This window comes from Ostrea edulis, chromosome 9 (assembly GCF_947568905.1).
Source record: "Ostrea edulis chromosome 9, xbOstEdul1.1, whole genome shotgun sequence".
Taxonomy (NCBI): Eukaryota; Metazoa; Mollusca; class Bivalvia; order Ostreida; family Ostreidae; genus Ostrea; species Ostrea edulis.
The window spans coordinates 33,406,759-33,470,987 of record NC_079172.1 but is presented as its reverse complement, the minus strand read 5'-3'; the positions used below and the strand labels follow the sequence as shown (position 1 = coordinate 33,470,987).

General features: G+C 36.2%; 4 protein-coding genes across 4 annotated transcripts in view; 2 read left to right on the top strand and 2 right to left on the bottom strand.

Annotated features, from left to right (window-relative positions):
* Window positions 1-10,290: 10,290 nt before the first annotated feature.
* Window positions 10,291-36,545, bottom strand: LOC125667684 (thymidylate kinase-like). Its single transcript, XM_048901298.2, has 6 exons — window positions 36,522-36,545; window positions 36,177-36,309; window positions 26,690-26,798; window positions 25,543-25,633; window positions 18,788-18,976; window positions 10,291-12,088 (listed from the first exon to the last, which is right to left on the bottom strand). The coding sequence occupies exons 1-6, from the start codon at window positions 36,543-36,545 to the stop codon at window positions 11,975-11,977; spliced, it is 660 nt and encodes a 219-aa protein (XP_048757255.2). The 3' UTR covers window positions 10,291-11,974.
* Window positions 36,546-49,390: 12,845 nt separating this feature from the next.
* LOC130050517 (uncharacterized) lies at window positions 49,391-51,433 on the top strand. The gene is made up of 2 exons (XM_056150715.1): window positions 49,391-50,357; window positions 50,472-51,433. The coding sequence occupies exons 1-2, from the start codon at window positions 49,391-49,393 to the stop codon at window positions 51,431-51,433; spliced, it is 1,929 nt and encodes a 642-aa protein (XP_056006690.1).
* Window positions 51,434-51,722: 289 nt separating this feature from the next.
* Window positions 51,723-52,073, top strand: LOC130050516 (uncharacterized). Its single transcript, XM_056150714.1, has one exon. The coding sequence runs from the start codon at window positions 51,723-51,725 to the stop codon at window positions 52,071-52,073; it is 351 nt and encodes a 116-aa protein (XP_056006689.1).
* Window positions 52,074-57,013: 4,940 nt separating this feature from the next.
* The window catches only part of LOC125667680 (serine/threonine-protein kinase 26-like), a 10,807-nt gene continuing 3,591 nt past the window's right edge, over window positions 57,014-64,229 (bottom strand). The window contains exons 4-10 of the mRNA XM_048901293.2: window positions 63,720-63,874; window positions 62,190-62,375; window positions 59,695-59,837; window positions 58,430-58,511; window positions 57,853-58,284; window positions 57,263-57,471; window positions 57,014-57,137 (exon numbers count right to left, since the gene is read on the bottom strand). Coding sequence (XP_048757250.2) covers window positions 57,128-57,137; window positions 57,263-57,471; window positions 57,853-58,284; window positions 58,430-58,511; window positions 59,695-59,837; window positions 62,190-62,375; window positions 63,720-63,874 — 1,217 coding nt within the window. The 3' untranslated portion in view covers window positions 57,014-57,127. The remainder of the gene's footprint in view (window positions 57,138-57,262; window positions 57,472-57,852; window positions 58,285-58,429; window positions 58,512-59,694; window positions 59,838-62,189; window positions 62,376-63,719; window positions 63,875-64,229) is intronic.

Sequence of the window (64,229 nt, the reverse complement as noted above, 5' to 3'; positions counted from 1 at the left end):
GTGTCCTCTGTAAGTAATATTCAACACATCGCTAATGCACACACTTTAGACAGCTGACCGTTGCCCAGTATCTGCTCTCGTGGTGTACACACATGAATTATAGATCTTCATGGTGCCATGATTAAAGATATCCATATATTGCTGCATGTCTAAAGTTCTTGTTGTTGACCAATGGTCAAGTTGGGGCTCGCCATGGGGTTTGAAAACATAATTAGGTCAATTCATCGCGGGGTAGCCGCAGTAAATCAATTGAACCATTATTTGACAGAAATGAGTCATCAGAGGAGAATCCAGGAATCATCGGGGGTGGGGGTTAATAAGTGACGATTCTAGAAGTACAGGGACACGCCTGGATTTATCCCCCCCCCCCAAAGAATGGCAAACACGTGCGTTCGGGAGGTCCCCTATCACAAAAAATATTCTTCTTCTTCTTCTTCTTCTTTTTTATTGTTCTCACGCATATATTGTGAATTTGAAATGACAGACAAAAGAAGGGGCAAAATTGAAATTCATAAGTATGGAAGAAATAGGAATATATCAAATCATTTTAAGCATAAATATACCAATATACATTTAGACAACAAATCACCGTTTAAAACATGGTTAAATTGAATTTCCGGGGAGAGGGCAGGTAACTGGTTACGCACCGCGAATCGGCAATGTGCATTCTTGAAACTCATTGATATTAAGTCAGTGGCGGATATAGTATTTGTTAAAGGGGAATATATTGCATATGATACTAAATATTTATAAATAAGTCTGTCCTCCTTGATTATGTAAATCTTGTGTACTTGTGCCTTTATTCTAGTATAATTTATATAGTACCTTTGACAAATTGTTCAGTCACAAATTTATTATGTATACCTCATGTACCAATACATATAGTTGGTTTGAGTGAATAAACTGAATTGAATTGCACGAACAACGAGTTATATCTATGGAGCTAGCTGCAGAACTGTAGCTCTCCGAAAAAATATTATGTTGACAGACCGGTCTGTCAACATTTTTTTTTTTTTTTTTTTTTAGAGCTGCAACTACTATGGAGCGCTAAAATAACATAAATACTTTTACAATATACAACTGCTTACATACACGAAATGTTGTATTCTTTTAAAGTGATTACACATTTTAACTTTTATGTCCGCTGGATAAAGGATGTTTCATGTCAAGGATCACCCCTTTGTACGGAAAAGATTGTTTACCCGAATTTCTAAAAAGAGTAGGCTCACTGGGAGCCGTCAGGGAAATGCCAGAACTCAATACTGAACACATTTCAGTTAGTTAACCGCCGCAAAATGGCTGAATTATTTAATATTTACCAAAAACGGCGTAAAACCGAAAACAATCAATTCTCAATGCGTGAATTACTGATAACATTATTTATTCAGCTGGTATGGTATGCACACTATTAGTTAAATTGAATACATGAATGATATCAACGATATATTGAATGCATGCGGCTACAATTCAGTCGAAGAGAGCAATAATTTTAATTAACACGCCAATAACTGAATTATTCCTCTCTTCAATTGAATTATTGCGCACAAATTCGCTCAATAATTCTTTTAGAGAGAGAGAGAGAGAGAGAGAGAGAGAGAGAGAGAGAGAGAGAGAGAGAGAGACTATCTAATTAGAGATATCTTCAATTTAACATATCCATAATTAAAAATTATTGCTTTCTTGAAGAAAAAATGCGCGCATTGATTCCTTAGTTATACAATATTGTTGTCAATAATTAAAAGATGTGTTCAATCAAATTAAAGATATCACCAAATTATTTATTGATCGCGATCAATAATTCCAACACATTGATGAAAGCATAATTCAATTGATGAGAGCAGTAATTAATTTGATACGAGCATCAACTCTATTATTGCGCGCAATAATGGAATTGATGATATCTTAAAATATATTCAAAAGCATCTACATGAGAAGAAAACAAGAGGCCCATGGGCCTAGAATCGCTCTTCTGATACATTGTAGAACAGGCAAATATTCTCACTTGGCAAGATTCATCAATTAACAAAATTTGATGATGTTAAGTCAAATAGTACCTGAAAATTTAAATGAAACTGTCCAAAAGTAGGTCACGGTGACCTACTTTTGGTCGACACACTGAAGACTCAAGATGCATCAACTGACAAGTCAAATAGTATTCAAATATAGCCGCCAAATTCCAAAAGAAGGCAACAGTGACCTACTTTTTGGTCGACACACTCCAAAGACTCAAGATGCATCAACTGACAAAGTTTGATATTTGAAGTCAAATAGTATCTGAAATATTCAGTTATAAACGTCAAATTCCAAAAGTAGGCCACAGTGACCTACTTTTTGGTCGACACACTCTGAAGACTCAACATGCATCAACTGACAAAGTTTGATGATTGTAAGTCAAATAGTATTTGAAATATTCAAATATAGCCGTCAAAATCCAAAAATAGGTCACGGTGACCTACTTTTTGGTCTACAAACTATGAAGACTCAACATGCATCAACTGAAAAAGTTTAATGATCCTAGCTTACATTGTGTCCAAAATATGCATCTAAAATTGAAAATGTGCAAAATTCAAAAAGTAGATCACTGTGACCTGCTTTATTTTAATGAATATGTTTCGAGGCCTCTAGAGGCATCAATTTACAAGGTTTAATGATTCTAAACCTCTCGGTATTAGAAATAACAACCTAAAATGTATTCATAAATGATTAGCCATAAAATTCAGAAAGTAGGTCATGGTGACATACTTTTCACATGACACACTTCAAGGTCCCATGATCCATCAACTGACAACTTTTGATGATCATAGGCTCAAAGTGTCCAAGATATGCATCAAAATCCATTTAATAAGAATTACCTGCGAAATTCAAAAAGTAGGTCACCATGACCTACTTTTGAGACAACATGATATTAGGTCCTAAGATGCATCAACTGACAAAATTTGATGATCCTAGTTCTTATACTAAGCAAAATATCAAAGTTTTAACAAAACAAAATTTAAGGTCAACTTTGAAGTGACCTTGAGGCCACACCCTTTGCCCCAGGATGATGCCTTGAACATCTTTTTATTTACAACTTATCCTCATCCTTATGCATAAGTTTGGTGATAATATGCCCAGTGGTTCTTGAGAAGATTTTTTAGCAACCACTACTTTTGTTTGCATTTTCCTAATTATCTCCCCTTGTTAAAGGGTCACAACCCTAGTTTGAGTACAAATGAAAGCTCTTGGGCCAAGGATACCCTGTGACAAATTTGACAAAAATTGGCCAAGGGGTTCTTAAGATATAGCCCTTTTTCCAAAAAGTTGACGCACACCGCACGCCAGACACATGGCCATATGATTAGCTCTTTGAGCCTTCGGCTCAGAAGAGCTAAAAAATCTCTTGTCGTGGTCTTCAACTCGATATTTAGATATATCGACGTTTTATCTATTAACAATATCCCTGTGAACCCATATAACCTATCTTTGGGTCAAATGCTATTTGACGTGTTTCATAATGATACCGCATGCTAAGCCTTTCTTGGCACACTGATTTTGACTACGGATTACTCCGTTTATATGATCAAAATATAGGGCTCACGGCGGGTGACCGATCGACAAGGGATGCTTACTCCTCCTAGGCACCTTATCCCACTTCTGGTATGTCCAGGGGTCCATGTTTGCCCAACTCTTTATTTTGTATTTCTTTTAGGGGTTAGGAGATTGATCACTGTTCGTTATATTCGCCTTTCGTCTTATAATAATCAAAGATGTCTAAAATTCTTAAAAAGTTTATGTTAATATGGCGCTCCATTTTCAAATCGTAGATCTCGAAAGATTGATTGATGTTTTCCGCCACACTCAAGAATTTTTCAGTTATATGGTCGCGCCCAGTTTTTATTGGTGGAAGAGAGAACCAAGATACAATGTACCTGGGAAGAGACCACCGACCTTTCTCACTTACCGGCGCGAGCAGGATTCGAACCCGCGCCGACAGAGGTGAGACGATATATATATATCTTGACTATTTCTTGGATGTTGACCGTCTTTAATCCACGAAGAGCCTTGAAACTTAAGTGTAGAGCAGTATACATTTTATATAATAGTTATTGACTGGGTCCGAGGACAACAGCTGTTTTGTTTGACCCGAGGACGGATCTGTTGCCCGAAGCCGCAAAATATCCGAGAACACAGTAGATTTACATGCATTTATCACCCTGACCGTATCCATTCATTTTCAAAATAGTAAATGTACCCAATATCAACACTTACCGAAGTAACAGCAGTGATATGAAATATATGAATAATTTAACCTTTATTCAGTAACATTCTTCAAGAACATGGGTATGCAATTCTTTTGCATATTATTTGTATATCGTTTCCGTTGAAACTTTTCGTTGATATAATATACATGCATGTATTGTTGTTTGAACAACTTTTTTTTTCTGGAACGTTGACTACATTTTCGTGTTTCTGCTCTCCGTCTCTTCTTTAAAAAATGTATTTCATTAGATCTATGTCAAATCAGTGAACCTCGCCATTATCCGTGAATAAAACAGCAGACCGAGAATCATGTGACATGCGGTTGGACAGACTATTGACCGGTCAACAGTTCGTGAACTGTTGACCGGGCAATAGACCACGAGCGTATTCATGAGTTAGTTTAACAGTTAAGGTAGCTCACTACATTAAAATTTTATTTAATGGCTCGTTAATACACTTATGAAGTATGATTTCACCATCGAAAGAGTGGTACAAGCTCTCGATTATTTTATATGAATATTTTGTGATTTTCCCCGGAATGATAAACAAGAGGCCCATGGGCCACATCGCTCACCTGAGTCACTTTGGCCCATATCTGAAGACTTTCCATATATATTTACATGTAAAACCTTGGTCCCTATTATGGCCCCAACTACTCCTGGAGGCCACGATTTTTGCAAACAGAGAGCTTTCATGTAAATGTCAACTTTTTTTGGAATCAATGATTCTTGAGAATAAGATTTTCGCTATAATTGTATGTAAAACTTTGACCACCCCCACCTCCGGGGGCCATGATTTGAACAAACTAGAATCCGCACTATGTCAGAACGTTTTCTTGTAAATATCAGCTTTTCTGGCTCAGTGGTTCTTGAGAAGAAGATTTCTAAAGATTTTTCCTATATATTTGTATGTAAAACTTTGATCCCCTATTGTGGCCCCATCCAACCCTCGGGGCCCATGATTTGAACAAACTTGAATCTGCATTATGTCAGGAAGCTTTCATGTAAATCTCAGCTTTTCTGGCTTAGTGGTTCTTGAGAAGATTTTAAAAGTTTTTCCCTATACATTTGTATGTAAAACTTTGATCTCCTTTGTGGCCCCATCCTACCCCCGGGGGCCATGATTTGAACAAACTTGAATCTGCACTATGTCAGGAAGCTTTCATGTACATCTCGGCTTTTCTGGCTTAGTGGTTCTTGAGAAGAAGATTTTTTAAAGTTTTTCCCTATATATTTGTATGTAAAACTTTGATCCCTTTGTGGCCCCATCCTACCACCGGGGGCCATGATTTGAACAAACTTGAATCTGCACTATGTCAGGAAGCTTTCATGTAAATCTCAGCTTTTCTGGGTTAGTGGTTCTTGAGAAGATTTTTAAAGTTTTTCCCTATATATTTGTGTGTAAAACTTTGATCCCCTATTGTGGCCCCACCCTACCCCCGGGGCCATGATTTGAACAAACTTGAATCTGCACTATGTCAGGAAGCTTTCAGCTCTTCTGGCCCAGTGGTTCTTGAGAAGATTTTTAAATGACCCCACCCTATTTTTGCATTTTTGTGATTATCTCCTCTTTGAAAGGGACATGGCCCTTCATTTGAACAAACTTGAAAGCCCTTCACCCAAGTTTGGTTGAAATTGGCCCAGTGGTTCTGGAGAAGAAGACGAAAATGTGAAAAGTTCACAGACGGACAGACAGACAAAATGTGATCAGAAAAGCTCACTTGAACCTTCGGTTCAGGTGAGCTAAAAATGTGTTTTGTTTGCAAATAAGAGATTCTTGAGTCCAAAGTTCGCTGTGAGTTGGTGCATGGTGTGAATATCTAATAAAACATGTCTAAAATAATCAGATATAAACATTCTAATTTTTCAAGAAAATATATTTATGAAAATTGAAAACGCTGTTTGCTAATATTTCTTAAATCTAAGGATAAAATCTTCAAAAGCATGTCAGTTAGAAAAGATATATATTGAAGAAATATATTATAAAAAGAAATTGAAACGAAATTACCAATATTTAGATATAATCACTATATTCAAACTGGAGAAAAAAGTACCGATCCCGATCAAAATTCGTAGAAATCACTAAAATAATTATATTTTTGCCAATTGTATGCACTTTTCATCAAGAAATTAGTTTCCTTTATTAAGTAGTTTAATTTGTAAACCATTTCACATCAAGGGAATGAAGTTTTCTGATTACAATGTTCTCTACGACTACTTTTTTATAATTCCGATCGGGATTGATTCAAATTTGAAAAAATCGTAATATTTATAAAATTTTGACCATATCATTTCAATTTCTTTTAAAAATTTATTTCTCTGATATATCTTTAATCAAACTGACATGTTCTTAGAAGATTCTATCCATATATTTAAAAAATATTGGCAAATAACGTTTTAGATTTCCATAAATATTTTTTATTCAAAAAAAAAATTAGAACGGGAAAGGCTATAAGCTCGTGAACTGACCCGATCGGAAATTCCGTGAACGTATTCTTAAATATTCATATTATACATATATTTATCATTCCGGGATAAGTAACCAAGTATTCATATAAAATACTTGAAGGCTTGTATCACTTTTTCGATGGTGAAATCATACTTCATTTAAATAAAACTTTAATGTAATGAGCTATCTTAAATCCTATCAGGGAAAATTACGATGCATATCCAAATTTTATGATATTGAATGCGGTAGCCCTTGGAGAGAAATCAGAGGCGTTACGCGGTCAGTTTTCGAGGACAGATCACTCACCCTGCAGTTGTATTCTGTACGCGTGTTAGCTTCAGTAAGGATGTTGATTTTTACACAGAGAAGTACATTTCCGAGACAGGAAGTGATTAAGTGTCCTAACAAGTGTTCGGTATGTACCCTCGGGTATCAGGGATCTTCCATCTTCGCTAGCCAATGGTTTACGATCCGTTCCCAGTAGCGGAAAGGAAACCCTTGCGCAAAGATGTAGGGATCTTAAATATGTCCAACGTACATTGTATAGCAACAATTTGATAAAAGAGTTTTGTCGAAATAAACACCGAGGTTTTATTAATAAATTAATATACTAGTATAGCCTGGGGGTAATTCTTCATGTTGTACTATTTAAAGGAATTACAGGATTGATCAGTGTTGACTATTGGGATAGAACATGCAACAAATCAGTAATACCTCAATACACAAGATTGTGGGTCAGAAGATACCCCCCCCCCCAAAAAAAAGGGGGGGGGGACTGTATAATCCATCTTTTTCCCCAGGTATGAGCTCTCACGCCTCAATGTTTTCCTTTGAGACAACCATGACTTCTAATGTTTGCCCAGTGACATATGGAAGTGGGTTTCCAAATATAACCACGTGTTTTATATATGGCATTTTCTGTATATATCAGCCCGATAGCCGTCAGCTTGTCTGAGGGGCCGATATAAATTAAAATGACTGACAACTTATTCAAGATGCTATATATATGAACAAAATTACCGCAAACGGTACAATATACGCCCGTTAGACCTTCAGTGCAATACCTGTATCCATGCTGAGAAAAAGGCTAAAAACTATTTGACCTACTTTTAGCCCAAAAGTAGGTCAGTCCACCAATTAAGTTGAAATGTGAACTGATTATGTATTTCTCTGAAAAGGAGGTTGTGGCAAAATGTCAGGGCAATGACTGTATTCAGAACGGGGAAAAAATATGAAAAACACATCAAGGATTTTATACTCCGTGTATCACTGACAACCTTGACAATAGGTGTTCTCCGCTTGGCATAGGGTGTATGTGTACTAAGTTTGACGGTTCTAGCCCCAATGGTTTAATTGGTCTGTATCCTGCCTACAAGGTTTTCCTGAATGATACTACGACCATGACATTTAACAACAAAAAGCGTCCTCCACTTGGTATGAGGAGTGTATACCAAGTTTGACGGTCCTATCCCCAATAGTTCGGTCTGTATTCTGGCTACTAAGTTTTCCTATTAACTGACACTACGACCTTGACCTTTGAAAACAATAGGCATCTTCCTCTCATCATGGTGATCAAATATACCAAGTTGCAAGATCCTGGAGCTTACGGTTCATTTTGCCAACAAAGTCTGATCAGACAGACGGACGACGCTATACCATAATACATCACGTCTTCGACGGGCGAATTAAAATACTGAATACCGTTTAGGGCGTTGTCATTTACAAATAAGAGACCCATTGGCCACATCACCCACACCAGTTGCTGTTGTTCAGATAGAAGGATTTTTTGCCATCTTTATTCCCATGACAAAATTTGACCCCAACCTACCCCCATGAGGTCACAATATAACCATGATACAATGTCACAAGATAAAAAATCATGGTATGGTAAGAAATTTTCAAAGATGTTTCCTTGTATATTTCCACATAAAACTTTGATCCCCTATTGTGGCCCCATCTTACCCCCGATTTCAACAAACTTCAATCTGCACTACCTGCGGATGCTTGCATATTAATACGAGTTATCACGGCCCTGTTGTTATTGAAGAGTTTCCCTATATATTCCACTGTAAAACTTTGATTCCCCTACTGTAGCCTCACCATACCTCTAGGGACTATAATTTGAACCTGCACTACCAGGGAATGCTTGAATATTAATATGAGCAATCCTCACCCTGTTCTTATCCCCTATTGTGGTCCCAACCTACCCTGGGGTCAATATTACCTAGCAATGTAATGCATTCATACATTACTTAGAAAATTTGACATTACCATTACCCCTATTTTGAAATTACTCATTATTACACGTTACTGGAGAGTGCATTACAGAACAAACTGATATTATAGGAAATGCAGAAAAATTATTTCTTTATACTGATTTAATATGAATTTTAAATATATAGTAACATAAGCACACAAAATATTCATTAATGTTAGGAAACGCATCCAAGTTATTCATTGCATTTTGATTGTCATCAATGTTTCAAAAGACAATACACATGAAGTTGATCTTTTTGTTCATAAAGGTCTAATAGTCAATCACTAATATAATGAATAAAAAAAGTCTGGAAAACTGATAATTCATGCTATTTTTCTAAGTCCAAGAGCCATAATTAAGTGAAAAATTAATGGACCAAGACAAAATTCGAACTTGATCTGTAAAAATCAAGAACCAGTCCCTTTAAAATTTTGATCCCCTATCATGACCCTCTTTTAATACCCCCGCCCCAGGGCCATGATCTGGACAATTTTTTTTAATTTTCACTCATGAAGGATGCTTTAAGATAAGTTTTATCTTTTCTGGTTCAGTGGTTCTTGAAAAGAAAATTTTAAAATGATCACATTTTCACTATTTCTTCATTATCTCCCCTTTGAAAAGGATGTGACCTTCATTCAAACAATTTTGAATCCTCTTCACCCAAAGATGCTTTTTACAAATTAGCAAGTTTGTTAAAACAAGAGGTACTGTGAGTAATGCTCACCAAGAATACCCCCCCCCCCGCTTACCCCAATCTCCCAAAGGGTATTGGTAATAGGTATAAACTACCTCTTTTCTGAGTGTAAAAAACAAATGGCATGACAAACCGAACCATATTGCTACTTCAATGTCCAGTGCGCTTGACCTTTGACCTTTTGACCCCAAAATCAATATGGAACATCTTCATCCCATGGGTAGTCCATATGTATGATATGGTGACTGTAGGTGGAAAGGATAATGCTTTAGAGCCCGGAAACCATATTGCTACTTCGATGTCCAGTGCGCTTGACCTTTGGACCCCAAAATCGATAGGGAACATCTTCATCCCATGGGTAGTCCATATATATGATATGGTGACGGTAGGTGGAAAGGATAATGCTTTAGAGCCCGGAAACCGTTGCGTCTACAGACGGACAACCCGATTCCAGTATACCCCCCACAACTTGTTGCGGGGTGTATAATTAGCCCAGTAGTTTTGGAGAAGTAAAAACCAGGCTAACAAAGGGTGATCATAAAAGCTCACTTGAGCATTTAGCTCAGAGGATCTTAAAAGTGCTGCAGCTATGCTTATATAATGCTTTAAACATGTCATCATTTCTACATACTTCAATTAAACACACATAACACAAGATACAAAATATTTTATTAATCTAGTATATTGTTAAATAAAGACATAAAATGACTATCATTGGTTTCATTTCCTGTAATACAATGCAGCTCCATGGAACACAGACATATTCATTGTGAATGTCAACTATCAATCTAGTGAAGAACCAATTTTTGTAAATAATCCAAACTAGTCTAATTTTTTAATGATTGTGACCTTGACATAGTTTTCAAGGTCATACCAACAAAAGAATCCTTTTTGTTAAAAAACTATTACATAGCATTACACAAACAAAAAGTTTGCAAGGAATTTTCAATCTTTGAATGTTGCTTGTTTGTTATGTCCTGTCAAGAATTTTTTACTCATATTGAGACATTACACGCTGTAGGTGGAGTACCTTGAATTTAGACCTATACTTAGTCCTCAGGGACATAGCAGTGAGAGTTTTTTTATCATGCCAACACCTGCCCTCACATGGGGCCTCTTGTTTTTAAGGCAAATCTGAAAGACCCGTGATTCTCGCCTTTAAAGTAATTCCACCCTCCTGTGATGTCATCAGATTTTGCAAAATCAATGATTTATTTACATTTATGCGTGATAGGAACATAAATTTTGTTGGAGTCTTTTCCAATAGTTATTGTAAAAAATCTTGTTAAAAATAAACTATTTTAAAAGTCTAAGTTATACATGAATAATCAATGATACGTTTTAAAATATTGAATCCAAGGGCAATAACTCTGTTTCTATTGATTTCTTTATCAAGTCTATTATGCGATAGATTTCCTTTATTTTTACAGACATTTTGTATATTTTTGTGAAGATACAGTTTCATGAAATTGTTATGAATGCTACTATATCGTCATAATCAGTTTGTATGAAATTTTGATAACGCTGTTTAAGGAAAATTGCAATTTTCTGACGGTGATATATGATTCTGTTTATGTACGTCTCGTATCTTAAAAAGTGTGATGACATATATTATGTATTTTATTTGATAATTTGTTAGTTTTAACTCTAATGAATGGAAATAAATACATTTTTCAAACTTGTATCAGATAAAACTGCGAGCATGGAGTTACCTTAAATCATTCCTGTTTACATCTCGAGTTTGATGCAGCCATGGCACAAGCTGGGCTTGATTTTACAAATGCTCAACCACTGAGCTACCGTGACCTCTGAAGGTAGAAAAAGTATTAAATAACTGAAATTATCTCTTTTTAAGATCTGTTCACCCAAGCTTTTTGAAGTTCTTCACAATAGTCCATACGCACATTCAGAGGTATCCATTTTCAAATGTGTGTGATTGGTCCAAAGTTACGATTTTGTTCTCTTTCAATAACATGCTGGAAAATAGTTCTTTTTTCTTTTGGCCAATAAGGAAATTTTGTAAGATACATGTACATGTACTAACACTATATTACTGAAAAAATCTTGCACTTATCATGGAATATAATACCTTATTTGATATCAGAACAAGATTTGAACACAGTGCTAATGAACACAGTAGTTGAACACAGTTGTTGAACACAGTAGTTGAACACAGTTGTTGAACACAGTAGTTGAACACAGTAGTTGAACACAGTTGTTGAACACAGTAGTTGAACACAGTAGTAACTCCTGGGCATAAATTAAATCCTAAATACAAAGAATCACAGTGTTAAGGGAACTAAATCTATCTCCCTGTCTGCTTACATACTGTAGCTTTAGTCACACCACAGCTTCTTCAGCGGCTTGTCCCCAACATTGGAAATTGTGTTCAACAGGATGTCTTCCAGCTCTGTTGTCAGGACATTTTCTGGTTTGTCTGCATCAATTTCCTGACAAAACAAGAGGTACTGTGAGCAATGTTCACTAAGAATACCCCCCGCTTACCCCAATCTCCCAAAGGGTGTTGGTAATAGGTATAAACTACCTCTTTTCTGAGTGTAAAAAACAAATGGCATGACAAACCGAACCATATTGCTACTTCGATGTTCAGTGTGCGTGACCTTTGACCTTTTGACCCCAAAATCGATAGGGAACATCTTCATCCCATGGGTAGTCCATATGTATGATATGGTGACTGTAGGTGGAAAGGATAACGCTTTAGAGCCCGGAAACCATATTGCTACTTCGATGTCCAGTGCGCTGACCTTTGACCCCAAAATCGATAGGGAACATCTTCATCCCATGGCTAGTCCATATGTATGATATGGTGACGGTAGGTGGAAAGGATAACGCTTTAGAGCCCGGAAACCATATTGCTACTTCGATGTCCAGTGCGCTTGACCTTTGGACCCCAAAATCGATAGGGAACATCTTCATCCCATATGGGTAAGTCCATATGTATGATATGGTGACGGTAGGTGGAAAGGATAAGGCTTTAGAGCCCGGAAACCATTGCGTCTACAGACGGACGGACAGACAGACGGACAACCCGATTCCAGTATACCCCCCCCCCCCCCCCCCAACTTGTTGCGGGGGGTATAATCAAGAAAACATAGTCAGTTGCCCAGGCCAATCAATTTCACTTAGATCCAAAGGAAATCTTGGATCCATAGAGGAAATGGTTGATAATCCCTATAGAAATCAATGGGGTTTGAATGAATGACTCCTTAACATAGCTATGTCAACAAGCAAAATTATCTGAAGCTGTGAGTTTTTGGTTCTTGTAGTGAATGTTTGGACACAATTGAAGTCAGAAAATATGTTAAGAATTTTTTATATTAAAAGTATAGCGCACATGGTATGCAATTTCGCCTACAAAAATACCTTTTTCTTGAATATCATTTTTTACAAATATTCTGCTTTACAATGTCAGTTTATACTTGTGTTCACCCAAATTATGCAATAAAGATATATATATTGTGATACATTATGTAGTATCTTTATTTGATAAGCATAAACATCACCGTGATTATATAGGGTATATAGTAGATATAACGTAATGGGCCTAAAAAATTGCAAACTGTTGCAAAAGTCCACCCTAAACCAGAAATAAAACACTGGAATTGTTTTACTTGAGTACGGCTGCACACAAGTCCATTTAAGGAAATTTGGTTTAAGGTGGCCCTCTTGTTGAAAATGGATAAAATATGACAAAAATTGTTCTCAAAATTTACCTTGAAATTTAACCTGTCAAACGTTAAACCTTTAAACTTATGCCTGGGTGGCCTAGTGGTTTAGGTGCTCGGTAATCTTACACTTAAAACATACAATCCGAGTTCAAGTACAATATTTTCCCAATCTTTTTTTTTTTTTTGGCTTTTCATTATTTTTTGGGTCGTTTTCTTGAGGGGTGTGTGTGTGTTATAAATGTGATACATATATTATAACAAATATTAGTAATTTTCACCATAACAGTGATCTTGGAATAAATTCCTTTTCTTGCAAATATTGGAAGTTATGATATAATAAAAGGAATATGTTCTCAATGACCATGATCTTTCCAAATTGACTTTTGTCAAAAAGTCTCTCTCCCAGGGAATATTTGTGATCAATAATGATCAACTTTAGGAAACAAACTCAGATGGATGGACGGACGGACATGACAGTGACTATATGCTCCTCCGAAAAATTTTCGGGAGGCATAAAAATTACGGTATTTGACATTTTTCTCTCTTCTCTATATGTAAAACCTTTTCCATTTCATGCACTTTGCAATACTTTTTAAAACCATTCAAAAATGATGTTGTAGCAGTAAAATATTTTTGACCAGAATTACCAAGGACACACAGGTAAAAATAGTCAACATTTCTAAATCATTCACGCTTAGAATTTTGAAAATCTTTGGCACCCTTTCATTCCTTGATGTTGACTGGTCTTAGATACAAAATTAGAAAATTAAGAAATTCATAGATCTGCACACATAACATAAACTGTATACAGGGTTATTATCGCCCTGTGTTATTTTCATTCTTTCTTACACTTGTTGATGGTTTCGCTCCATTTCAAATCAACAAATCAACAGACCAAGACAAAATTCAACCTTGCTCTGTAACTTGTTATGGCAAAGCAATGTACCAAATATCATATTAATATCTGCAAGCACACTAAAACAAAAAGTCTGAAAACTGATAATTCATGCCATTTTTCTATATCAAAGGGCCATAACCAAGTGAAACAAGAGGCCCAAGGGCCTAGAATCGCTCTTCTGATAAATTGTACAACCCCACCATTTCTATTCTTAGCCTCTTAGTATTCTAAATCTTTAGTTAAATCCTAAGAATTAAAAAAAAGTAGGTCAATGTGACCTACTTTTTGGTTTACACATTTTGAGAACCCAAGAAATATCAACTGACAAAGTTTGATGATTTTAAGCCAATTAGTATCTGAATATTGAAATATAGCTGTCAAATTCCAATCGTAGGTCATGGTGACCTACTTTTTGGTCAGCAAACTCCGAACATGCAAGACCCATCAACTGACAAAGTTTGATGACTGTAGGTCAAATAGTCTCTGAAATATATAAATATAGCCGTCCAATTCCAAAAGTAGGTCAAGGTGACCTACTTTTTGGTCGAAACCCTTCGAACATGCAAGACCCATCAACTGACAAAGTTTGATGACTGTAGGTCAAATAGTATTTGAAATATATAAATATAGCCATCAAATTCCAAAAGTAGGTCAAGGTGACCTACTTTTTGGTCGACACACTCCGTAGACTCAAGATGCATCAACTGTCAAAGTTTGATGATTGTAGGTCAATTAGTGACTGAAATATATAAATATAACTGTCAAATGCCAAAAGTAGGTCACAGTGACCTATTTTTTGGTCGATACACTCCGAAGACTCAAGATGCATCAACTGACAAAGTTTGATGATTGTAGGTCAAATAGTGTCTGAAATGTAGTAATTCAGCTGTCAAATACCAAAAGTAGGTCACGGTGACCTACTTTTTGGTTGACACAAACCGAAGACTGAAGACGCATCAACTGACAAAGTTTGATGATCCTAGGTTTTACAGTGTCCAAAATATGCATCTAAAATTGAAAATGTGAAATTTGAATATCTGCAAAATTCAAAAAGTAGGTCACTGTGACCTACTTTTTAAAAAAATATGTTTCAAGGCCTCAAGATGCATCAACTTACAAGATTTGATGATTCTAAACCTCTCGGTATTTGAAATAACAACTTAAAATATATCTATAAATGATAAGCCATAAAATTCAGAAAGTAGGTCACGGTGATCTATTTTTCAGTTGACGCATTTCAAGGTCCCATGATCCACCAACTGACAAGTTTTGATGATCATAGGCTTCAAAGTGTCCAAGATATGCATCAAAATTAATTTTAAAATAAATACCTGCAAAATTCAAAAAGTAGGTCACCGTGACCTACTTTTGAGACAACTTGACACAAAGTCCTAAGATGCATCAACTGTCAAAATTTGATGATCCTAGTCCTTATAATGACTAAAATATCAAAGATTTAAGGAAATATAAATTTAGGTCAACTTTGAAGTGACCTTGAGACCACGCCCTTTGCCCCAGGGTAATGACTTGAACAATTTTTAATCTACAACATATCCTCATCCTTATGTGTAAGTTTGGTGATAATCTGCCCTGTGGTTCTTGAGAAGAAGATTTTTTAGCAACCACTACTTTTGTTTGTATTTTCCTGATTATCTCCCCTTGTTAAAGGGTCACATCCCTCTATTTAGTATGTATGAAAGCCCTTGGGCCAATGATACCCTGTAACAAATTTGAAAAAAATTGGCCAAGGGGTTCTTGAGTTATAGCCCTTTTTCTAAAAAGTTTACGCACACCACACAAATGGCCATAGCATTAGCTCTTTGAGCCTTCGGCTCAGAAGAGCTAAAAATCAATGGACTGAAACCAAATTCAAACTTCATCTGTAACTTGTTATGGCAAAGCAACATACTAAATATCTGCAAGAACAGAGAAAAAAGTGCGGAAAACTTAACTGAATGACAGACAGAGTGCAAACCTCAAGTCCCGTTCGACTTCGTCGGTAGTGGAGTACACACACACATACACACACAAAAGAAGGGTGCATTAAAATACCTACAACTTGCATGTACAACTCTAACAACACTACAGTTGACAAGTAAATTGTGGGGTGGGTGGAAAAAAAACAATCACGTACCATTGGGAATCTTTCTTGTCATATTTTACATTTGAAACCTTGCATGAACAAGCAACATTGTTTACAATCATTATGGCAATTGAGAGAAGAATAGAATTTTAGGGAAAAAAATTCAGATACTGTTTCAAATCTCACTTCATTTTAAAAACATTGTGCACCCTCCTCCGTAAAAATGATAGTAGCAGCAGAGACAGATAAACCATTCCTTCAGTGCATGTTTACTGCTTAAAAAACATATGAAGGTTCCATCTATACATTCTTAATTCTATTCATTGGTTTCTCAAATTGATGTTAAATCAGAATCAAACTTTGCAAGTTATGAGATGATTTGATGATTAACAAATATTAATTCTATTAACAAAACCAGTGTGCGAAATTAACCATGGACCAATAGACAATGTCTATAGAAAATTGAGTCGGACTATAACAATCAAAATAGCTATAGACCGACTTGTCTGTAGGAATTCTGAGTAAATAACTGGTTCTCCGCTGCTTATTTAACATATATGAGAAGTGGGACCAGTTTATATGTAGTACGCTAATGTTTCTGTTCACCCCTTAGCTGTAATAAAATGTTCCACAATGCAATTACAAATCATTCGAATCAAATTATTCCATTTTTAACGGGGGTGGGGTGTCAATTTGATATTTACTTCAATGTACGCCATTTTTGTGCAAATTCAGAATGTCCTTTTTGAATGGTTTTAAAAATATGTGGAAGGTGCACGCACTTAAATCAAACGGAAAGCGGTCAGTACAACAACTTCCAGAATGGCTAAAGTTGCATAAAATCATGAGAAAACGAAATGTAGTAAAAGTGACTTAGATGAAGAATCAGACAGTGAAACTGAGCTGGAACAAAATGAAAAAGAAAACGAAATTCTAATTGAAAAGCTTGACGTGCACGAAATTGAAAAAGAATATAATTAAACTATGAACAAATTGCCAAACCGAATTTGTGTCAATCATTTTTTTTTTTTATATAACAATGAATATTGCATGTTAAATTTGGGTCCATAGGAATTTGTTGTGGTCTATAGGAAATAAAATGACTATGGACCGAAAGTCTATAGGACTTAAAGTTAAGTTTCACACACTGTAAAACAAGATCATATACCATTGCATCACATGAAAAGTCTTCCTTGTTGTAATGAATGAATATGCAAAATATGAAATCCCTAGCTTATATAGTGCCAGAGATAATTTTAAAGATTTTTCATATATATATCAGCATATAGATGTCAAATGCAAATGGATGGCTAAAGCTCACACTGGCATTCGACTTGGTTACACAGAAGAGTATAAGACTCTCTTATGAGTAGCCATGAAATATAAGGTGATTCCACCCGAGGGTTGCAAAAAAGCTGTGAAACCCGAGGCTTTGCCGAGGGTTTTACCGCTTTTTTGCAATCCCGAGGGTGGAATCACCTTAATATTTCAAGCCAACTCATAAGAGAGTATTTTTCTCTCATATTTCTAGAGTTTTCCGTTTTCCTTGTGCCTAGCGACGCCATTTTGAGAATTTTCCAATTAATTAATTTTTCTCTGTACATTAAAAATAACACCAGAATCGAATTCTACGACCTTCATTTTGGCAACTACGTTGTCGACAAAAAATCGGCCGACAAGTGTATAAGTGAACTGTATTAGAGTTATTCCTCTTTGAATAAATCAATAATCAGGGTGATGCGTGACGTAACTCGACAGTCCATCAGCGCGAAACATTTTGACAGACCTAATCAGAATATGAATCCACAACTGCACGTTTTTTAACTTAGAGGAGCATTGATATTGATATTAATTGAGCAGTTATTTAATGACGAGTGTGTGAAGAGAGATTCCAAGTGGTTTTTGTTGGTGAATATGGGCATGGCTAGACTTTCGTTTTCCACGCGTGCGAGGACTCGAGTCTCATGGACATTGAAGGCACTTATTTCACCTGAGACACGGACAGTAGACGTTGACAGAATGAATGTGGAGGTAGGCCTAGAACTAATAGACCGTGTGGGCTGGGTTTCTGTGAACTGGCATAATGCACCGGATGATATACGTGTATGAGGAATTTGTGACTGTTGTTGAGTTTGCAGTATAATTGTTCAAGGAATGTGTATTTTTGTGTCCGGTCACATACACCTGGAGATTATCAGGGACATTACAATCTGTCATTTTTTGTACAAGAGCTTTGCAGACGCTAGTGTTCGTCAATTGAGGCGAGGTAAGTTGCAAGCTAGTTGTGTATTGATTATGACGTCACGGGATATGTAAGATAAACGTCACGTGATATGAAAGATAGAAATATCTTACATACCTTTCTTTCATAGAATATCTGTATCTTACATACGTAGATCCTCAATATACGTTTACATATATACATGAATATAGCTGCAAAAAATTTGATAAGCTATCACAAGGCATTAACTGTAAATACCTGCCAGTAGGGTTCCTTCAGTTGTAAGAAGTTGTTTGCGACCTTGACCTGGAAGTCTGTCTGTTCGTACCTCTCGTTGCCAAACGTTCCCCGCTTGGCGGCAGCATCAGCACTCAGGTTGAGGAAGAGAACGAGATCAGGACGCGGCAAGCCAATGTCTGGCTGCTTACACCAGTCTATCGTAAAGCCCTGGAAAGGATCATGAAAATAGTTTATATGTCATACACCTTACACAAATCTATCGTAAAGCCCTGGGAAGGATAATAGAAATAGTTTATATGTCAGAGACTTTACATCTGTTTCTTGTAAAGGCTTTAAGCTCTGAAAATTTGCACCTGTTTATTGTAAAGCTCTGAAAAAGATCATGAAAATGGTTCATTCGTCAGAAACTTGCTATCTCTATAGAAAGGCCCAGAAAAAGATAATGAAAATAGCTTATTTTTCAGAAACATGTAAATGTCTATCATAAAGCCATGAAAAAGATCATGAAAATAGTTTAAATGTAGGGCTGTGCGGTGCACCGAAAATTTCGGTGCACTGCGATTCATACCATTCGATTCGATGCACCGATTACAAATTCCGGATTTCAGTTCGGTTCGGTTTAGATTTTACTTGCACCAAAACAACAAATATGGCGTCTGAATGACGTGCAGAACATGTGGTTTTTTATGCAACAGAGATTTAAATCACTACTTTGTTAAGAGTTAGCATTTTCATCACTCAGATACCAACAGAATACGGTCCGTAAGATCATTGCAGTTTATCTTTACATGTTATATAGCATTTCTGTCAGTGGTGGAGTGAAATCAACATCGTAGGTAATGACACAGATTTGACAGTTAATATGAGACAAGTAAATCAATAAAGGAGAGACTTTCAAAGACTTTCAATTGATAGAATTGTTGAATTTTCGCATATCAATGAAAACAATATCATATACACTTTAGATTCACTATAGGTTTGTTTAATAATCCAAAACTTGTGCAGCACATTAATATAACAAATCTTAATAGACTGTCAGTGTTTTCTTTTTTTTCCTTATCAAAGTTAAAAAATGCCATTATAAATAGATATGATGTTTACAAATGACGACATATAGTTATATGACTTGAATAAAATTAAATCAAATATGCTACTCATTAAAATTGTTAATTTTTGTGGTGTCATTAGATAAATTGGACCTAACATGAACCGAATCGAAAATAACCGTGCTGTTTTGAATCGAAACCGAACCGAATCGAGCTAACCCTGAATCGTCCCAGCCCTATATTTAAATGTCAGAGAATTTGCACTCATCTATTGTAAGGCCCTGGTAAAAAATCATAAATTTAACTTGTTACAGGAAACCTCTGGGTCTGGTATTTTATCTACAACAGAATGTTTATATAAAATCATGGAAATTTATGATCAGAATCTTTCCTAATGTATAGTGAGGTAGTCGAAAATCAATAAGTCACAACCCTCCACCTAGTATTAAACAGTGATTTGGGAAATAGTTAATCTCCTAAGACAACACGAGGCCCACAATGCTCACCGAAGTCACCTTGACCCTGTTATTCTTCAGAAGATTTTTACCCTCTTTAATCCCATGACAATTGCCCCCCCCCCCCCCCCCCCCCCCCCCCAAATTAACACACAGTTACAGCAAACACGCTTATAATGAATTAACTTTTCCAGCTTAAAGTGAAGTAATTTTCATCCCCTGTAGTTTTGAAACATTTTATTCACTTATTGGATTTAATGAATCAATTATTAGTCCCCAGCACTGTTTCACTGTATTATGACCCCAACCTACATATATATGTAACACCAAGGCATTATGATTTTATTGATTTAATCAAAATCCAATCCACACATGGTTCAATATCAATATAGCCAACATGGTCTTGCTATTCAGGAAAAGAAGATTTTCTAAAGATTTTCCCCCATATTCATGTATTATGTAAAAGTTGATCCCTGATTTTAGCCCCATCCTAACCATTCTCATGGTCTACAAAAAAAAGAAGACGCCCTTAAATTCCCACAAATTAAGAATGTTTGCATATTGATATGATTTAGTGTGGCCATGTTACTTCTGATAAGAATTTTTTACTTCAAATTTCCTGTATATCCTTACATAAAACTTAGAATCCCTATTGAAGCCCAATCTCTATTTAAACTCAACTCTGGTCAAATATGAAACTGCACTACAATAGAATGCTTTAAGCCTGAGAAATCTGATATGGATGGAAAGTGGACTAGATATGTACAGTAATAGTTTTGAAATTGAAAAGCTTCAAATTGACCTTATTTAGTTAAATAAAAATCGCTACGGACGAGTTGCAGTTTGGAAAATTATGGATGCTTGCATTCACGAAGTAAAAACATGCATGTATTTAATATAGTTTATAAGCATGAAGCTTTGAATGGCCGCAATAGGTATTTAGTGTGATAATGACCTTGACATTTGGATTTCAAAAGCAACATGAATCTTGAATGTCATCAGGATTTGAAGTATGATAAACATGCACCAGCAAGTACATGTAAAAAAGTTAGAGGCAAGCTTAAATCTACAGTATATAGTGAAAAAGAGACCTTGACCTTTGGACCTTAAAATAAATAGGAACCTTCCTCTTTTGGATGTGATCATGTTATGTAAGTTTCACAAAGATGCCCCTAGTATTATGAAAGTTAGAGACCAGACAAGCTCAAACCTATGGCATTTAGTGACAAAGTGACCTTTGACCCCAAAATAAATAGGAACCTTCCTCTTTTGGATGTGATCATGTTATGTAAGTCTCACAAAGATGCACCAAAAAGTATGAAAGTTAGAGACCAGACAAGCTAATTGTGGACGCCGCCCGCTTGACTGGACGCCCATCCTTCACCAATTTAAAAGCCGAGCTTTGCTACGCAACTCGGCTAAAAATGCAGTTGTAGTAGAAAGCAATCTGAAAACAATTACAAGAGGCTTATGGGCCACATTGCTTACCTGAGCTGCAGTTCCTAGCAACAAACAAGTTTAGCAAAACTATCAAGCAACTTGGTTCAGAAAAAACTTTTAAAGGTAACTACTGACAAGATGTGTTTGTGAAACACAAATGCCCCCGATAATGGCCAATGTCACAAGGGCAAATATCTTGGTACCAGTAGAAAGATCTTGTCAAAAGAAATGCTCATGTACAATATGAAAGCTCTAATATTTACCATTTAGAAGTTATGACCAATGTAAAAAAAAAATTAAAGTAGGTCAATTATCAAGGTCAAAAGGTTGAATACCAACGGAATCTTGTAACAAGGAATACTCATGTGAAATATCAAAGCTCTATCTCTTACTGTTCAAAAGTTATTAGCAAGGTTTAAGTTTTCAAAAAGTAGGTCAAACTCCAAGGTCAAGGGGTAAAAAATATTGGTACCCACGAAAAGGTCTTGTCACAAGAAATACTCATGTGAAATATCAAAGCTCTATCGCTTACTGTTCAAAAGTTATTAGCAAGGTCAAAGTTTCAGACAGAATGACAGAATTACAAAATGACAGACAGGACAAAAACAATATGCCCCCCGATCTTCGATCTCGGGGGCATAAAAATTATTAGTTATCAAACTTAATTATTAAACTTGACTACAAATTCATTAAGCATCATATGTCCTTGTTGATGGGTATGGCCTTTCACATTGACATATTTCATCTAAGGATGCTTTGTGCCATTTAGTTAGGTTCCCTTCACATGTAAAATTTTGATCCCATATTGTGGCCCCACCCTAACACCAGGGGTCATGATTTTAACAAACTTGAATCTCCACTTTGTCAGGAAGCTTTCATGTAAATTTCAGCTTTTCAGGCCCAGTGCTTCTCGAGAGGAATGTTTTTAAATGACCCCACCCTATTTTTGCGATTATCTCCCCTTTGAAGGGGCATGACCCTTCATTTGAAGAAACTAGAATACCCTTCACCTAAAGAATGATTTGTATCAAGTTGGATTCAAATTGGCTCCGTGGTTCTGGAGAAGCTAACTTACTATATCAGCATGTAAAACTTTGATCCCCTAATGTGGCCCCTCTCTCCCCTCAGAGGCCAGGATCTGAACACATTTGAATCTATACTCTAAACCAGAAAGCTTTGACTTAAATCTCTACTCTTATATCCAGGTAGTTCTTGAGAAGATTTTCCCTATACATGTATACCTATTCTTATGTAAAACTTTGATCCCCCATTGTATAGTGGCCCCAGCACACCCCCGAGGGTCATGATTTTAACAAACAGTTACTTGAATCTCTACTATGTCAGAAAGCTTCGTAAGATAGCGATTTACCACTGCCGGTTTTAGTCCCAATCAAAACATCTTTTCCTTCTGATATCGAAAGCTTTTGGTTTTCAGTCAAATGATCGATTTGATGTTTTTCACATATCTTTTCGTCAACGGACGCCAATTTTTACTTTCCGTTTATTCCCTTACCAAACTTTCATCTGAAACAAGAAATTCCATTGGCTGATTAATTTTAGCGTATTGCGTCATCCTTCTTCTCGAGCCCAACTTTTAAATAGCGACTGATGTCAAGGGTTAGTGCGAGGTAACGAATCAATAACCCTTGACTTGTGAAGATGCACCTAAGGATGACTTGTATAAGTTTGATTAAAATTGGCCCAGTGGTTCTGGAGAAGAAGATGCAGGGAATTGTCTTCAGATGATGGAAATCATGTATTTTGGGGGGAAATAGACAGTTTTAACGTGTACTACAAATTTCTAATCACTAAGTATTCACAATTATTCAACAAGTATTCACTATCATTTGACAGATGTCCAACAATTTAGGAAAAATAGAACATTATGTTCACCTGCTTGTGCCTTGGAGGTGAATATAACACTTGATTTCTCCAACATCTGGCCAAATATAAATTACAAGATACTTGTAAATACAATTATCATTTTTTGGTTTTTCGATAAAAATCCATGTCCCTACTTGCTTTCAAACATCTTGCACTATCATTGTATATCAAGTGCACCACCACAGCACGATATGCCTGTCAGATGTATATTTATCAGATACATGGGACAAGATGATGTCAGCCTTGTTAAAAAAATTTCACCTATTTGTTTTACAGCCCGATTTAAAGGTAAAAAATTATTGAGATTATGACTCCTTACAAATTAAATTCATACAACTAATGAGTAATTAATAAAAACTACCACCACGGGAGATGTGTGGAAACCAAATTTTTATACCTTATTAATCTGGAAATTTACGTTCCGGATCCAGACGGTCAAGTTTTACAACTAAACATTTAATGCATCTGGACAGTTATCTTTATAGTGAAAGTTGGTCTCGAAAATTTTTAGCACGGTGTAAATTGTACACAAAACACGCTCGGCTGTTTGATTAAACCAATTACCTGTGTCCTGTTAACACCTCCTTGATTTGGTGATCACCTTATCTATGCGACAACTCATAGGTTAAATAGCACCTGCTGATCGAGACATTGTGTTGCTGATTTCTGCACATCGTATTTGCAATGTGTGTACATGTAGTGTATACTATCTAATCATATTGATTTACTGGCATTAATAGATTAAACATCATGCCATTTGAATATTTAAGAGATAAATTTCATATTTGAAAATACACGAGGGCATGAACTGCAATGTTTCACATCAGCATACTTCATGCAGCGTGAATTCATACTACTGCAATTTACCCCAACTTGAGAAAATTGTGATCTTTTCCAAATTCGATCTCACCTGCTACACAATAATTCATCTGGTCTTAGACAAGCGTATAAAAAAATGGAGACTTCTGCCATGAACTTGCTGAATGAGTTAACATTGCACCCAATCTAAACATGACCAATTGGGTATCATTTGGTAAGTTTTGCATGTTTTATTAGTCGGTTTCCAGGTTTTAAATTATATAGTCATACCATAAACAAGAGCTGTCAGAAGACGACGTAGATCACCGACAAGTGGGACTCTACTTACTCCATCATCCTTAGTTTAAAAGAAACATTTTGAAAAGTAGGTCAAAGTCCAAGGCCGCACGGTCAAAAATTCTGGCATCAAATGAAAGACCTGGTCATGAGGAATCTCATCATAATGAGTAGCTAGGCATTACTGTTGGTCTTCCAACCATGATTATCCACAATAAGGCCATCTCCTTATGATGGAAATGTCATAGTTTAATACAATCTAAACCAAGTTGAAAATGTGAAAAGTTAACAGGCAAACATACAAACCGTCAAACAAAGCTGATCTGAACTGAAACACAGTATAGTTGCACATAGTGAACTTCCAGTGCCAGTGATAAACAGTTTGTTACGACCAAACTTCAATATACAGTAAAACACAGTTATAGTGAAACTCCAGTGCCAGTGATAAACAGTTTGTTATGACCAAACTTCAATATACGGTAAAACAGTTATAGCGAACCTCCAGTGCCAGTGAAAAACAGTTCATCATAGCCAAACATCATTATACAGTAAAACAGTTATAATGAACCTCCAGGGACAGCGAAAAAGTTTGATGTAAACAAACTTCATTATACAGTAAAATAGTTATAGCGAACCTCCAGGGCCAGTGAAAAACAGTTCCTTATAATCAAAACTGTTATTTCCAATAAAATTTTCCTAATCATCCCACCATAGTGGAATATCACTTTGCAATAAGAGTGAATTCATTATAAGTGTGTTTGTTATAAGTGTGTTTTACTGTAATTTGGCCCTTTAAATGAATACAAAGGACAAACAACAAATGTAAAGGCTTATAAACAATGGTCGGTCTCACCTGCTTTGCAGCAGTAAAGGCAACCCCTGAGAATGCATATCTGTCCACGATCAGTGTGGTCCCTTCCTCCAACAGGGTCTTCATGCGGGGACTACAAAAGCAACATTATCAAGTGTGTGCATTTGTATCTAGAGCAATACCAGTGAGTGTATTACATGTATTTGTAAATAGAGCAATAAAATGAATTTGCTGGAAATTTTAACAAAATCATGTCATGTTATTGGTGTCATAACTAGAAAAGTCCTAGCGGGACTAATACCAATACCCAGCCCCCCCCCCCCCCCCCCCCCCCCCTGCTGGACACATTGGATGGTGGGAAATAGTGAATTTGTGCTCATTGAAGAATAAACACATTCTTTTGACATGAAGATTGTTGAGAGTAATAAATGTAAATGCAAGACTGTATATTCTGCAGTAGTGTGTTACTCAGAATACTGAAGATATGCTCAATATAATTTCTGAATAATACTACATGGATAACTACTTTTCAGCATACATGAGACAGAAAATGACACATCTTTTATACAGAAAATCATCCAGACAGATGGGCAGACAGACAGACAAATGGACTGATGATTCCATTATACTCTCACCTAAACCAATGCAGCAGTCTCTGTGAAAGAACAGATCATTACAAAATCTAAAAGAAAATGACCAAGTCAAATTGACAATGAGTTGAAAAACACCCATAAAATGAAAATGTTCACAATTTCCTTGAATGAATCTCAATAAAAGTGACAGGAGTACAATTTCATTATATACATATACACAAAGTTTGAATCAAATCTGTTTAGAATATACTCTGGAAACTGACAACACCCCCTCAAAATGGAAGAAAAGTATCCATAACTTCCTTGAATAGTAAAATATCTCATTCAAAATAGCAGGTGCACAACTTCATTATTCATAATAACATATACATGTTTTAATGAAATCTGTTCATTGGTGTTAAAGTTATCTTCTGGACAAAGGATGTCTATGCACAAACGGACAGACATTAGGTGATTCCAGTATACCCCCCCCCCCCTCCCAATTTCATTTGCAGGGGGTATAACTATATAATGAAGTTTAATGAAATCTATATTAATTGTTTAGAATGAAAATCAAAGTGTTTGTATAAGTCTTTTATCATGGCAGTAACACATACACCAGTTCCCATCTGTTGGCCGAGAAAAGCAAGTGAACTGCATGGTCCTCAATATCCTGCTTGTTACCAAGGTAACCATTAATCATTTGACCAATAGATGTCCTTCTGTCTACAACATATAAACGTGGTTCATTAAACATGTTATATATGCATTAAGTTACATTTTTCTTTCAAAATCTGGAATTATTTACAAATGAGTATGAATTAAGACTTTTTAAAAAGGTTCTAAAAAATACTTTTTTAAACATCCCATTCATGTTTTTCTACCAACACTCAAACAAACATAAAAATAATTCATGAAGTACGGTAAGTGCACACACATGTACTAGGCATAGAAATACTCTCAGGAGTGCAATATTTTGATTATATGTAATTGTATAATGAAGATAAATATCTGCAGTGATAACAAGATGTGTTTGTGACACACAAATGTACCCAATAATGGCCAATTCCAAAGATGGCCAAGGTCACAAGGACAAATATCTTGGTAAGTTGGTACCAGTAGAAAGATCTGGTCACAAGAAATGCTCATGTGCAATATGAAAGTTCTAATATTTACCATTTAGAAGTTATGACCAATGTCAAATTTTTAAAAAGTAGGTCAAATACTAAAGGTCAAAAGGTTTAGTACCCACAGAAAGGTCTTGTCACAATACTCATGTGAAATATCAAAGCTTTATCACTCACTGTTTAAAAGTTATTAGCAAGGTTAAAGTTTTTAAAAAGTAGGTCAAACTCCAAGGTCACAGGGTCAAAAATGTTGGTACCCAAAAGGTCTTGTCACAAGGAATACTCATGTGAAATATCAAAGCTCTAGCACTTACTGTTCAAAAGTTATTAGCAAGGTTAAAGTTTCAGACAGAATGACAGAATTACAGAAAGGATAAGAACAAAATGCCACCGATTTTCGATCTCGGCGGGCATAAAAAGAACAAACTTTAAAACATGTCGAGTGGGAAGGTGGGCCTATATGTCTTACTGCTCCGAGTTTGAATATTTGAATGTGGGAAATTCATACTCACACCAAAGCATGCAGGTACAACTTTATACAGATATTTAGATAAAAATAGACATCACCTGGCATTGCCATGAGATATACATGTTCTAATACAAGCATGTACGTCTTCTATATAAGGTCAAAATTAAAAATAGCTTTGTTTCCCGCACCCGACCGACCGTGTGAAAACGTTGCGACCGAATTTTTTTCCCCGGTCATTGGACGTTCTTTTTTTTTTTTTAAACCGGATCTTGACCGGAATCGTTCTGTATATTATTTTGAGCCTTGGAGTTATTTCCCTTGTACAGAATTCTGTGGATAACCGGAACTACTCGCCATTTCCAACACACAAAGTATGGACAAAAGCGGAGTTGCTCCGAAAGAGAAATTTTTACGACCAAACAGTCATAATTTGAAAACATGGCGAAGTTCGCCGTGTTTTCTGTCACAATTTTTAGGGACGACCGTGAGATCGTAACCAAAACTATTCGAAAGATAGATCTGAGCAATACATCGGAAAACGTCCTTTCATCGTTTAAATGTTTATACGAAATCCGTTTAACATTATAAATTTATACGCAATCTTTATAGCACTGTAACGTTAACAAATATTTACTACCATAACTAAAAGTTTCTTATCGTATATGCTTACAAACCCTTACAACATATAAACTTACAACATATAAATTTACAAACATTAATAATTATTATATTAAACTTAATTTTACAGCATTCTAATGAACTCTTGGCATTAAATAACGTATGGACTCTGTGGCCGAGTGGTTAGAGCGTTGGGCTCAAGATCACACGGCCTACCATCTATATGTGCGCGGTTACGAATCCTGCTTACGCCCCCCAAAAAATTCTTTCTTTCTTTCTTTCCCTCCTTTCTCTTTATATGAATACGGATATGTCCATATTATGTATGGATTACAATTATTATTATATTATGTGTATATATCTGTGCATATGTAAATGTGTGTTTATATGTAAATTATTATGCTGTAATATCACGGGTATACATTAATTTTAAAATCAATTATTATAGCCATTAATATAGTCATTAATTTAGTCTATGTCATACTAATTTGTTATATGAACTAACTCATTAACTTCTTTTACTTTATTATTTTATTACGATATACATCTTTAGTTTACATACATAATATCGAATAAGAGTTAGGGAGCCATGTCGTGCTATATTAGCTGGATCTAGCTACAGAAACATGGTACAGGGTATGAGGTGTAGCACCTGATGATGACCTCAAAATTCTTGCCTAATGACGATCTCAAAATTGTTGTATGGCATAATTTATGATTAATAACTAATAACTAGTAGCACTCTATTATCAAAATTTTCTTTGGCGACCTTACCCTAATTCTTTTCTGTATATATTTTAGTTATTTCACATGTATATACACACCTACATCCCTATTACTATTACCTGTTACTAATATTACTAATTATTACCTTCTATTAAAATCCAAATAAATATTAAATATTCTGTTATTTATAAAAAATTATAATATATTAAACATAAATTATTATTAAAATTATTAAATAAATCAAATAATTATTATAATAAATTTTCTTTATCAATTTTATTACTCATTTATAAGTTACTTCTTTATTTAATTATGATTTATGACATATGACCACATGTATGTGTCCGGCCATCTAAAGACAGTACCAGTCATTAGACGTGTTGGTACACGATGGTCCTTATTTATTTATATTTATTTATTTTTAAACCATGCGACAACCCATACGTCCCATACGGAGCATATGTATGTTACTACAACACACTTCCAACTTCACTATGTTGATGCATTTGGGAGGTGTTGGAGGGTGACGCTGGATCACAATGAGATGGATAGTATTATGGCAGATAATACAGTCACCAATCGGTTAACGATATATAGTTAACCAATCCTACGAATATCAAACAAACTACACTGTCATGAAACCATATATGAATGCTTTGGACAGACATTCAATTAGGGAAAAAAAAAATCTACCGACCGACCCATGTTGAAAATGGCAGGTCGGGTGCGGGAAACGAAGATATTTTTAAGGATGGCCTAACTATCATATAAATATAATATATTCAACAGATATGGGGTAATGGTAAATGAGTAATGAATTGTAATCAAATTACATGTTTTGAAAGTAGTGAGGTGGAATGTGTAATGGACTTTAACTTACAAGTAATTGTAATATAATACAAACATTACTCTCATAAAACATCAGCAACTTGAGCAATGACCATTACTATTTCAATAACACTTCAATTATTTTTTATTTTATAAAATAATCTGATACATTTTTAATGAATCTGATTAAAATCCCTTACAGGCATTATTTTTTTTAAAATTAAATTCAAAACATATTCTTGAAATAAAAGACTTATGCTATTTCTTTTCTTTTTCCAAGTTAGTGTTCATTCAATTGTGATTGATAAATCATACTGATTTATCTAATGCAAAACTTGGTTTAAAAGAATTCTTCAACTTACAAATAAATTGTGTTCATATAATTTCATTGTAATTTATTTTTAATGTAATGTGACAGTGAATGTAATTTGATCACTACTGGAGCAAAGTAATAGTAATTTGTACCGGGAATGGTATCGATACCATTCAATTGGGAAAATTAGCTTTAAATTTGAACAAAGGAAATTTTCGATCATGTCAACAAATGATATTGATTTCAAATGAACAATGAATTGTTCCTGGGCATTTTTTGGCTTCAAAATTGGGAAAATCGATAGTAAAATGGCACAATTTATTAGTACCAGTTAACATGGGATGAAAAATCACTGGAAGAGTGCAAGGAGAATTTTTAATGAATTCTATGTATTATATGTCCTTGTCCAACGAGTGTAAGGACAAAGGGTGGTCCACGACGAGTGTAAGGAGAAGGGGTGGTCCGCGACGAGTGTAAGGAGAAGGGGTGGTCCGTGACGATTGTAAGGAGAAGGGGTGGTCCGTGACGATTGTAAGGAGAAGGGGTGGTCCGTGACAAGTGTAAGGAGAAGGGGTGGTCCGCGACGAGTGTAAGGAGAAGGGGTGGTCCGTGACGATTGTAAGGAGAAGGGGTGGTCCGTGACAAGTGTAAGGAGAAGGGGTGGTCCACGATGAGTGTAAGGAGAAGGGGTGGTCCGCGACGAGTGTAAGGAGAAGGGGTGGTCCGCGACGATTGTAAGGAGAAGGAGTGGTCCACGACGAGTGTAAGGAGAAGGGGTGGTCCAATATGTGTAAGAAGGCGTGGTTTGACAAATGCAAGGTGAAGATAACGAACAGTGATCAATCTCATAACTCCTACAAGCAATACAAAATAGATAGTTGGGCAAACACAGACCCCTGGACACACCAGAGGTGGGATCAGGTGCCCAGGAGGAGCAAGCATCCCCTGTTGACCGGTCACACCCGACGTGAGCCCCATATCCTGATCAGGTAAATGGAGTTATCCGCAGTCAAATCAGTGTGCCAAGAACGGCTTAACAATCGGTATGAAACACGTCAGACAGCATTTGACCCAATGCGAGGTTGTATTGACGAACTAGATTGTTATAACGACCATAGAATTTGCGAAATGCTGACTTCAATCGAGACTGTTGAAATCCCTGTACCATCAACTTGTTTGTCAGTAGCTTACCTCCATTTAAAAACTGACTATACCCAGAACAAGCTCTTGCATATCGAATCAGTTGAGATATATAAACACCATATGCAGGTGATAATGGAATATTGCTACATAAATGTGGGAAGTTGACGATGGAGAAGCTGAAATCATCCCGTTTGTCATACAGTTGAGTTGTCAATTTGCCGTTAATGTCTACTTTCAATAAAATATCTAAGTATGAAGCAGAAGTGGACGACTCTGTGGTGTCCTTTATTTCGAGCTCACAGGGATATATCAAATCGACATATGAATGAAAGCTATCATTGTTAATAGACAAAACGTCATCGATATATCTAAAAGTCGAATTGAAGGTCACAGCGAGAGATTTTTTCTTCTCACGTAGAAGTTTTTGAATAAATTCTGCTTCATATGAATATAATAAAGTGCACCGCCACGGCACATGATACGCCCGTCACATATTGTTAACATGAACATATCACCATGAAGAGATAGGTATGCATGGAACCAAATGTCAACCTTCCTTTAAGAATCTTAACCACTTTATGGCCTCATGTGACATTGCTTCAAATATTGATAATGTAAGCTTAATGATTTTTAAAAGGATATAAAAACATTTTCCCAAATGGTTTCAATGAAATGATTAAAGTGCAAGATAGCCCTTTATCCAAGCAAACAACTTACAATAAATGGGAGTACTCAAAAAGGTTGATTTATTCAACATATCAAAAAATACATATATCAGTATCTGCCTTTGTCAAATCTTCAAGTATAAAAGTAAAATATGCATGGTGATGTCAATATAAATAAATATAGATTAAAAACGGTTATTTCAAACACTGGTGCATCTCCTATGGTGTAGTTATTAATTAGAAAAAAATAATACATATATTTCTCAACTGGTTGTGTTAGACTTGAGAAATGCACATCTGCAGCTTTGCTCATTGTATTTTAAGGAATGAAGAACAATGCACAGCGTAATAAAACATCAAACATTAGTCATTATGTTTATTCTTAGACTGTAAAACTGTCATCTTAGTGAGACATGACAATCTGCACCTTGTTGTTGAGATATAAAATAAAAATATATTTTACAATATCATATATTAATTCTTAAACTTTATACCAAATTAACTTTCAAAGTAATGGCTACCAATTAGAACTGTTCTAAAATTTGACAGATCAATTAGAAGGCCAGATTCCTCTGCCCAATTCCCGATTGCAAGAGATATAGATAGCACCTCCTTGATCAGATTGCTGTAACAGAAATCTTCTAAACTCATTAATTAATCTGTAATTTGACAGAATGCAATTTTTCTGTTAGCAAAATGCCCCCTGAATTGCTTGATAATTACACCCATGGGACAAGGGAAATTTCTCTTGTTACTGACACAAAAGAAATAATTTGTTTGTTATATACTGCTGTATAGTACAGTGTATATAATGAAGAATGTGTAGTTTCTTGAATTAACATTTTTTAATATGGTTATTGCAATACTATTTCATCTGTTCAGATTTACACAAATGCCCAATCTGCAGCTTTGTTCATTGTATATCTTTTTTCTGAACAATGCCACAGCCATAACAAAACATCAAAATACTAATCATTAAAATAGGCCTTTATACATATTGCAACCATTTGTTGTCTTAGTGAGAAATGATACTCTGCATATAGGTTGCTGAGAAAAAAAATTAAAAATTATATAGTACAATGTCAAATTAATTTTGAAAATAAAGACTAACCACAACAAACAAATTCACTTTCAAATAATTTCTGGTATATCTGCAATTAAGAGGCTAAGATCTCTCTGCCCAATTCCCTAGAGATAAAGATAACACCTGCTTGATCATGTTGATCAGAGATGCTCTACACAAAACTCATTAATTAGTCTTGTCAAAATGCCCTTTGCATGCTACTCCCATGGGACAAGTGGAATTTCTCATGTTATTGTTAGAAACAAAGGAAACATTACATAGGCTAAAAAAAGCTGTACAGTATATCATAAAAAAAATATGTGTTTTCTTGATGTAACATTTTTGAATGAGGTTTTCTACAAAACTCTTATATGAGTAGGGATTGTACCAATTATAACATACTTTTTTCAAAAAATCACTTCAACTAAATGTCACAGTGACCTTAAAGTACAGTGCGACACACCTTCTACCTAAGATGCATAAGTTGACCAAGTTTCATGATTCTAGATCAAATAGTTTTCAAGATATGAGCCGGACAGGGTTTTACCATATTTGGCCATATCTTCTTAATTAAAAGTCACAGCGACCTGGTTTTAATGTGCGACACACCTTCTACCCAAGATGTATCAACTGACAAAGTTTGATTATTCTAGGCCTTATAGTATTTAAGTTATGAGCCGGACACGAAAAAGCTAACAGACGGACGGACAGACGGACGGACATGAAGGCCATAACATAATACGGCCCGTCTTAAGACGGGCGTATAAAAAATGCAACAATATAATGAATGACAGCCCCCCCCCCTCCCATTATTTTTTTTAAGTAATGAGAGGGACGATTATAAGGTAGAGGTTACGACTATTGGCCCCATCCCCCTTCTCTTTCTCTCCCACCTTCTTAAACAGACACTATACGATTTGAGAAGTCGATAGATTTTCATCAGATTGGTAATTTTAAAATCTGGTTGCCTCCCCCTTTCCCTTTGAAAAATAAAATTATAAATTAAATCGATATCGGTAAATCGACTGTTTCCTTCGACACATTGTAGGTCAATGCATCAATTTAATTAAAAGCAAATCTTTTCTACCTTCTCCAGTGTAACGGTTAGAGAAGAACTGATTTTAATTAGATCTGCATTGGCTAATCATGCGCGGATCTAGAGGGGGTCGGAAGGGGGGTCCGCCCCCCCTCCCCCACCCCCCCCCCCCCCCGGAATTTGCAACGATAAATTTTTTTACAATATAACGATTTATAAGAAAAATGAGTTATATCACGGGTTCGATTTTGTGAAAAGGTTCACCCCCCCCCCTTGGAAAAAATGTCTGGATCCGCGCCTGCTAATGCATGTTACACTCTACATATACAGACCTCTAATGCTTTAAAAACATCATGATCTACAAGAGAACACAGTCAAAATGTTTGCAAACGAAAGTGTCATTCAGATATTTACCAAAAGTTTCCCTTCTGTGAGCGGGATCTCCGTCTGAGTGGTCAATGTCGATGTAGTATTAGGCTAATATAAAGGCTTGCTGAGGGAATTTCTTTAAGATTGGGCTCAGCGGCAGGTTCAAATATGTATGGCGGAATCTTAAATGCTAACGGGATGTCATCGATGTCGGAACATTAACTATCCATTCTGTATAATTTATGACTTTCAATAGAATTTATTCACACACTTATACATAGCTGCTGCAGCACATTGACACGTATGACGTCATGACGTATCACGTGACTAGATAGCTCATTAGTGACGATTTGAGAAGTGGAAGCTTTGAATATATGGAGATAAAATGCATGTTTGTATCAATTATTGGGAGTAATGAAACAATATAACAGCAGAAACGTGCTTTATTAAGGTTACTCCTTCTGATTTTAATTACATTAAAAATCGTGGTAAAAACCCTTTAAATGTTCGAACCCTTCTTTATCAAGAATATCATAAGCTTTCCAGCAATCGCTAATTATAGTTGTACCGGGCTGTATGTTGGTTTTTATTATTTCAAGCAGAGTTTCTTGTGTTCGATCTGCCACTGTTGTAAAAAGGCACCTTTTCGTCTCCCTTTCAATCCCACCAAAAACCCAGACACCGTCAACTTTCCGTCCCTTGTGAAATTTTCTTTTACCAAATTTACTTTCGTCAATTTCAACAAATTTTCCAACGCCTCCTATTTTTTCTGAATTCTTCTCTAAAATGCAGGTACACACTTCTCTGGAATAATTATACCAATCAACAACAGTTTGACTTGCAATTTCAAGTTCGTGTCTCACGAAACTTTCACTAGCTTTGTATACCCAAAAATATGTTATTAACAAAACTTTTTCCAGCGTTAAATTGTGCTTTTCGAACCAGCTACCAGTCCTGATGGAAATTTTTTTGTTGCAGGTTTTGTTAGAACATCTCCATACAAATCCGTCGCTTGAATATGATGAATCCTTTCTTAATCCAAATTTCCCGTTGTCACAGCTGCCACAGATTTTGCCGTCCAAATTTATCAAAACAGATAATCCTATTAACCAGTTAATCGACTCTCTTACATCAGCACAAATCAAAAAAATTTCTTTCAGTTTTAGGGGCATTTCATCACAAATCAGCTGTTCAGTTTGTTTACATCAACACCAGTGACGTCGTATCATACGAATATTCATGAGAATTACGTATACAAAGCGCACGTGACTATTTTGTTCAACGACGGATTCCATTTATTTTACAACAAAAAATGTACGTCTTCTTGCATTATTTTTCATTTCGGATTTAAAAACTGATTTAAAAAAGCTTTTTAAACTTCATTTTTTACAAGGATTTCGAATTTGGGCTTATTTTTGTGATTTTTTTTCCGTTTTAGCGATTTTACTGATCGCTAACGCGATCGTATATATATATATATATATACTAAACCGCCTTCGGCGGCACACATTTTAGCGCCATATTTTGGGGACCGGTATACTAGAAGTGTTCCTTTAAATTAAGTACATGTATTTAGATATGGAGAATCTTATAAGATTTTTTTCTGGAACGTTGGTCAGGGCTAGTGGATGTAAGGTCAGGTCTAGCAAAAATCATTTTAAGTAGCCCGATTGGTCTAGTGCCCAAAAAAGTTAATGTCAAACCCTGGTAACATTTTCAATAAAACTGCACCCTCCCTCGAACATACCTGGAAATCGGAATGGCTTAACGGGTATATTCTTTTGCTGTAAACACTCCACCAATCGTTTACATTGTGTCGATTTGCCGCTATGATCACAACCTTCCAATACCACAAGAGCGCCTCTTCCGCCATTCTCTGACTATGTGTCAAACAAAAAGAGCGCGTAAACACTGAACAACATAACAGCGACATGAAGCACTATTACATGATTTCCTTGCGATTTGGGGATATGAAAAATACACAATTATAGTAAATATAGTAACATTCAGTTCAAGCTCCTATTTTATTTTTAACTCCGAGTATTTCGATCGGGATCGAGATGTTTAAAAATGATTAGTGAGTAATTTCGACCTCTAGGTGTTTCGGTCCAGTCATTTTGGTCCCAAGCTTAAATTATGCAATAAAGCAGGGGGGGGGGGGGGGGGGGGGGGGGGGGGCAATGTCCCAGTAGTATATTTGTAATAGAGTGAAATTTTACATGTTTTTAATACTTTATGTCAGGGATTTCATTTATTGAAAATAAATTGCTTTAATTCAATTTCTTTACAGAGTTTTGAAATTTGATATGAGAATAAAGTTTTATCTAATTGAAATCATTATTATAACTATGACTTGTATTTGTCTTGTTATTTCATTACTTATTAAATTTTACTGCTTACCATGCAGAACAGGTTTTTCTTTAGGATAATTGTTACTGTTTATAGATCACTCAGACTCTAGTTTGGTCACATGGTTTTCAGGAGGGAAATTTCTTTTGAGGACAGGTATTCTTGTTTTCATGCTTAAGTGGCACAGAAGGGTTGTTGGATAAAAGTTTGATATAGTAGCTTGTTCTTTACTAGTTGATTGATTTACTGGATGGAGATTTATTCTATTTGAGCAGGTTAGTATTAAACTTAGGATGCACTATTTCTTTATTTTCACTACTTTATTTTGTCTGAGTGAATGTTTGAATGATAGACAATATGAGGGAGTGATTGATCTTTGCAAGTTTGCACGAATGCTGTAAATAATTGATATATATAACTAAATAAGATTCAAATTAATGTGTTTAACTTTTAAAGGAGAGAATGAATGTATTACACTTTATAAATTCTTAAGAGTAAATATTCATTCATGCAATAAATTATAACTCTACAGTAAATACCTATTTTATTATATTTAGAACAGCAACACATACTATAAAGTAGGAGGGTTGCTTTATATTTGCACCGACCTTTGCACCTCATGGGAGGTAAGGTTAATCGTAGAAATGTTGTAAGTTTTACTATAAATTCAGTATTTCACATGCAAATTGTTAAAGCATTTATAGTCAGTTTTCTTTTTGTTCAATACGCCGGTTTCGAGATACGTCCGAGTTATTTCCCTTTGGAGAACTCTCGTACATAGTAAGGCGCGAAATAATTTGTTTACACGCGGGGGTGGGACAGATATTCATCACAGCGTAAGTGAATGTACTCAGTAAGTTTCTCATATGCTGTTTGATAACCCGAATTCTATTGATACACAAAGTAAGTGATAAGTATTTAGGGAGTAATTAAATACATAGAATTCTTATCCTATCACGTTATTTCGCTATTCATAAGTACCATATCCAAGATATTTCTTGCAAATATGACATTGTTTGTATGTTTCCACTTCGGTAAAACATTTCTTTCGATAGTATTTAGTATTTCCCACATTTACATATTTAAAGAGAAGCCGCTTTTAATTCATTTCATCGTCTTCCTCGTTGACTGTATATCCACTCTGTCCCACTTAGGCATTCAAAGTTCCACTAAATGCACCTCCTATACAGAAGAGTTCGTATCTCGAAACTGGCGTAATCTACTTTAGCAGTTTAGCATGAATTATCTATTATTTAGAATTTATTCAGTTTGTGTATATCATAAACTCTTTACTATGATAAGCTTATTCATGCTAAGCTTAGGGAAAGATTATTGATTCAAGAAATTATTGTAATTTATATTAAATTAATGTTTTGATAAGGACCTTGATTGTAAAATTCTTATGCAGAGTTAATGTTCTTGTATTCATAACTTTGATTGTATTTCAGGGTCATGCAACAATAATTTTTAGGTACATCGCCACAATAAAGATACAAACCACAGCACCGGAGTTCGTGTTATTATTACACCCAGTTACATAATGTCATGATTGACCTGATTAGATGTATTTCTAAAATATGAAATTATAAATGGATTAACCAAACTTTTCTGACTTAAGGTAAGGTTTGCGACATGTAGCGAACAAAAGTCATGTTGCATATGTTTAGTAGGGATTTACGTTTTAAAAATTGACCTTTTTAAAAAAAAAATTGCCCGTGTCGTTTTTTGACTAGATGGGCTCAAAATTTTGTAATGTTTTACATTTTCGGGATAGTTGTACAAATGGGAATACTAGTGGTATAATAACTACAGCTTCTTCATTTCCACTGGCAGCCAAATAAGAGGTCACAGAGTATGTGAGTTACGCGTCGTGTGATTGGCTTGCGAAAATCCCGAGACTAAACCAGTGTCAGTTCCTGGTTCCCGAGGCCTTCCGATGTGCAAGTACAGAAGTGTGCTTACACATCGGAAGGCCTCGGGAACCAGGCTAGCTGTGTCCATACTTCGGTGCCTGTGCTTCTACATGTGACGTCATTGCATGATTCGAAAATTACATGTAAATCACATGCTAAAGCGTTGTAGTCAATGTAAACAACAAAGTGAAAGTGGATTTTATTGAAAGTAAGACCCCTTGTAACAATGAAAACACATTGAGTTATTTTGTCAAATCTGAACTCACGTGAGACAACTCTGAGAAAGTTTGGTGGCACGGCATTTTAGCAAAATCTCTGTCGAGGTGAAAAACGTGAATTTGAGCCTGAGATTGAGTTTGAGATATTTATATGTTGGTGGCCCCCAGGCCTGCACTCCTTTCCTCCATTTCTCCTCATCCTCGTATTGCTCTAACAAAAAAGGGGGAAAAAATATAATAAAGTTCAAGTTTTCTGTCTTCCTTGATCTCTTACTTGTTTATGCACTAGTCTCAACAAGAATTCATCTAAACTTGATTTACTTTTCTATGAACAAGAGTCACTAATCCACCATATTTTGATATATGAATGTGAATTAATGTTGTCCATATTTGTCTATAAAAATGATGCCAATTCCCCTGCACCCCTTCCTCCAATTCTCCTGCACCCCATCCTCCAATTCTCCTGCACTCCATCCTCCAAATTTTCTGTACTCCTTCCTCCAAGTCTCCTGCATTCACCCAAGTCTCCAGAACCCCTCCCTCCAAATATCCTGGACTCCTTTCTCCAATTCTCCTACACTCATTCCTCCTTGGCCAAAAACTCTAATAAAGCTTAATGCATTCTGGTTTCCTTGATGTCCCATTTTGAAATGCACTAACCCCAACACAAATCTAAGTAAGCTTGATTTACTTACCTGTCACCAAGAGTTACTAATCCCCCATCTTGTGATATAAGAATGTGGAAGTTTTCCATGTCTGTCTATAAAAAAAAAAATTCCACATTTGGTAATCGTACTCGTACTACAACTGCTCTTTCAAAAGATGAAATTCTTCGAAATCATGCTTCAGTTTTAGACTCATTTAATATCCTAGTCCATGGAATGGATGAATATGAGTTACCGTACCTACACTGGATTCCTAAACTTCACGAAACCCTTTACAAAAAAAGATACATTGCTGGATCCAGTAAATGTTCTACCAAGCCCTTATCTTTGTTCCTCACGAAAATATTAATAGCTGTGAAGGAGAAACTTCAAACGTACTCTGCCACAACATATGCCAGAAGTGGTGTAAATGAAATGTGGTTTCTATACAATTTTAAAGAAGTTTTAGTAAACTTGAAATCGCTAAACTTTTCTCAAATCAACATCAAAACGTAATACTTTTCAACACTTAACATTTTACATGGCCATTCCTCACGATAAATTAAAGACTAAACTTTTTTGACACCATAGACAGTTGCTTCTTCAACAAAAATGGGAAAAGGAAATATTCGTATCTAGTAGTATCAGTCATCCAAATACATGTATTACTTTCTTATACATCACTCTTGAAGTTGAAATAAAAAAAATATGCTAGAGTTCCTAACTGACAATATGTTCGTAGTCGTTGGTACAGTGTGAAATTCCCATGGGCAAGAATTGTGCTACTTTGTTAGCTGACCTGGTTTAATATTCTTATGAGGCAGAATTTATTCAAAAGTTTCTACATGATAAGAAAAAATCTTTTCCTGTGGCCTTCAGCTCGACATTTAGATACTCGTATATCGACGACGTTTTATCTATTAACAATCATCAATTTCCGTGGGGATCCGGGTTAGAATAGGTTCTCTGTACCCCTTGCTTATCGTAAGAGGCGACTAAATGGGACAGTACTTCAGATGAGACCGCAATAATCGAGGCCCTTTGTCACAGCAGGTTTAGCATGCACGATAAAAATCACGCCCTGCTCAAAGACCATAAGCACTGAGCATATGTCTAAATTTTGCAGCCCTTCAACGGCAATGGTGACGTTTCAATATGAGTGAAAAATTCTTGAAAAGGACGTTAAACAATATAAAATCAATCAATCAATTATATATTGAGTAGATATATCTCTGTGAACTCGAGATAAAAGACACCACAGTCCTCCATATCTGCTTCGTACTAAAATATTTTATTGCAAATCAATATCAACGGCAAATTAACAAGTCAATTCTATGAGAAACAGGGTCATTTCAGCTTCTCCATTGTCAACTTCCCATATCTATGTAGCAATATCACATTGTCACCTGCATATGGTGTTGATGAAAGGTGAAGATAACGAACAGTGATCAATCTCATAACTCCTATAAGCAATGCAAAACAGGTGGGCAAACACCGGAGGTGGAATCAGGTGCTTAGGAGGTGTAAGCATCCCCTGTCGACCGGTCACACCCGCTGTGAACCCTATATCCTGATCAGGTAAGTGGAGTTTTCCGTAGTCAAAATCAGTGTGCCAAGAACGGTCTAACAATCGGTATGAAACACGTCAGACAACATTTGACCCAATGATAGGTTGTATTGGCAAACTAGATCGTTATAACGACCATAGAATTTGCGAATAGCTGACTTTAAACGAGACTGTTGAAACCCCTGTACCATCAACTTGTTTGTCAGTAGCTTACCTCGATTTGAAAACTGACTATACGCAGAACAAGCTCTTGCATATCGAATCAGCTGAAATATATAAACACCATATGCAGGTGGTAATGGAATATTGCTACATAGATATGGAAAGTTGACGATGGAGAAGCTGAAATCATCCCGCTTGTCATAAAGTTGAGGTGTTAGTTTACGTTAATATCTACTTTCAGTAAAATATCTAAGTACATGTGTATGAAACAAAAGTGGACGACGCTGTGGTGTCTTTTATTTCGAGGTCGTAGGGATATATAGAATCGACATATGAATGAAAATTATTATTGTTAATAGATAAAACGTCGTCGATATATCATATACGATTTAGATATCAAAACTCGGGGAATTTGTCAACATCGAAATGCGTGTTGTCCATGGTGAATAAGAGTTTCTCCTCTCCTATATATACTACATTTGATGCCGTTGACCATTAACAATAGTGGTCGTTATTACAATAGTGGTCGTTATTACAAATAGTGGTCACTATTACAATAGTGGTCATTATTACAATAGTGGTCGTTATTACAATAGTGGTCATTATTACAATAGCGGTCATTATTTACAATAGCGGTCATTATTACAAAAAGTGGTCATTATTACAATAGCGGTCATTATTACAATAGTGGTCATTATTACAATAGCTGTCATTATTACAATAGTGGTCGTTATTACAATAGTGGTCATTATTACAATAGTGGTCGTTATTACAATAGTGGTCATTATTACAATAGCGGTCATTATTACAAAGAGTGGTCATTATTTCAATAGCGGTCATTATTACAATAGTGGTCATTATTACAATAGCGGTCATTATTACAATAGCGGTCATTATTACAAAGAGTGGTCATTATTACAATAGCGGTCATTATTACAACAGTGGTCATTATTACAATAGTGGTCATTATTACAATAGCGGTCATTATTACAATAGTGGTCGTTCTTACAAATAGTGGTCATTATTACAATAGCGGTCGTTATTACAAGTAGTGGTCGTTATTACAAATAGTGGTCATTATTACAATAGTGGTCGTTATTACAATAGCGGTCATTATTACAATAGCGGTCATTATTACAAATAGTGGTCGTTATTACAAATAGTGGTCATTATTACAATAGCGGTCATTATTACAATAGCGGTCGTTATTACAAATAGTGGTCGTTATTACAATAGTGGTCGTTATTACAAATAGTGGTCGTTATTACAATAATGGTCGTTATTACAAATAGTGGTCGTTATTACAATAGCGGTCGTTAAAACTAGGCCCCTTTACGTTCCAGTGGTGCCTTCTCCTCTGCATGATCTGCTTCTGTGTACTGACTTACATCAGAATTCGAACTGTCAAAATTCAGTTTTCAATGAGACACTATCCACGGAAGCAAGAAGGTTACTATAATACTCACCGCGTAATTTGGGGTAACTCGCGAATGTTCAAGAAAAATGTTTCACAGGGCATGCATATCAACGATTGACAAGAAAAGTTGCTTAAACTTGATGTTCGTAAAGAACATATAGTGTTAACACTGTCTACCGGTATATAATTGTTATACTCCACGCAACGAATTGCGGAGGATATGTTTTACCCGTCCGTCAGTCAGTCAGTCCTGCTCTTGTCAGCGCATCTTCTTTAAAACCATTATTTCAGCAGCATTTCATGAAACTTTGTTAGTTAAGGGGATATGATGCTGAGATGAAAGTACATGTAATTAGATTTTTCTGAAAATCATTTTATCATAGAAAGGAGGTCTCTCCTGTTTGAAAAAAGACAATTTTTATATATGTAAATGAGTTCGTTTCCATGGAAACAACCCCTGGACCTAACAATGTTGAAAAAACACAAAAGGCCAAAATTTAGCAGTTGTAGATCCAAAAATATGTACAACAAACAAACAGGTTGTAATATGGCTATATTTAATGGCCATCATACAAACAGTCTATGTGCAGACACTATGATGTGAAAATATTTTCCAGGTAACGCAAAAACAAATTGCCCAAAATTCAGTCCGAATTTCCTCAGCGCCTCTAAAAAATATCTTTTTCAGGATAAGAGTTTTCTAGGGAAATGGTCAAAAACATTTACTGAATGTAATTAGATTTTAATTATTTTACTATGATTTAAAGATGGCATCCATAGCTACAGGATTGACCAAAAATATTGGCATGTCAATGAATTTTATAAAAAGATATGATGAACTGAAGGTCATCTGAGGTCATTGAAAATTGCTACAAATAAATCGGACTGATTTTTTTTTTCTTTCTCTAAGACACATTTTTTTTTTAAAAACATCAAACACAACGTTTAAATTTTACGTTCTTAAAAGTGATTAATTTCTGAAAATATTTTAGTTGGTATGATAACGAATTTAATTTTGGAAAGAAAACAGTCTGAATTTCCTCTGTGGTCTTTTTTTTTTTTTTTTTTTTTTTGCATTTTGCATTTTGGGCGTTAATTGTTCAGGTAAACGCCAAAAAATGATATCCGGTATGAATGTATATAGAATATTTGAAATTTCATATAAAGAATGCATAAAGGTACCAAACCAAAAAAAAAAAAAAAAAAAAAAACCCCACTTAAAATCATATCACCGACCAACCTAAATGTTCTGATCTCATTAAAACTTTAATACTTTAGTGAATCGTTAACCACAATAATCAAATGTTTGGCTCGAATTGTTTTGAACGCAACCTTATTTTGCTTTGAAAAAATAATTCAAACAAGTAGCAATCGGACATCCGATATTGATACCGTAATTGCGCCTTAGTATTTAATAATCTAAGATAGTCTTGTGCCATTAGTTGTAGGTAATTGAATCAGTGCATATAATTCATTTAAAATTGTAAACTGTGAAAAATACAATAGAATTGACATGAATCAAAGAATGATGGACACGTATCGCAGATCTACATTATGTACCCCTCTAAACTGCAAATATTGTTTTAGATGCTTACTCCTCCTAGGCACATGATCCCACCTTTGGTGTGTCCAGGAGTCCGTGTTTGCCCAACTATCTATTTTGTATTGCTTGTAAGAGTTATGAGATTGATCACTGTTCGTTATCTTCACCTTGCATGTACATGTATGTGTAAATTATTTGATTGCTATTGATTCTAACTATTCTAAAGTTTCAACTGATATTCTGGTGAAACCTAATAATGTTTCGAAAAGGGAGGGGGTGTAACAAGTTGGGCGCATTAAACATTTTCATAAAACTATTAATGAAAGTTGAAGAAAACAAACAGTGATCAATCTCATAACTCCTATAAGGAATACAAAACAAGGAGTTGGACAAACACGGATCCCTGGACATACCAGAAGTGAGATCAGACTACTTTATTATTTTAAAAATTTATACAAGAATTATAATCAAATGTTTGGTTTTCTTTCTACGCAATCTGAGGAGGGAGTGGGATTGGGTCTATTTGAATATGGAATTTGCGTAACAAATATGCCCGTTTCAAAGTAGAGGAGAGACAATCTAGAGCATTCGTTTAAGTCAAGTCCCCCCCCCCCCCTCTCACCCCCCCCCCCCTTCCCGATCTGCAAATGAAAATTAGATGGGTATATTTGCATATTCGCCGAAAATTCAGATTCAATTTGTTTTCTGAGAGTTATGCCCCTTTTGAACTTTTCTAGGAGTTATGGTGTTACTTTTAACTTAGAAGTTTGCCCAAAATTAAGTTCTGCTGAAACAGTTTGTGGCGCAACTCCTTTGAAACTGTTGAACATAATTTCCTGCAACTTTGTATTTAATACGGACATGATGTGTGGATGTGAATATTCGATGGAAATTCTTATTCAATTTTTTTCTGGGAATTATGCCCCTTTTGATCTTAGATATTTGATCAAAATATACAAGTTGGTATTCCTGAAACCGCTGAACAAAATGTCATATAACTTTGTATTTGATATCGACATACTGTGTAGAAGTGCATATTTGCAAAACAAATTGATTCATTTTTTTCTTGGAGTTATGCTCCTTTTGATCTTATAAGTTTGGCCAAAATATACTATTTGGTATTCCTATAACCGCCAAACAGAACGTCGCGTACCTTTGTATTTAATATGGACATACTGCATTGATGTGGATGTTCGGAGGAAATTCTGATTTGATTTTTTTCTTGGGAGATACGACCCCTTTGAACCTTGAAGTTTGGCCAAAATATACTATTTGGTGTAACTTGCGTGAAACCGGATTCTTAGCCATGTGTAATAAAAATACTTGTTTCAATATTTTACACAATTGACATTTCTAAACAATATTACATATGACTTGAGTGGTGTAATGTTCTTGTTTATGCTAAGTTTTCCCTAGAGTTACTTTCCTTTACATCTACAAGAGTTATTTTCCCTGATAATGTGAATTAGTTATCTTTCTTTTTAAGGTAGTACTCTACATCGTCATAATGGCTGACTTCCTTTAAAAACATGGATGAAAAAATCAATATCAGCAATATTTGACTTTTCCTTCTCTATTTAAATACCTAGTCGAGTAGCTCAGTAGGTTAGAATACCGAATGCTGAACTGTAGGTCGCAGGATCGAGTCCAGCAGGGGTTTTAATTTTTTTTCAGATTACCTTCTACTAAAACTGTATTTTTTGACAAAATAAAGTAAATTTGAAAATTTTCTACTTCAAAATATTGTTGTACATATCCTCCCCTTTTCATCTACATCAAATTTCTCTGGTGTAGCATACCTCCTTAAAAGAGTTAATGTTCCTTACTTCCTGTTTATTTGTTTTGGGTGTGACCCACACCACTCATCGTTCAATCTGAGCTCCTCAGATTTTCATCCGTATGCAGGCACACAGTGTAAGTACATTGTGATATTTGTGCATATCTATTGTTGTATATATCATTACAATGTTTATTATTTGCTATAATTAGGAATTTAGACTGTATCAGTAATTTTCTCATATTATTGTCATAAACTTTATATGTATAAAAGTACGGTTCTAACAATTTTTCTATGGAAAGCCATTTGTGTTATAAATACATATTTTGGACTTATATTGTCACTTTTGATAGTTCTTCAGCCTTTATTATTATAATTACCAATTTGTCATATGTTTCATTGTATTCAATGGCTAATTATATATGTTCTGTGAATCAATTAGTAATTAGAACATGTTTCTTTGTTTCAGTCTTTTACCACACACACACTCACACGTATACATGTACATGGTTTAGGACTAGTACCGCTTCGAAAGGAATAAAGTCTACTGAATTCCACCGAGATCTTTGTGAAGTTCTATACATGTACAGTATCATGGTTATACTATCTGCGAACGAATGGGCAGAATAGTAAAAGAACTGTATCAGCAATGGATGTCAAAGACAAGAGACCCATCAAGCCAACCTTGAAGGGAGAAGGACTGTACCAGTCAACTTTGGATACGTACCTAAAAACCCTTAGGAAATCATGAAAGCAATTCGAAAATATTCTTATGGACTTTGATGATTCAAATAAGGATTACGGTACCTACGGAAGACGGAATTAAATATAGAAAAAGCGAAAGAAGATTATTTCGAAAGTTATGAGTCCCTCATATCCTTTCTTAGTCGTGCACGATGTGGAGAAAGTTACATCGAAATGGATTCGCAGGTGACTCGTCATCAGAAATGTCGCAACATCATCAATAAATTTGAACGACAGATTCATGACTTTTTAGTGATGGCTGCAGAAGTACTCTCAGAGAAAATTGAGACTCGTTCAGAAGCTTCTATATCAACAGGATTGAGTGTGTCAGAAAGGGTTAAACTTCAATATATCCACAAAGAAACAGAGCTTCAGAAACAAAAAGAATTACTTGAAGCTAAGATGGAACTTCTAGCAAAACACCAAAGGGTTGCTGAACTCGAGACCAAGATTAGTGATCATAGGGACCAATTATCAGACAGAAAATCATTACCAATTTCTGATGAACCAATAGAAACTATCAGACGCTTATATACAGCTGATTACGTCAGTGAACATTGTACACTTAGTGATGACCTCAGACAGTCAAAAGGACAACATAAAGTGAACATAGACACTAACAACGTCTCTCGTGATCTATCGCCACCTGCTATGTCGAGCAGACCAGCTGCTACAAACTTTGGTAACTTAACACTTAACCCAAGTGCTCCGGAATTCTATCCATTATCACAGACAGGATTAGTTATCAACTTCACACGATTTCTCCTGAAAAGGAATCTCTTACTTTTACGGTTCAGTCCATTCAATGATCAAGCAGAATCATATCAGACATGGAAATGCAGTTTTACTGGCATAGTGAAGGAACTCAACATTTCAGCATTTGAGGAGATGGACTTATTAGTGAAGTGGCTTGGACCAGAATCAAAACGATTCGCAAGTAGCATTAGATCATCAAATATAAACAATCCTTCTAAAGGACTTTTTCGCATTTGGGGCGATTGAAAGAGCGTTATGGCAAACCAGAAATGATTGAGACAGCTCTCAAGAACAAATTGGACAGTTTTCCTAAAATATCACTGAAGGATCCAAAGAAGTTATATGATCTTCTTGACATTCGTACGGAAATTGAATCAGTGAAGGAGAATCCCCAGTATGCAACACTTTTATCATACTACGATTCTTCATCAGGGGTGAATCCTATCATCTGTAAATTACCTCAATCGTTACAGTGCAAATGGGTGTCACAGGCAGCTAAGTACAAGCAAAACTACAGTGTACCCTTTCCACCATTTACCTTTCTTGTTGACTTCGTCAGAGAAATGAGCTCGATGAAAAATGACCCTGCACTTCAATTCGATGGACCTACAATTACGTCTTCGGAGAAGAGAACTACGGAATTTAAGCTATTAAAGGCATCTTCCTCAGTCCACACTCGAAAGACAAATCTAGTTACGGAGAATAAGGATCAAGTGGAAAAATTACCAAGATGCCCAATACATAAGGCTAGTCATTCTCTGAATCATTGTAGGACTTTCCGTCTCAAACCTCTACAAGAAAGGAAAGAATTTCTAAAACAGATAGATTTCTGTTATAAATGCTGCGAATCAAAACATTTATCAAGAAACTGTAAAGCTACCATAAAATGTGAACTATGTGCAAGCTCGCATCATGCAACAGGATTACATCCGGATCCACCAAAACCTATTCCCAAACCTGTTGATGGCGGGGAGAAAGTCGAGTCAAAGGTGACTGTCACTAGAGAGAAATCAAAGTCAGAAATAACTGATAACAGATGCACAGCTCAGACAAACAACGAAATATCAAATATGTGCACTCAACTATGTGGAGTGACTTTCAGTGGTCGATCATGCACAAAAGTTATTCCTGTGCGTGTTTATTCGAAGGACAACTGTGCTATTTCAATTAAAGTGTATGCTATCATAGATGAGCAAAGCAATCACACGCTTGCAAAATCAGAATTATTTGACTTTTTTGACATTCATAATGATTCTGAACAAACTTATACCCTGTTTTCATGTAATGGACAATCTGCCTGTAGTGGACGGAGAGCTAGAGAACTTGTCGTTGAAGCTCTTGACAGAAGTTGTCAATTCAACCTTCCAACCATCATTGAATGTGATGAAATCCCAAACAATAGACATGAAATTCCAACTCCAGAAGTAGCCGATGCACATCATCATCTACGATGAATAGCTCATCATTTGACACCTCTCGACAGCGAAAGCAGTATTCTACTTTTGATTGGACGAGATCTTGCTGAAGCACACCATGTTCTCGAACAAAGAATCGGACCTCCTGATAGTCCATTTGCTCAAAAACTCCATCTTGGATGGGAAATCATCGGAGAAGTCTGTGTTGGCAGGTCACATAGGCCAGATGTTGTTGTGGCAAACAAATTGGCCGTGTTATCAAATGGAAAGATCACACAATCTACACCATGCCCAAACAATATCAACGTGAAGGGAGAGTTGTGGGATGAAAAGAAGTTTATCCCATATTTGAACTATCCTAAGTGCACTGAATCAATTGGAAGTAACATATTCCAGACAACTGATGACGACGATAAGCAGGGATTGTCAGTTGAAGATAGAGCATTTTTAGATATTATGGAAAACAACATCTATCGAAACGAAAATGGTCAGTGGGTGGCACCATTGCCATTCCGTGAATCCAGACCCATACTTGGGGACAACAGACATATGGCAGGCAGAAGAGCCAATCTGTTAGATCTAAACTTGAAGAAAAATCCGAAGAAATGTGAGCATGCAGTTGCCTTTATGAAACGCATCTTTGATGCTGGACATGCAGAATTAGCACCACCATTGAAGTACAAGGAAGAGTTCTGGTACTTGCCAATATTCAGTGTATACCATTCAAAGAAGCCAGATCAGATAAGAATGGTGTTTGATTCTTCTGCTCAGTATGATGGATTATCCTTGAACAACGTCCTTCTTACTGGACCTGATCTGACAAACAGTTTGCTTGGTGTTTTGTTGCGTTTCAGACTTGAGAAAATTGGCATTATGGCGGACATACAACAAATGTTTCATTGTTTCCAAGTGCGTGAAGACCATCGGAATTACCTACGTTTCCTCTGGTATGCAGACAATGGTCCTAAAGAGCAGTTGGTGGAATACAGAATGCGTGTTCATATTTTTGGCAATATCCCTTCTCCGGCAGTGGCTATTTATGGACTAAGAAGGACAGCAAATAACGCAGAACAAGAATTTGGATCTGATGTCAAGAAATTTGTTGAACGCAACTTCTATGTTGATGACGGACTTATTTCATTACCTTCGGCTGACGAAGTTGTGAGTCTGATGAAGCGAACCCAACAAGCCCTTCTACAAGAAGGCGGCCTCAGACTTCATAAAATTGTATCTAACAGCAATGAAGTCATGAAATGTTTTCCTACTGAAGACCTAGCGAAAAACTTGATGTCTCTGGATCTTTCTAAAGACTGTCTTCCTTCACAGCGGACTTTAGGGATCAGTTGGGATCTACCATCTGACTCATTTACCTTCAACCTGTCCTCAGATGAGAAACCCTATACCCGTCGTGGAGTCCTGTCTTGTTTGAACAGTTTTTATGACCCGTTGGGATTTGTAACACATGTGCTCATCAAGTGAAAACTGTTGTTAAGAAAGTTAACATCAGAATCGACAGATTGGGATCTACCTTTATCAGACGGATACCAGGAAGAATGGGAACTGTGGAGACAGCAACTACATCATCTGAAAGACCTGAAAATTCCTCGATGTTACTTTGATGTATCTACCAAAGATCTGACTGAGAAAACTGTTCATGTATTCACAGATGCTTCAAAACAAGTAATTGCAGCAGTTGCTTTCCTTAGAGCCAAAGATAAAAATGCTAATTATCATCATGGATTTATACTTGGCAAGGGAAAAGTAGCTCCAAAGAGTGCAGTAACTATCCCTCGTTTGGAACTATGCGCCTCAGTCCTTGGTGTGGAGATTTCTAGAATCATCAGAGAACAGTTAGACATTGCACCAAAGGATTTTCAGTTTCATACAGACAGTAAGGTCGTTCTCGGGTATATTTACAACAAGACAAGACGATTCTATACTTACGTCAGTAATAGGGTAGAACAAATTCACAGATTTTCTGCAGCAAATCAATGGAGTTATGTCCCATCGCAACACAACCCCGCTGACCAAGGAACAAAACCTATATTACCAGAAGCAATGACGAAAAGTCTTTGGCTTCATGGACCAACTTTCTGGACATTTGATACTCTTAGTGAGAAAAACCATGAATCAGAAGCAAACTTACCTGAATATCAACTCATCGACTCTGACAAAGATAACGAGATAAGGCCACTCATTACAGTGAAGAATACCAATGTTGAGCAATCTTTAATTGGAACTAATAGGTTCGCCAAGTATTCTAAATGGAACAGTTTAGTGGCAGGAGTTGCACGTTTGAAACACATTGCTAGACACTGGAGCAAAGGGAACTCTTCTTGCAGAGGTTGGCATTACTGTGATCAGGCTAAAGATGTAGAACTTTATCGCGAAACGGAAAAAGTGATCATACAAAATGTTCAACAAGAGACATTCCAAGAAGAAATCAGGTCTATCCAGGAAAATCGAGCTATCGACAAAAAAGTTCCCTCAGTAAACTAAACCCAACAATTGATCATGATGGGATTCTGCCCGTCGGAGGAAGATTAAACAATGCCAAACTCCAAATCAATTATAGAAACCCTATTATCATGCCAGGAGGAAGCACCCTGTATCCATATTACTGGTACGCCACTACCATCACCTTGCCAAACACCAAGGCCGTCATTTCACTAATGGAGCTATAAGATATGCCGCTTTTTGGATAAATGGAGCAAAACGATTAATTTCATCCACAATTTACCATTGTGTGACATGCAGAAAAATGAGAAGGAAACCAGAACATAAGATAATGGCGAATTTGTCGACAGATAGAATATCACCTGGTCCTCCATTTACCAGTGTCGGAGTGGATACATTTGGACTATGGGAGATCACTGCACGCCGTACGAGAGGAGGGTTAGCTCAAGCTAAACGATGGGCAATCATGTTTTCCTGCCTTGCTTCACGAGCCATTCACATTGAAGTTGTTGAAGAAATGAGCTCCTCATCATTTATCAACGCTCTTAGAAGATTTGTTGCAGTAAGAGGACATGTGAAAGAATTTCGTTCAGATCGCGGAACAAATTTATTGGATCGACAGACAATCTTGGATTCCATGCAGTTAATGTTGAGGATGGTCCTGTACAAAAGTTTCTTTTAGACAACAGGACTGTTTGGATCTTTAACTCACCTCACTCGTCGCATATGAGTGGAACTTGGGAGCGAATGATTGGTCTTACGAGACGTATATTTGACTCATTGTTGATGGACGGATCAGCAAGAAAATTGACTCACGAGACCCTTGTGACATTCTTGGCAGAAGCTAGTGCAATCATTAACTCCAGACCATTAGTTCCAGTCTCTACAGATCCAGAATATCCTTTCATACTTACGCCATACACACTGATAACCCAGAAAACAGACAAAGGCGGAGAACCACTTGGAGCTTTTGATGAAAAAAACATTTACAAAGCGCAGTGGAAGAGAGTTCAACAGCTAGCGGATATCTTTTGGAAGAGGTGGAAAACCGAATACCTTGTACTTCTCCAAAGTCGTCGAAAGTGGACAACACCACAGAGAAACTTATCAGTTGGTGACGTAGTACTTATGAAGGACAATTCTACAAACCGTTGCGACTGGAGACTGTCTGTAGTGGAACGTCTGTTCGCGAGTGAAACGGACAATAAAGTTCGTAAAGTTGAACTCCGTGTGAATAAAGATGGTGTTAACACATATTACACGCGTCCAGTCACAGAAACTGTTCTTATCATTCCTGTGTAACATTACTGACATCTTATTTCAGTTGTTACTATGATAGTCATTCAGATGTGAAAGTTCAGTTTAAAAGTGATATCACATGGGGAGATATCAGACGGGGAGTGTAATGTTCTTGTTTATGCTAAGTTTTCCCTAGAGTTACTTTCCTTTACATCTACAAGAGTTATTTTCCCTGATAATGTGAATTAGTTATCTTTCTTTTTTAAAAGAGTAAAGTTAAAGTAAATATATAGTATGTGCATGTATAAATCAAAGTACTGAAAGTACTCATGGGAGTTGAACATTGTGGAAATTCAGTTAGAACAGATAGCACTGGAGGGGTAGGGGGATAAATGACTGAATATTATCATGATTTTAGATACAAAATAACTGTTGTTGTTTTTAAAAGCGTTACAACAGCAAACATGGATAATGGAAGGCCCATGGGCCACAACGCTCCTCGAGTAACTGAAGTCGTGTTGTTGTTTTCTAGAATTTCACCCCTTTATATTCTCATGAAAAATGTGACCACATATCATGGCCCAAACATTCAAATCAATATGGTTATCAATGCCTTGCAGTTATGAAGAAGTTTTTTTCCCTGTATATATTCAAGTTTAATCCTAGTTGTAGCTAATTCTAAAGATTCATTACTTGAAAAGGTTGTCCAATATGCTAAACTGTCACCTGAGTATACTACAGTCCTGTAGAGGATCAATGGAATGGTAAGTAATTGTATAATAACTCAAAATAAATGAAATGCAAAAAAATTAAAAATCGTCCGGCATCGGAGATGCACAAACCGAGTTGCGCAAGGAATGGGCAGAGAGGGAACCGGCAGAAAAGTTTGCAAGAATTATCAAGCAGGGAGCAAAATTTTGCGTACATAAATTTCAGCCGACTTAAATCCTTTGTGACCTTGACCTTTAACCCTTGACCAAAATCAATAGGCTTCTTTGTCTCATCAAGGGCGATAATCCACCTAAGTTTAATTGAGATCCTATAGTTTGTTAAAAAATTATAGTGCAGAAAACAAAATTTTCTCCAAATTTCAGTCTATTTATAGCCACTGTGACTTTGACCTTGTGACCCCGGAATCGATAGGCTTCTTGTCTTACTGAGGGTGACAATCGATCTAAGTTTAATTGAGATCCTATAATTCGTTCAAGAGCTATGGTGTGGAAAACAAAATTTTCTCCAAATTTCAGTCTATTTATAGCCAGTGACCTTGACCTTTGACCTAGTGACCCCAGAATCGATAGACTTCCTGGTCTTACTGAGGGTGACAATCCATCTAAGTTTGATTGAGATCGTATGATTCGTTCAAGAGCTATGGTGCGGAAAACAAAATTTTCTTCAAATTTCAATCTATTTATAGCCACTGTGACCTTGACCTTTGACCTAGTGACCCCAGAATCGATAGGTTTCCTCATCTGATTGAGGGTGACAATCCATCTAAGTTTGAATTAGATCCTGTAATTTGCTCAAGAGCTATGGTGCGGAAATGAAATGTTGATGCGTGCCTGCCCAAAGGCACTTCATCAGATCATAAGCCGAGTTCGACTTCATCGCAACTCCGCTAAAAATGAAACACTAGTCAAATAATGTTATTTATTGCCAAGGTATTTGGGATATTATACTGTGGCTCAAACTGGGGGTGAATGAACCTGACAGTATGGGAAGCATATAGTGGAATCAGACTTGTGATGCTGGAAATCTATAGTGATTAATAAACTATACATGTACAAGATCCATAACTATTTTTTTTTTTCAGTTTGTGAGGGAGAATCCTCATGTCTCTTTCATCTGTAGACAAATAAACTGTAGACAAATAAACAATGTGTTTTGAACAGAGCAATTTCCAATCCTTTTTGCAGCATAAATTCAACATTGTGGCAACTGGGTTAAACTTTGGTAGTGAAGTAATACATGGCAGCACCTTATCCCATGCTCTTAAAATTGCTGTTTGACACACACTCATGACATCCACTCAAACATTACAGAGTGCAGCAAAATTCCATTGTAATAGGGGATTCAAAATGGATAACTGGTACAAAATATGGTACATACTATTCGAAAAGGATAATGAATTTGACATATTGATGTCTTGGAAAAGGAAATTCTGACATCGGGGCTCTAAGCGTTTTCAAACACTGTCATTTGATAAAAGTGTTCTACATTTTTAAAAATAGAGATTAATATGTCTTTACATACATAGGTGAGAAAGTTTCCATTATTCCTAGCCGAGACATACCATGTATGCGCAAAAAATTCATAAACAAATATCAAAATACTCACGTAGAAAATGTGGACCTTAGCGTCATCAAGCGCTGCGAAACACGCCATTTCGAGATTTTCGCCGACGAAAGCTCGGTAACAGTAATGAATAAGGTACATTCATTTTGTATCTATTTTGTGACTTTCTTTATTAAAAGGAACAGTTCTCTAATGTGTAACGTGCAATTACTACGTAATTCAATAACTTGAAGCATGAAGCAGTTTCACTTTGCAACCAGATATAATTTTATTTCGTATTCCGATCCCGATCGAAAGTTGTTGACTGGGAATGACGTGTTTTAATTCAATATACATGTAACATCAAGCATTTTTTATATCACATTAAAAAAACCCAAATATATACACATACACAATGTTGTAGAGTTATTTCTTGTAAATTTTCTGAGGTTTCGCACCATATTCGATATTTCGCGCCACGGTGTCAATAGGTCTTGTGTGCAGTTGTCGTTCGTTTCCCTATCAATGTTTATAGGTGACGCTGCGCTACAAACGACAATTTTCAACCTTATCTTTTATTTTTCCATGTATGTCAGTATCAATTTGATCGAAATCTTGTATTCAAATTGAGTTGAATACAATATCATTGCATTTACTTACATGTCAATTATCAAAATTAGATTAATTCAGAAAAGTTACATGGATTATTTAATGGCGGATGTTTATAAAAGTTTATGTTGATTTACCTAGGAGTAAATCAGCTGACACAGAACCCCCGCTGACGACCACTATACAAATCAATACAAATTACTGCGCAGAAAAGTGCGTGATGACCAAGGGAGATTGAACATAGTTCAACTCCCAAAAAGGAAGGGTAGGACACTCTTTTTGAGGCAAATCCGGGTTTGGGTTATTGTGGACGTTTCTCAAACGGCCTGACGCGATGAATCGTTCACATATGCCTTACTTTCAATATCTGTAGGGTTTCGTTTCGTTCCAAAGCCGTTCATTCGAAGAAAAAGATGTTTTTACACCTCCAAGTGTCTAAGAATTTCGCTAGACTGTCTTACTTCCGGTTTAATCGCACTGAATTGAAAGGCAAGTTCTGATTGGTCAATAATAAAATTAAAGTCTGAATTGACACGTTATCTAATCCATAAATTCATATGTAGAAAAAATAATTCTCAGGATTATTACTTCATGATGGTATTAGAGACTAGTGGTTAAGTACATGAGTCATGTTTGTTTTTATAGTTCAAATATTCTTATCATTATTTCAGAACCAATAAGAATGACACTATAAACTTATAAATATTTATTAAATTGACCAATCGGAACTTACCTTTCGATTCGGTGCGATTAAACCGGAAGTAAGACAGTCTAGCGAAATAAAGGAATAAAGTCTACTGAATTCCACCGAGATCTTTGTGAAATTCTATACATGTACAGTATCATGGTTATACTATCTGCGAACGAATGGGCAGAATAAGTGGTAATATCTGCTTACATGTGTGGAAAAAGTACAGTATAGCACAGTGTCATAAGAATTTGTTGCATTTTATGCATACCATTACCATTCATTATGTCCAGCAATGTCATTCATTGTAGGGCGTGGGGTATGTGAGCTTGCTCATTTTTTCTTTCATTAGCCCTTGTGTATCAACACATGAAAAGGGATAGGTCGAGAATGCTTTTTCAAACACCTTGCAGTGCAGCAGCGCTCCTTCTGATCAAAGAAGGTGGGGTCTGTGAACTTGCTCACTTTTTCTTTCATTAGCCCTTGTGTATCAACACAAGAAAGGGGATTGGCCGAGATTGTTTTTGTTTTATCTTCCAAACACCTTGCAGTGCAACAGCGCTCCCTGTGCTCAAAGAAGGGGCGAAACTGTACTTAACAGGAGACATGGATTCAGAGACATCAGGCCAAAATGACCCGCATATCAATCTTGGAAATCTAAAGAAAAATGGCTTCTCTGTAGTTTTCTTACAATGTAAAACTTATATGGTACCAATTTTGATGCACCAGATGCGCATTTCGACAAATAATGTCTCTTCAGTGATGCTCAATATGATTCCAATTAATCTGCGTGTTGAAGACATACCAAAGAATATTTGAAATTGAATTTAATTTCAGGGTAAAACTTCTTTTAAAAACAATGATAAAAGTCAATAATATTTTTCTTGGTCCTCCTGCTCTTCATCAAAACGTCTTTTTATGGCGTTTTAGGAGGGACTGTTGAGAAAAAGAAATGTTTTAGATGTAAATATCTTAAAACAGTTAGTATTTGATAGTTATTTACGGCCCACTACATCCTGGAAATCAGTGACACTTTATTTTAAGCTAACACCGTTAGCTACCTTCTAACTTTTTCGATCGCCCGTTTAACGTCCACTATTCCTTTACTAGGCGTGGTAAGAATTTCCACCACGCCACTGACAAAATCGTCCGTCAAACCCGGACAAGACGTCTCAGCCAATTGAAACGCGTTTAACAATTCCTCCACAATTTGTGTCGGTTCTGTTGATTGGCCTCGTTCCTCGTAATCTTCCTTATAGAGCAGTTTTAACTGTAAATAGAAAACCGATATTTCATTATCTTAAGTAGTACAATATTACACAAGGTATTGGGAATTGTTTTCTCCAAAGCACAAGCACTATTCAAAATACATAATCATTGACGTGTAAACATAACGTTCTATATAATAATGGTCATCCACGACAGGGGAGCTAAACTTTAGCTGGCCAGCATATTAATGTCTGTGGAAACGAGGGGATTGTTTATATTCGGTATTTCCTACCCTAAGACCGAGTACATTTATATAAATAACCCCCTCGTTTCCACAGAAGTTAGTCAACCATGACGTCGACTATAACTTACGCTGGTCAGCTATGACGTGTGAGTATGATTTAAGTTGGTCAGTCATGCATGGAATGTGTATATAACTTACGCTAGTCAGCAGTGGTATCACAGTAATGGTGAGGGAACTCGTTGACAGTGAATCAGGGTGACCATTAAACAGGCCGTCATTGATATCTTGGTCTGTGTACGTAAATTCAATGTTTTCATAGTCAGGTTCACTTTCAATGTCGTGCACAGTGTTCTGTGGCTCTGTGATGTTCTCACTAGATACACTATTGTCTACATCCGTCCTCTCGTCCGTTCCGTCTTTCTGTGTGACGGTATTGTCGACGGCTGGGTTCTGAATCTTATTCACGACAGAGTAGTTGTAACTTTGATCAGTGTCTGAAAATCTATTTCCTTCTGAAGTGGTGCCATTGACTTTCTCCTGTTGCATGCTGGGTAAAACAACACTAGTGTCATCTGCTGGTTTCTTTATTCGTAACGTTTCAAACTGTTCCACTTCCCTTACAGTGTTGTACTACGGAAGAAGAAAAATACTATGAACTTCAAACAAAACATGCTTTGTGAATCTTTCTCTCTCTCTCTCTCTCTCTCTCTCTCTCTCTCTCTCTCTCTGTGTGTGTGTGTGTGTGTGTGTGTGTGTTTGTGTGTGTGTGACCCACCGGATGTTCCTGGACGAATTCTTCTAGGTTTTTCACCGTACTGTTCCAGTAGTCTAAATCATCCGATTCTTCTGGTCTATCACTGAAACGATGACATCTTACATGTAACGGACATTGCACAATGTTTGTTCTGTGCTTTACATTTTACTCCTGTTGGCAAAACCAACAGTGTAAGCATTATTATAAAGAACCTGCATTATAAAATGTAGGTACGAATTCTCCAAACGCCATTTTGGATTCTGAAGTTTGTTATGGATGGCAATATTATAAATGTCATCTCAAAAAATTATATTCAGTTCAGTAAGGATGTCTAATGGTAAAATTGTTTCAGGGTTTTATCAGGCTTACAGATGTTACTACCCAATTTATATCTAAGGGGATTTTTAGGAAAGGGATAGGTGGTGTTCGGGAGCCACCCTTCTCAGGTTACAATATTTCGTGATATCAAGTGTTGGGGGGCCACCCTTCTCGGGTTACAATATTTCGTTATATCAAGTGTTCGGGGGCCACCCTTCTCAGGTTACAGCATTTCGTGATATCAAGTGTTCGGGGGCAACCCTTCTCAGGTTACAAAATTTCGTGATATCAAGTGTTCCGGGGGCAACCCTTCTCAGGTTACAATATCAAACATCAAGTGTATAAATGATTGATATTCATATTGAAAACCAAAAATGATAGAAGAATATATAAAAACGATTTTTGTTAAGTTTGAACACAATTTATGTGAGGAATTTCTCCATCTGGGAGTTTTCTATATTTCCGAAGGAACATACATCAAACAAACCAACCAACAACTAAAGGAGAATTTCAACCAGTGATAGGTGATATCATTCAGTTTTATTTAAAAAGGGGAAAAGTGCTTGATAACTCCCTGTGTTTATATATGACTGGTGGATATTAAGCATCTGAATAACTACTAATTTTACCAATGGTGAAAATTATCCCAGCCACTTACAGGGGACTGACCCTCTAGAAAATCATTTCCGATTCTCATTAATTTATATCTTCAATTATAATAAAGTAAATAAACTGTATCTCAAACATTTACTATTGACAAACTTTATTTTCTATCATACAAAACTTGTGAAACCAATATGTGATCAACATTTTCCCTGACGTAAGGGGCAAAACCACCGCCTTATTGTTAGAAACTCTTTACATCCGGGCAGTTGATTTACACGCAGAAGTAGCGCGAGTTTTGTCACTGTATCATCCTACTCTTATTTCATTGTTGAATTTTACGTATACTGTATTCTTATACAAACCTGGATTCCTCGTCGGAGTCGCTCTCTGACGTCGGCCGGTGCGACCGCCACTCACTATGCCGATCCACCACATCCTGTAGAATGTTGGTCTTCCGGGCACGTTTTATAAAGCCGTAATTCAACAATTCCCGGGCGGTGGGTCTCTGCAAAAATCAACAAGATGTGTTTGTGAAACACTGATGTCCCCGGATTACAACAGAGTGGAACTGTTGGACATTGTAGTTTTTTATTGAAAATTTCCAAAAACTAGGTCAATGTCACCAGGTCAAAGATTTTAGTGTCAGTGGAAGGAATACACATAACGAATATGTAAGGTCTTCCTCTTATGCTGTGAAAGATATGACCAAAATATTTTTTTAACTTCCAAAAAGCTATATCAAAGGTCAAGGTCACGAGGTCAACAAATCTGGTATCGTTGGAAAAGTTCTCTCACAAAATATGCACATGTCTTTTACGATTTGAAAGATATGGCTTATATTCGAATTTTCTGAAAGTAGGTCAAAGGTCAATGTTGAGATCACCAGGTCAATGATTTTTGGTGTCAACGGAAAGGTCTTGCCACAAGGAATTATACACATACCAAATATGAAAGCTTTACCTCAGATAAAGGTATAAAAGATATGACCAAGGTTAAAGTTGATTTTTGTTTGTTTGCGAAAGACACTCAGACAGTCACGCGAACACGCCAAAAAACTATACCACCTCCCCCCCGGATCTTCGGTTCTGGGAGTATAAAAACATATAAAGAACAAGATATGTTTGTGAAACACAAATGCCCCCGATAATGGCCAATTCCGAAGATGGCCAAGGTCACAAGGGCAAATATCTTGGTACCAGTAGAAAGATCTTGTCAAAAGAAATGCTCATGTACAATATGAAAGCTCTAATATTTACCATTTAGAAGTTATGACCAATGTAAAAAAAAAAAAAAAAAAAAAAAAAAGTCAAATGTCAAGGTCAAAAGGTTCAATACCAACGGAAAGGTCTTGTCACAAGGAATACTCATGTGAAATATCAAAGCTCTATCACTTATTGTTCAAAAGTTATTAGCAAGGTTAAAGTTTTCAAAAAGTAGGTCAAACTCCAAGGTCAAGGTCACGGGGTCAAAAATGTTGGTACCCAGGGAAAGGTCTTGTCACAAGGAATACTCATGTGAAATATCAAAGCTCTATCACTTACTGTTCAAAAGTTATTAGCAAGGTGAAAGTTTCAAACAGAATGACAGAATTACAGAATGACAGACAGGACAAAAACAATATGCCCCCCCATCTTCGATCTCGGAGGCATAAAAAGTTTGCCTCGTTAACTATTTGTAAAATATGTACTACTAGTGGTTTACAGTTTTTCATATAAACTAAAACCCATCTGAATATCTAGTTGGTCCTTGTATCAGAAAGCATTATGTACAGCAGCACTGGGATACCCATGCTGAATCGCTATGACAGTCCCTTATGGATTATTATTGTGGTAGTTGTACTTAGTTTTATATCTCATATTGCAATTCACATGCATTCACTTCCATACATATTGCGCTACACTACTTACGAACTTTGTGTTGCGTGTTAAAGAAACCTAAACACCCTTTAAAATATAATGGTTTAATCTGTAAGGGTCCAGTTAAAACATAACTCGGATTAGTTCATGTATCTCTTAGGTGTCATACTTGTTCTGTCATCTGATTGGTCTTAGTATTTTGTTCTAGCCAATAGGAAGTCCTGGCGGGGGTTTCTGAGTTCTTTTTACGAAATAGTTCAGGAAATCTAGTTTTGAAAGAGATTCCAAAGGGTGTTGCCATTATTTATTGAATTCTTAAAAGTATAAAGTATATTTGATTTCTAGAGGATTTGCTAACACCGACAACTGTGTGTGAGTAGCTGATAGTTTTACTATATGATTAAATGCAAATAATGAATTTAATTAAGTAATTAAACTTTTCTTTATTCATAAAACTGTTGTGTAAGTCATGAGTGAAAGATTTACTGAAAGTAGAATTGTAGAAAAACATAATTTCTATTCTTTATGTAAATAATGAGTTTAAAGTAATTTAAATGCGCAGAGTGATATATGTGTACAGAATTTAGTGTTTTAGTAAATTATTCAATAGGTCATCACAGCTTCGCCTTTATTTCGGAAGCTGTAGCCCAGTTCCATAAACTGGTATGTACAAATGTAATTTACTGCAGTACATTATATTCATATTTTGTAATATCAATTACTTATAATTGATGGTTCAAAGAGTTATTTCCTTCCACGATAAAATGATGACCAATAGATATATTTGTATCGTTGCATATGTCATATGTTTGAGAGTGTCTTTTGTCTTTGTATTGTATTTGTTCTTATATGTTTTTATTGTTGTTATAGGGTTGTTTTCATTGTTTCCCACTATTAAACGAATCTACGACTTTAACCATCTTGTGGATTATTTTTACACCCAAGACCGGTTACATTATTACTATATAACAATGGAGGTGCAACAGTGTAATGGTACTCACATCCTTTGGGTCCTTGTTTAGACAGTCTTTGATCAAGTCCTTAAAGCCCAATGAAAAGTTGCCCGACAGTTGTGGGGGGTCCTTCTTGGGGATTTGAAATATGACTTTTCTTGGGTCGAGGTCAGCATAGGGTGGCTCTCCTTGGGCCAGCTCTATAGCTGTTATACCCAAACTCCATATATCTGCCTACAATGACAAAGACAGTAGATGACCAATGTTTCGTGCTCGGTCTAGGAGTTTTTACTTTGCACTGATACCAGTGATATGCGTCTCTCTCTGAGCCTTTTTTAAATATAGACATGAATTACAACATCAGCAATACATTATATTTAATATTTATACTTTATGGTATCGTCAATTTACATGTATACAATGTAAGATGTTTGATTAGTTGCGGTAACCTAATGGTTACGTAGGCTGTTTGCTGCGCCACCTGGTGGCACGAGTTAAATCCCGGCGCCACTTCAAAATTAAGACGATTAAGTCATTGGTGGTTTTTCTGATATGACCTGTGGAGGTCCCGTGTCGCGACATGCGTTGACACGTTAAAGAACCCTCAATGATACGGCTTCAGTGTAGGCCAAAATATTGGGACACTTCACCTAAAGCTAGTGACGTCTCTACGCCAGTGAAATAATTCTCGAATGGGATGTGAAACTATCTACAGACAAAAACGGTGGCTCTTCTCTCTCTCTCTCGATCGAGAGAGAGAGAGAGAGCTAAGCGCTAAGTTGAGACCACATGCCAACAGCTCCAACGACTGGGTGATTGAACATATATCCGGATCTGGGTATACTGTAATCTTGGCTGAGATTTGGCTCGGCTGAATATTGGACAGACGCCTTCACCGAATCTCGGAGCAGTCCTTCATCATTCATGTCTGGAAATTTACGTTCAGTTTTAGCCGGTTCTAGCAATTAATGTGTACTTCTAAAGGTGACACTGCTGTTTGCTTCAAGTAAGTTAGTTGACTATTAAGCCAAATCTGTATCACTATTAATGCTGCATTACTTACGGTCTAAGTATGTAAATTCGATAAAAAAAAAAAACTATCACTAAATTTTCCCTTCAAATGAAGACTTCCATGTCGCAATATTTTATCTCCCAAAATTGAAGAGTTCCTGTATATAAAACAATACAGCAGTAGGTATGTAGAGATACATTGTATCAGTAACTAGATACAACAAACTATAGGAACTTTTCAATTTCAGGGGATAAAATATTGTGCCATGGTTCGAAGTCTTCATTTGAACGGAAAATTTAGTGACTATTTTGATTTTGGGATTTTCATACCTAGACGGTAAGCAATACAAAATTATTGGTGACAGAGAGTTAGAAATCACTTATTTGAAGCAAACAGCAATGTCACCTAAGTGAACATTAAATGCTCGAACCGGTCAAAGCTGAAAGTAAATTTTCAGACATGAATTATGAAACACTGCTCCGAGATTCGGTGAAGGCGTCAGTCCAAATATTCAGCCAAGTCGAATCTCAGCCGAGATCAGGTAATATACTGTATTTCAGATGTACCTTTGTGTCGTATTTCTGTCCTTTGATAATTTCTGGTGCCATCCAGTAAGGAGTGCCGACAAACGTGTCCGCCTTCCCGAGAGTGGACAGTTGACCCGCCACCCCGAAGTCTGCCAGTTTCACCTCTCCCTTGTGGGACAGTAAGATGTTAGCCGCTAGAAATAAAGAAGCAATGATCATACATGTACCTGTATACAGAATAGCTCAAGACCCAGAGGCTAATTATGCTTTGCTGTTTCATAAACAAATTCGTCGGATGCAGACACATATATATTACCAGGATTGTCTCCCCCTTTCTAACAAATGATGAATTCCCATGTTTGAAAAATTGAAGGACGAATGCTGATTGAATAGTGCTAAAAACCCTTTAAGGTAAACCATTGGTTAGCTTTTAGCAAATAGAAAATGACTGGATTGTATATCATACATGGAAAATGGTTTGATTGTATTTTATAAATGCAAAATGATTGATTAGTGTGTGATAAATGGAAAGCGATTGTTCGTAAATTA

Coding starts and splice junctions, on each gene's coding strand:
- LOC130050517 (XM_056150715.1), top strand. CDS start 49,391: ATGGAAAACAACATCTATCGAAACGAAAATGGTCAGTGGGTGGCACCA. Junction 50,358..50,471: donor CCGTCGTGGAGTCCTGTCTT/GTTTGAACAGTT, acceptor TACCTTTATCAG/ACGGATACCAGGAAGAATGG.
- LOC125667684 (XM_048901298.2), bottom strand. CDS start 36,545: ATGACTGGACCGAAACACCTAGAG. Junction 25,634..26,689: donor GCCAACAGATGGGAACTGGT/GTATGTGTTACT, acceptor TTGCTTTTGTAG/TCCCCGCATGAAGACCCTGT. Junction 12,089..18,787: donor TGAAGGAACCCTACTGGCAG/GTATTTACAGTT, acceptor TTGTTTTGTCAG/GAAATTGATGCAGACAAACC.
- LOC130050516 (XM_056150714.1), top strand. CDS start 51,723: ATGGCGAATTTGTCGACAGATAGAATATCACCTGGTCCTCCATTTACC.